The 69,314-nt window shown below is 49.0% G+C and overlaps 6 protein-coding genes across 9 annotated transcripts in view; 1 reads left to right on the top strand and 5 right to left on the bottom strand.

Moving 5' to 3' along the window:
• Positions 1–3,582: 3,582 nt before the first annotated feature.
• On the bottom strand, positions 3,583–14,356 carry CD300LB (CD300 molecule like family member b). 2 transcript variants are annotated; one of them, XM_053567718.1, is made up of 4 exons: positions 14,219–14,356; positions 8,200–8,529; positions 6,351–6,447; positions 3,583–4,752 (listed from the first exon to the last, which is right to left on the bottom strand). In XM_053567718.1, the coding sequence occupies exons 1-4, from the start codon at positions 14,256–14,258 to the stop codon at positions 4,647–4,649; spliced, it is 573 nt and encodes a 190-aa protein (XP_053423693.1). In that variant the 5' UTR covers positions 14,259–14,356; the 3' UTR covers positions 3,583–4,646. The 2 variants fall into 2 exon arrangements, with proteins under 2 accessions (XP_053423693.1, XP_053423692.1); XM_053567717.1 differs by lacking the exon at positions 3,583–4,752 and adding an exon at positions 4,777–5,687.
• A 1,961-nt stretch (positions 14,357–16,317) lies between these two features.
• On the bottom strand, positions 16,318–21,111 carry LOC128569558 (CMRF35-like molecule 6). The gene is made up of 5 exons (XM_053567704.1): positions 20,680–21,111; positions 19,796–20,113; positions 18,268–18,391; positions 17,276–17,405; positions 16,318–16,809 (listed from the first exon to the last, which is right to left on the bottom strand). The coding sequence occupies exons 1-5, from the start codon at positions 20,738–20,740 to the stop codon at positions 16,684–16,686; spliced, it is 759 nt and encodes a 252-aa protein (XP_053423679.1). The 5' UTR covers positions 20,741–21,111; the 3' UTR covers positions 16,318–16,683.
• A 6,820-nt stretch (positions 21,112–27,931) lies between these two features.
• Positions 27,932–33,591, bottom strand: LOC128569562 (protein CD300H-like). 3 transcript variants are annotated; one of them, XM_053567715.1, is made up of 5 exons: positions 33,383–33,591; positions 30,340–30,696; positions 29,737–29,806; positions 28,405–28,606; positions 28,182–28,320 (listed from the first exon to the last, which is right to left on the bottom strand). In XM_053567715.1, the coding sequence occupies exons 1-4, from the start codon at positions 33,441–33,443 to the stop codon at positions 28,432–28,434; spliced, it is 663 nt and encodes a 220-aa protein (XP_053423690.1). In that variant the 5' UTR covers positions 33,444–33,591; the 3' UTR covers positions 28,182–28,320; positions 28,405–28,431. The 3 variants fall into 3 exon arrangements, with proteins under 3 accessions (XP_053423691.1, XP_053423690.1, XP_053423689.1); XM_053567716.1 differs by lacking the exon at positions 28,405–28,606 and having other exon boundaries at positions 27,932–28,320; XM_053567714.1 differs by having other exon boundaries at positions 28,276–28,606.
• A 9,243-nt stretch (positions 33,592–42,834) lies between these two features.
• LOC128571150 (CMRF35-like molecule 5) lies at positions 42,835–57,992 on the top strand. The gene is given in 6 exon segments (XM_053570782.1): positions 42,835–42,871; positions 48,841–49,191; positions 51,272–51,383; positions 51,854–51,879; positions 51,973–52,155; positions 52,869–57,992. Coding segments are annotated over 6 exon segments (1,149 nt in total). The 3' UTR covers positions 53,309–57,992.
• LOC128569565 (60S ribosomal protein L23a-like) lies at positions 46,426–46,899 on the bottom strand. The gene has a single exon (XM_053567719.1). It carries the CDS (start codon positions 46,897–46,899, stop codon positions 46,426–46,428), a length of 474 nt encoding a protein of 157 aa, XP_053423694.1.
• A 9,141-nt stretch (positions 57,993–67,133) lies between the features above and the next one.
• LOC128571151 (CMRF35-like molecule 7) overlaps positions 67,134–69,314 on the bottom strand; it is an 8,921-nt gene continuing 6,740 nt past the window's right edge. Inside the window, exon 3 of the mRNA XM_053570783.1 lies at positions 67,134–67,905. Coding sequence (XP_053426758.1) covers positions 67,439–67,905 — 467 coding nt within the window. The 3' untranslated portion in view covers positions 67,134–67,438. The remainder of the gene's footprint in view (positions 67,906–69,314) is intronic.

Genomic DNA, 69,314 nt, shown 5'->3' on the forward strand with positions numbered 1-69,314 from the left:
AATGGACCCAACCTGTCAGCGAGTCATATGTCCCTTCTTCTCCCCCTTCCGCATCTCCCCAGGCTCTTTCTTGCCCTTGTGTGGTGCACATGTTCCCTCTGTCTGTACCTGGGAGACTCCAACTAATTCTTCCAGCCCAGGTGAAATATGACCCTGCTGGTCAACTGGAATCAGAAGACTGTTGTCTCTCAGTAGCCACCTTCCTGGGTTTTACACATTTGTGGCACTTGTCCCTGGCATGGGGCTGTCTTATGGATGTGAGCTCTTTAAGTACAGGAAGGATGCTTTGTCCCAGAGCCCAGCCCAGAGTCTGGCTCCGTGATGAGTCACTGTGCCATTGGGAACAGGACAGGCCCTTCCACCCTAATACCTCAGTGCCAGGAGGCTCAGAGGGAGCAGGTGTGGGGCAGCCTTGTGATTTCCCCCCCCAGCTCCCATCCCACCTGATGTACAAAAGGCAGTTAATCCCTATCTCACGTGGACAGCAGCCCCACACCTCTGGTGGGAATATGGTGGGAACCACATGCAGTGGTCTGTGGTTTAGACACTGGCACAGTCAGTCTAAATTTTCTAGTAGCCACATTTTTAAAAGCCTCTAAAAATGTAAAATAATTTTAGTTGTATATTTGACTTAACCCAACACACTCAAAATAATATCATTCCAATGGTAATGGAGATAAAGACAATTTTTTGTGAGTCTTCAAAACCTAGTTTGCCCTTGGCACTTCTAGCACATCTCGACACAGACTGGCCACATATTCATGTGCTCAAGAGCCACATGTGGCTTGTGGCCACCACATTGGTCTGAATGCTTGCTCCCAATTCCTTCAATCTTTAGTCCAGATCGCGTCTGTGGGTCTCAGTCATCCACCTCCCTCTCACCTCTCTGGCCAGGTCTTCATTTCAAATATTGGAAGAGATCATGGTGGCAGACAACACTCAGAGCTGTGTTGAGAGAGCGTGGATGTTCTCACTCCCTTGTCCCACAGCTGCAGCCTGCAGAGAACCTCCGGCCTCGGGAAAGGGAGTGAGAACAGGAGGGTCGCTGGGCTCAACGGACTAAGGCACAGTGACCCAGGAAGACACGAGGGAGACAGGGAGCAGAGGGGCCCAGTGAGGCTTCCGTAGCAGTGCTTCGGTCACTTCCTACCCAACTTCCACTCCAAGATAGAGCCACTAGGATTAGGGTTAGGGATAGGGCCACCCTTCCCCAGGTGAATCAGGCGAAGATGGTCCCAGCAGCAAGGTGGCCCCAATCACCTCGTCAGTGATTAACAAAAGAGTGGTCACCTGGGTCTGAAACAGCTAGAGTAGCATCAGGGAGAGGCCATGGAGGGGCTCTGGAACCTTCTTGGTTTTCCTCCTGAGAAACCCTGGTGTCTGGGTGTGATCCTTACTTGTCACCTACTTCTAAGAGGCAAACCAGCCTTAGACGAAGAAAATACTGAGGCAATGAGCAGTGAGCAGGAAGGAACTTGCACCAGCCAACCCTGAGGACATCCCCAGAGACCAAACAAACCAACTAAAGCCCCAAACAAGCACTTAGCAGTGAAACCAGAGAGGAAGCTGTGGCTGCCCGGAGACAAATGCCCTTCCAGGGAGACTGGTGTATGGGGATGAGCTTAGAGGACCAATAGATTTAGGCCATGGAAAGTGGGGAGCTAGCAGCATCTGAGGCACCCTGCCAGAATAGGTAAAGGGTCCACCTCCTCAGTAGAATAGTCGACCAGAAACTGCCAACCTGTGAGCAAAGGGAAATGGATTTCGAAAAAAGAATAATTTAAAAACTGGATGTCCAAAAATAAATAACAAATACAAACTGGATAGCCACATGCAAGTGAGTGAAGTTGGACCCTTACCTAACACCATACACAAAATTAACTCAAATAGACCAAAGACCTAAATGTGAGACCCAAAACCATAAAGTTCTTATACTATAACAGAAGGTACCCTATTTCCCCGAAAATAAGACATCCTCCAAAAATAAGACCTACTCACAGGAAAGATAAGACGTCCCCTGAAAATAAGACCTAGCGCATCTTTGGGAGCACACCTTAAAATAAGACACTGTCTTATTTTCGGGGAAACAGGGTACAAGCTTCATAAGGCTGGATGTGGCCAGGATTTCTTGGCTATGATGCCCAAGACACAGTTAGCAACAACAACAACAACAAAAATAGACAAATGGGACTGGTTGACAATCTGAAAATTTTTAGAGACTATGATAGAATAAAAAGGCAAATCACAGGATGGAAGAAAATATTTGTAAATCATATAGCTAAAAAGAAATTACATCCAGAATATGTAGAAAGAACTCCTAAAACTTAATAAGAAAAATACTGAGAAGCCTGATTTAAAAATGGGCAAAGGACTTGACTACATAGTTCTTCAAATAAAATGTTCAAATGGCCAAGAAATATATGAAAAGATGCTCAGTATCACTACGCACCAGTGAAACGCAAATTTAAACCACAATGAGTTATCACCTCCCACCTTTTAGGATAGCTATCACACACACACACACAGCCAACAATGGAAAACAACAAATGCTCATGAGAATGGGGAGAAATTGGGACCTTTGGGCACTGTTGGTGGAACTGTAAAATGGTATGGCCATTACAGAAAAAACAATAGCAATTACTTGAAAAACTAAAGATAGAACTACCATATGATCAGGAGTCCCACTTCTGGATGTTTTATCTAAAGGAATTAAAAATAAGATTGCCAAGGGATATTTGCACCCCCACATTCACCACAGCATTTTCCACAATCGCCAAGAGGTGGAGGCAACCTTTCCTTTTGTTGGGAACAAAATCCTCTCTTCCTACTATTTGAAAGTGTATGGCAAGTTGTGGTTCATTACAGTCCCCAGGGGGCTATGGAATGCTAGAATGCACTCCTCCCTCGGCATCTGTTCCCTCCTCCCCTTCCCGCCTCTAGCAACACCTGCTCTACCTCTCCTAGGAGGCCAACTTCCGTAGTAGCTCTCACATAGAAGTGAACAGATGCAATCTCTGTTTCTGAGCCTGCTTTACTTTACTTAACAGAACGTCCTCCACGTCCGTCTGGGTTGCTGCAAATGACAATATTTCTTTCTTACTTTGTGGCTGACCAGCCATCCATCGTGTTCTATACCACATTTCCTTTATCCTGTGGTGGAATATTATTCAGCTTTAAAAAGCAGGAAACCCTGCCGTGTCCTACAACATGGGTGGATCTCAAGGACCTTATGCCAAGTGAAATAAGCCAGTCCCAGAAGAAAAGACCCCGCATGCTGCCACTTACACAGAGTAGCCAGGTTGGACTCACAGAGGGAAGAGGTACAGTGGAGGTAGTGGGGGCCGGGGAGCCAATGTTCAATGGGCATAGGGTTTTGGTCAGGCAAGATGAAAAACATCCAGACAGCTGCTCTACAACACGTGCATATCATTAACTGTATCGTGAGGCATACTTATAAGTTTGTTAAGAGGGCAGATTTCATGTTGCGTGTTTTTGCTTTTTTTTTTTAACCACAATTAAAAAAGAAGAAGAAAAAGGAGAAAGAACCCACATCCCAGGCCCTGGTGAGGGGCCTTTCTCTCACTGTCGCCTCTCCCTCCCGCCCTCCTTCCTGCCGCCTCTCCCTCCCGCCCTCCATCAGCTGCCCTGGGCTCTGAACTTCCTCTGTGGTTGGACAGTTGCTCAGAAATAAAGGCCTAGGCGGAGGATCCCATGGAGAAGAGGGAAGTTGTGCTTTCCTCTTAAAAGAGCAGCCCACACCTGTCCTCTGCCCTTCTGCACTCCCACTAACTCCTGGCTACAAGCAGCGTGTGAGGAACCCTCACTGCCCCCAGCTATTTAAGGGCACAAGGCCTCTGCTCCCAGCTCTTAATGGAAACATTTGCTGGAAAACGCAATCCCAGCTCCTGTGGCTTATTTACAGGCTAACTTACTGATTTTTCGCCTTGCTCCTCTGCTGCAGGGAGTGGACATACTCTGAGATTGGCTAGTCAGCTTTCACTGGAACCCAACGGGTATTTCCAGAAACACTTCTAAGAAGATAGAAGGATGTGCGTGTGGGGTGATATTCAGGATGATGGACAAGAGGGGCCTCAATGAATATTATGGCCCAATGAATACAATGACTCAATGAATATTAATATTAACAAACAGCAGGGAAATACGGGAAACATGCTGACAATCGCCAATGGCCCCTCATCCCGTTGAGTCCAGTGGGCTGGGCTCCTGATCCCTCTCCCGCAGAGCTGCAGTGTCACCCCTGAATCAGGATGGATCCAGGGAAGGGTTTACCGGGGCAGTGCCCATGGAGCTGGTGGACTATGGGCCTCACTCCCAGCAGAACTCTGCCCCTCCTCTGGGCACTGTGGAATTTTCAGGGCCACCATTGGCCAGAGCACTTAACTAAGTTCAAAGTCGGAGGAAGTCTCTCTTTGGCTGCAGGGCATCAAGAGGGAACTACAGAGTCCCAGTGCTGAGGGGAGGCTCCACGTACCATGTGGGGCACCAGGGGATCCCCTGTTCTGTATCCTGATGAGAATCAGGGCCCACCCATTAGAACAAAGAGCGGAGAACAAGTCCTCAGGGGTGTTCGCAGGGAGACATTCCAGAGGTGTGTGTGCGCGGTGGGTGTGAGGTGGTAGAAGATCTCAAACAGGGATGTTTCTCCTCATGAGACGTGACAATCCCTTTGGTGTGAGGACCCTCAATCCATATGGCATGATGTGACCCTCTTCAAGGGTTTCTTTCCTGTGCCTGAGGCATTTGAAAGAGACAACATTATTTTCCTCACGCAGTTTTTATTGTTATTTTTAAATAACATCATTTCCTTGAGATAGTTTTCATTACCGCCATCCCCTGTCTTGAGGTAGTTCTTGAGGTTCAGTGAGTTCTTTGGGGGGAAGTCCCAAGCACCTGTGCTGAGGAGACCCCCAAGCTGCAGCCCCCAGGAAACCTGTGGCTCCTGGGAGGTGTGGGGGTCAGGGAGGCTCCCATCCCTCCTCAGCCCTGCAGACTCAGAGCCGTGTCCTCCCTGGCAAAGGGACGTCCAGCCTCTTGAGCCGCAGAACCAGGAACTCAACACAGAATTGCCCTCCTTGTGTTGAGGGCACGTTAGTCAGGGTTCTCGTGAGCATGAGTCACCAAAACCCAAGCTTAAGAGAAAGAGATTTCTAAAAAACATAGGTATCGAGCACTCAGGCAAAGACAGTGCTGAACTGGTGTCAGCAATGAAGACAATGAGGACTGAGGGGGGTCTCTTTCTCTGTCTCTTTGTCCTTCAGTCCCAGGCTCTGTGCCCACGTCATGACATCAGGGAGGACACTGTGGGTTGGATTCCACCCCAACAGCTCCTGACCAAGAGAACAAGGTGCTGGTACTGCAGGAGGCCATGATGGCTCAGAAGGGTCCGAGCTGTGTCCCTGAGTTCTGTAAACAAGGAGGTACCCACCAGTCCCCATGGCCCTAGCCTCAGTCATTGCATCCTGAGGCCTTAGAGGTGTCTCTTCCACAGCCCAGGCCTCCTCTGCTGATCCTTTTGTCTAAGGGGCTGTGTCTTTGATCAAGTTCATGCAGATAGGTGTCCCTACAGCTCCTGAGGGACCCTCTGAGACTCCTTCAACCAGAGAACAGCACCAACCAAGATGAGCAAGATGGGCACTTTCACAAATGCCAAGAGCAGGTAGTAGGTCCTGTGACAGGTGACACTGCAGTCAGATCCCTGGGCCCACTACTCATCCCCTGACCCTATAAGCCATTAGCCAGCTCAGCAAAGCCCATGATCCCAGGCCCAGCAGCCTCACTCTGGAGACCCCCAGGAATCCCGTCCATAGTTCAACCACAAGGGCTCAGCTATTTTGCACTGGGCCTGTCTTCTTTTCTAATTTTATCTTCTGGGACTCCCCTTTGCCCAAAGAACATCTCAGCCCACTAGAAGGACCTGGAGGTCACCAAATACAGATTGTGTTTTCTTGACTCTGTTCCTACTAATACTAACCACAACATGGTAAATCACACTCCCTGTGCTGTGTCTCTTGATATCTCACACCATGGAGATCTTATCTCCTCTTGGCACCCACAAGGCCACCGATGCTTTTTTACTGACCAGTTGAATGGGTGGGTGGTGCTCATAGGGAAGAGCTCTGCAGAGCGGTTTTCTGGTGAGGGCTAGAATGGGACGATATAGGTATGGAGTAATGGGTGCAGGAGTAAGACAGAGGGGGATTGGGGCCTTGATTGTGGCTATAACAGCCACTGGCATTCAGTGATAGACATGGGCAGAAGGAGCTCTCAAGCTTGGCTTCCCTAAAGAAGGGTCCCCAGGTAGAGTCAGGAGAAAGGACCACATGACTCACCTTTTATAGGAGCCAGAGGACATCTCTGTATTCGTGTTGGCAGGTGGCATGACAAATGGTTTGGAAGAGAAGCTTGCCGGGGAGGGAGCCATTCCCACTAGACACAGGCAAAGTTAGTTGCAGGTTATTGGCACAGTTGGGGTTGGTGCTTGACCCCCAAGCCACCCCCGCCCTGCCAGCTCTCACTAGGGGACCCTTCCTCCCCTGGAGTAGGAAGCTTCCCTCAGGCTTCTATTGAGTCATCTGAATCACAACATAGTCTTTTTTTCCATCGTTTTCTGGATGTGACAAGAAGAAATAAAAATTAAGTGGGAGTGAACATTATAGTTATTCTGGAGGACAGAGATACATCTTTTCAGATTCTCTTTCCACACACCCCTATAAGTGGTTGGGGGGATAAAAAATACCTCTGTTCCTTTCCAGAGTAGTGCCTGAGCAGAGCTCAAGGATAGAAATTTGTGGAAATGGAGCATCTAGTTATTGGAGTGGCAAGGGAGGGGACTCCAGAAGGCTGGTCATTAAGAGGGCACATTCTGGTTAAATGGTAAACGATGATGGTGAAGAATAAAGTATTTTTATGAGAAAGTATGTGGGTAATTATTTGTGGTGGGCAGCCTGGTCACGAGTTCCTGAGACCAGCCTGGCACCGAATGCTGGAGACATGCCAGTGATCTTCCATTTCAGCCTGGCAAACTCTCTTCTGAGGTCCCACACTTTGGACATGCTGGATAGCTCTAGCCTGAGCTCTGGGTCATTCCAGGCATAATCGCTCCCTTGTGGTCATTCCACAGGCTGGGGCCCCCATGGATGCCGCCACCAAAAACTTTGAAAAGCCTCTGTCCCTAAAGTTCTACACTGGCCATGGTTTTCAGCCTCTCTGCCCCTTGCCTGGGTCTTAGTCCCTTCTCTGTCCCCACAGACCTTCTGGGCTTCCCCTACATGGCAGCCCTGAGGAAGGCTTGCCTAGGCAACACTTTCCAGACTCCACTTGGTCCAGTGGCAGGCCCTGAGTCCCTCTTTGGTCCCACGTCTCATGATATTTGTTCTAAAGCATACATACACCTCCGGACGATGTTCCAGTGTGGGTGCAGGGCAGAGGAGGGACTAGGCACACACATGTGGGCGGAAGCAGAGAGGGGCTATTTCTCAGATTCCACCAACACCAGCAGGAAGACCCCAGAGTCTATCTGTGTGGTCTGAGGCACAGAGGAGATACCAGGGCAGCAGAGAGGTCCCTGAAGTTGACCCAGTGGTCAAAGCCTGCCTTCCTCTTTAAAGGGTCTGCTGTCATCCGTGTGTTTCCGGGGTCTCTCTCACCCCTCAGTCTCTCTTGGGTAGCCAGAGAAGGGAGAGGAAGTGGTGGCTGGGGACCCATAAAGGAGGGGTCCTATAAAATGCCCAAAGCCATTCTGAGTTGGCCAAATTCCTGGGTCTCATCACTGAGACTCTCTGGGCTGCCCTAGGTCCTCCCCTCCCCACATAATGATAGGACCAGAAGGCTGACCACTTCCTAGAGGGACACTCCAGATCTTTGTGGCGGTCTCAGGCCCATCCTGGGCTCTGATGAGAGAATGTGAGGCTGTCCAACCTGTGGGTAGCAGGGCTGAGCCACAGGCTACCGAGGCAGTGTCATGTGCCCCCCATCCCAGCTCAAGCCCCGCCAAGCTGTGTGTTGTCTGGGTCCCTCAGAGAGACCTCAGGGACTGGGACAGAGAGCTGCTCTCGCTTCCTTTCCATCCATCTGTCCATCCATTTGTCTGCCTTTCAGGCTTGGGGAGGAGAGGGTCAGAGCCCTGACTTGTTCAGTCCTGAGCACCAGAGTCCCTAATGGAGATGAGAAAGTTCTTACCAGGGTCAACAATCACTTTAACTTGGGTGCCAAGGTCGGTTCCAATTTTCTTGATCCCACACCAGTAAGTGTCTGCGTCATCTTGCCTTAGCCCCGTCATGGTCACGGTGAAGGTGCGGTCTGTCCAACTGTCCCTGATGGACACACGGTCCCTCTTCACCTCTTGCTCTGACCCTCTGGTCTGAAGGAGGACCTTGCACGAATGCCATGTCACCCCACGACACCACCACTTTTTGTGGGTCTCCCATCCTTGGTTATAGTGACACTGCACTGCCACCACACCCCGTTCTGGGGCCCTCACAAACTCTGGGGCTTGGATAGAGAGACTACCTGGAAAACAGAACCCCAAGATAGAGTTCCCACCACCCAGAACCAGGCTGCTGTACAGGGACTGGACGAGGATCCCAGAGCTCCCCAGCCAGCCCTGACACGCGCCTCCACCCACCTCCCCCTCAGCCTGGCCTACTTTAGCATCCTCAGTGGCCACGTCCAGGGCTCTTCCATCTCCTTCTGCCCAGGCCTGCTTACTGCATGTGACACCCTGGTTCCTGTCGCCCTTTCCTTGTCCCCTCAATGCTGTTATCCTCTGATCTCTTTCTTCTCCAACTTCTCTGTCTCTGAGCCCTCAGCTAGTTCCTCTCTCTTCCTTTCTCCTTATTTGGTGTAACCAGTGCTATGTTGGCATACACTTCGCAACCAGCTCTCTGGGGGGGAAGAAATCTCTGGTTTGTGACATCTGCTGATTTCTGCAGCATGAATACCCCCAGCATGGCAGATGTCAGGCTCCCCAGGTGATGCTGCTGGACACAGAGCTGGGAAGAGATGTCCCACACCAGTTCTTTGAGTATGTAGGAGTCGGTTCCCGCCTACTGCAGGGGTCACCTCAGTTCTCCCTCCAGTCTCCCTCTTGTCTCCACTCTGCAGAGGGATTCCCTGTACTTCCTTGGTTTCAATGGCTGCCTACATCCTGTGAGTCCCAAACACATATTTGTAGCTCAGATTCTGCCCTTAGCCCACCATTGACAAAAACATGCTGCCCATCTCTACCCCAAATTCAGCCCTAACAGACCTGAAGGCTCTGCCTCTCCCACCCTCAAGCTGCTCAGCCTCAGTGTTCTCTCTCTAGTCGGGGATTCCACATGGACAAAATAGCAAAGGCCCGATAACAGCTGAACAGGTTACAGATGAGGGTAAGTACAAAGGGTTTCCTGTGGTTCTGTTGTGGACTCCATTTAAGGTGACTACTTCGAAATAGGCTCTTTTCCCAGCAATGACCACTTGTCCCTTGATCACATGAAAGACTCTCTTGACCATTTGTTGATCCCAGAGGCTCAGGCTTAGCAAGGGGTCTCTGCAGGGAGTAGGCACTGGGACGGCGCCACCTTCTCACCCCTTAGGGCTGCTTCCTGATGTGATTTTCATTTACCTCAGATTTGCCTTGGTGGGTGGCAGATTAATCTACCCCCACAGATGTTGACATCCTAATACTGAGGACTGAGAGTATGTCCCCTTCCAAGGCAGAAAAGATTCTGCAGATGTGATTAACTTAAGGATCTTAAGACACAGAGGTTATCCTGGACCATCCCCATGGGTCTGACAAATGAGAGAGACTGAAGGAGAGTGAGCTTTGAAGGTGCTCTGCTGCTGGCCGTGCATGTGGAGGACAGGGTAGCAATCCCAGGAGAGCAGGTGGCTTCCCAGAGCCAGCAAAGACAAGGAGGCAGATTCTCCCCTACAGCCTGAGGAAGGAACCCTGCCCTGTCTACACCTTGATTTTAGCCAGTAAGACCATTTCAGACTTCAGAACTTCAGAACAGTGAGATGACAAATCAGTGCTATTCTAAGCCATGGGGTTTGGGTGATTTGTCACAGCAAGCCACAGGAAACTCAGACAGCATTGCATTCCGTCATCAAACCAGAGAGGGTCCCTCCTGCTGACTCAGCATTGTATTACTGTCTCTCTTTTTCTGTCTCCTTTGCTAGGACAGTCACTCCAGAAAAGCAGAGATTTTGTGTTTATTTTTTCTCTCTCTTTTTCCCACTCACTGCCCCAGTGCCTTGATCAATGTCTGGTTCATGGTAGGCACAAATGCATTTAGTGGCTGTTTTTGAAAAGAAGCAGGTCATCATGACCTTGGGAGATAATCGCTCAACTCTAGGACAGCAATAATTTTCACCAATGGACAACGAGTAAGGATGTTAATTGCAACACTAATGCAATAATAAACATTGAAAACAAAGTCAAATGTCATCAGTAGGGGGTTGGGCTAATAAATTATGGCCTAGCCATAATATGATGTTTTGTTTTATTCTGTTTTGTTTTGTTTTGAGACAAGGTCTAACTGTCACCAGGCTAGAGCCCAGTGGAGTAATCATAAACTCACTGTTACCTGGAATTCTTGGGCTCAAGAGATCCTCCTGCCTCAGCCTCCAGAGTAGCTGGGACTATAGGTGCACATCATCATATCCAGCTAATTAAAAAAGAATTATTGTTTTTAAAAAGATGGGGTCTTGCTATGTTGCCCAGGCTAGTCTAAAACTCCTGGCCTCACATGATCCCTGTGCCTTAGCCATGTAAAATGCTGGGATTCCACTGCTCATGGCTTAATATGGTTAAAAAGAAAAAGACAAATTACCAATGACAGGAAAGATATTCAAGGTATGTTATTATTAAGTTAAAAAAATAGTTGCCTAAGAGAGTGTATGATTCCACCTCTGAGGTCTCCCCGTAGTATGTGCATGGGAAGCCATCTACAGCTGTGTGCTCTAAACTTTTAACACTGGTTAACACTGACATTAGGTCGAGGGGTGGGGTGGATTTTTTTCTTCTAAATCATACACTTTTATTGTGTTAAAATGTTCACAATGTCCTCTCTCTCTCTCCCCTCTCAGGTCCTAGCCAACCTCTCTGAAATGCCACTAAGCTGTTGTGAGTGACTCTGGGCTAGTCTCTTCCCTCACTGCACCTGGGGCTTCTTGTCAATCCTGGGAAGGCGTGAGCGGGTCTCTCTCTCTGTCTCTCTTGGTCTCCGTCTCTCCCCCCTTTCCTTTCTCTCTTTCCTCACTCCTCCTTGGTGTTGTCCTGCAACATCCCACCCCCACCAATAAAGGCCTTTCGTACAAAAAAAAAAAAAATGTTCACAATGTCTTCTGTCAATTGACAAAACAATAAGGAAAAATTTTAAAAATTTAAAAAAGGTCAGCTACAACTAGCTCTGAAGTCTGAAATGGTCTTACTGGATAAAATCAAGATGTAGACAGGGCTGTGTTCCTTCCTCAGGCTGTAGGGGAGAATCTACCTCCTTGTCTTTGCCAGAGAAGAGTCGCCAAAAGACAGCAACTGCTGGACATTCAAATCAAATGCAGAAGTCAGCAGATAGGCTGATGTCCTTTCTTGAAAGAAAAACAACAGGACTGCAGGAGGAAGCTGGAACTCAATGTAAGCCGTGTTCTTTAGCAATCACGAGCAGCAGAGAAGCGATGCGGCTGACGTTTCCTCAAACCCAGCATCAGTGATTTAATCCGACTGCAAAGCCCTTGTAGTGTGATCCGGCCCATTTAAAAAATATGTGAGAGGTTTTATAAACACAGATTATGATGGATGGCAACCATTAATTAAGTTTATATGTGTTTTCAAGGGTTGATTAGAGGGAAGACAGGGCTGAGGATGATAGGACAGCTGTCAGCTAAGAGCAGAACCTTGGGGAATGAGGCTAAAGGGATTTAAAAGCAGAGGCTGTTTAAATTTCAGCTTTTTGACTTCGTGAATCTGAGATGTAAACCTTCTCTCTTGTGACAGTCTCTCAGGGAAGTTTGCCCCCTGTCCTCGCGTGAGCAAAATCTTTGTGTGAACATTTTGTCTGAAAATGAAGAGAAGGGCCTGAGCCCCACATCTCAACTGGTAGAAAGTGATCGCTGATGAACAAAATAAGGTAGGCGGAAAAGGGCACTCAGAGCGGGGACAGCCCGGGGAGCATCAGCCCCCATGTCGCAGAAACCTCCAGAGTGGAACTAGGATTCTCACTGGCTATGAGCAGGGATTTAAGTCCATCCCCCTTTGTACCTACAGGGCAGGGTGTCTCTGGGGCTATAGTAATCAGTCGCCAGCCTAGCTCTAGCGGGCATTTTCTAGACACAGATCTGCTCATCTGGCCACCCTTGCATCACTTTCCTGGTTGAGAGAATGTGGTTTGTCCTTAAACTTGCAAACACTTACAGAGTACCCACTCTGTGCCAGTCCCAGTCTGGGGGTGCTGGGTTGTGACAGCACCCTGCCTTCCTCTTGGGGCATGGGGGTGGGTCATATAACCAATCAGATAAGAGAACATCCCACTGGAAATTGGATTGTTCCATCTTTACCCCAGCCCTTTTCTCTCCTTTCATTTTGCAGAAATAACTTCAGAGTGGCTAATGGCGACCTGTCAGTGAGACATGGCACCATGGTTCTTCCTTCGTGCTGGACTGACCTGGCCCTTTCCCATGTAAAGTTAGGGTCAGATGAGGAGGGCCTCTCTCTGTCCTGTCTCTGAGGACCCCTCATCTCCCTGAGTCACAGAGCGGCCATGGTGGGTCTCAGCCTTCCCCTGGACGAAAATAGTGTTTGTGTGCAAGTGTGGGCAAGCCTAGGTGTCACTTTATGTCACCATGTGTGAGTCTGTGTGTTTGTGTGTATGTAAGTGTGACTTTGGGGCCGTGAGCAGAAAGTGAATGTGTGTCAATGTGAGCATGTGACTACAGATGTATGGGTAGGTGCATTCAGACTCTTCTGTGTGACCATGTCCTGTGTGTCTGTGACAGCACCAGCCCAGGTAGGGTTTGCCCACCCCTTGCCCTTGGCCTCCAGGTGAGCTGCATTCAGGGATCTAGGGAGGAAGCAGCTGAGGGTGTTTCTCAACTCAAATACAATCCTGGAGCCGGTTGGGGAGGGGGATGCAGACATCCCTAATCACTGTCCCTTGTGAGTTCTGGGCCATATGGGCCAGCTCTGTGGCTGCTGCCATCACAGGTGATCAACCGGTGTCATCATTGGCTCCTTCATCGTCATCAAAAAATCAACAACAGCAGCAGTCCTTATTTACTTCCATCCAGTCCAAATAGTCAAGTCCTACAACTTTGGGGCTAAAAAGGACCCCTAGGACCACTGACAAGAGAGATCCAGGTTCTAGAACAATCAGGGGCTCCCCTGGACCACGCGTACAGGCCAGGGCAGGAGCTTGGGTCTCAGAACTGGCCGTGCTCTGTCCTGCTGCCCCTCTGTGCACTGGCCTGTCAGTGCCAGATGCTCAGTCCCCAGGCTCTAAGAGGACTGCACAGCCCACACACACTGTACATTCCAGATCGTTCCGTCATGTCCTCCAGATGTCCGCAGAGGTTTGCCCCAGAGGAAGAGATACTTAGCCCTTCCCATCTCCCGCCTGGTCTCCCAAGCAGTTCACCCTTTGAAAATCTCAGTTTGGGGCACAAATGTCCAGGGCCCTTCATAATCTTGTCTTTAGTGTGTCCAACCTCATGTCTAGTCTGTCGTCCCAGGTGTCCTGTCCACAGAGAGCATCCTCTGGACGGATGCACCATCCTCTCTGCACCTCCATCCCTCTGCACAGCCCTCTCCCCGGCGTGCTCGTCTCCCTGCTCTGCTTCAAGGCACCTGGACCAGACGGCCTCCAGAGGCTTCCACTAGCTCTCCCGGCCACGGCTGCACGGGCCTCTGCGCCCACCCTGTCAGTTCCTCACTGTGCCCTGCCATTGCCTATACTTTGCGTGTATGATTCGCCCTCTAAGCCATCTGGCATCTCCTCTACTGGCAAGCTCTACTTCTCTTTTCCCTGCACGGGCTCAGGGGCTGATGCATGCCTGGCATGATGTATGGCCCCAGGGCATTTCTGCTGGGGACGTAACAAAGCCACCTCTCACTTCCCTGGACATGACAGCTCCCCTGGAATCTGGGCCAGATGCCCCCCCCGCCCCCCACCTCCAGCCCTGCCCCTATAGTGCTGAGCCCCTGAGCCCCAGCCCCACTCACCTGAGAGGCCCAGAAGGAGCAGAGCCAGGGGCAGCCACATGGTCCTGCCCACCCCCGGCTCCTCTCCCCCCCACCTGCAGCCAGAGGCAAAGGCAGATTCCAGAGGGACTCTCGCAGCTCTGCCTGACCCGGTGCACCTTCTGCCTGTGCAGATGGTCTGCAAATTTCTTACTTAGGCACTTCCTTTTATAAAAGGAATGGGTATTTCCTGCCTTTAATTATGCAGCAGAAGGAGTGTCATTCTTTGGCAGGGCTGAGTCACAGGGCTTGCTTGTCCTTACTAGTAGGGAAGAGGAGGCGAGGAGACTATGGGGTCAGGAGGGGCAGGCGTGGGTATCATCTGGCCTATCAGGTCTTGGGTCCCAGGGCTTGACACTCTAGGTGCCAGCTCCAGAAATGTTCTACACCACGGTGATGGGCCCCAGCAGCAGGGAAGCCCCAGCGCAGATGTCAAACCTAGAAGTGCATTTGCTCAGGTGTTAGAGCCATGTGCGTAAAAGTTTAAACTGTGAAGACCGACAGACTGATTAGAACCGACTGGTTCTAATCCCACCAGCATCACTTGCAAGCTGTGTGACTGTGGGCAGCTCACTTAACCTCTCTGAGCCTCAGTTTTTTTTTTAATTTCAGATTAATATGAGGGTACAAATGATTAGGTCACATTGTTTGCATTTGTTAGGTAAAATCCAAGTTGTAGTTGAGCCCTTCACCCAGGAGGTTTGACAATTAGATAGGAGCACACCAATCCTCCTCCCTCCTCCCATCTTGGGTAACCCCCCCCCTTGATTTTAATTATATATTTTTTCTTACGTGGGCATTTAGTTGTTCACCCACTGGTTTCATAGTATTGAGCACACTAGATACTAGCTTTTCCATTCTTATGATACTTCACTAAGGAGAATGTTCTTCACTCATTTGGGTTAATATGAAGGTAGAAGGTCTCCATCTTTTTTATGACTGAATAGTATTCCATGGTTTACAGATACCACAGTTTATTAGTCTATTCATAGGTTGATGGGCACTTGGGTTGATTCCACATCTTGGTGACTTTGAATTGAGCTACAATAAACATTTGAGTACAAATGTCCTGAAAGTAAAATAATTTATTTTCTTCTGTGTGGATACTAAATAAATTGCGGGATTGCGGGATCAAGTGGAAGGTCGACTTTTAGCTCTTTGAGGATAAACCTCAGTTTTTATATCTGTCACTTGGACTCAGAATGATGATTATCAGAATTAAATAAGACAAGATGTGTGAGGTGCTGGGGGCAGGTCCTAGGACAGAGCAAGTGCTCTATATTATTATTAGGGCCCTGTGCAAAACTTAAGCTACACAATAAGCCCAGGGCAGGGAGCCCAGAGGCCAGTCACCTGGGTTTCCTTACTAGCAATAAGACAAATTCTAAGCTTCACATAGTTTAATTAGGTTCTTTGTTTATAACCCAACAGCTAAAACTCTTGAAAAACAGTTTGGGGAAGTGAGTGAGAGTATTTCTTCCCAAATCCCCAGAGCCAGCAAGAGAGAGGGGAGCTCTCCCTAGAATCCTCTGGTTGTGGTGACTTGGAAACTAACAAAGGACTTGCAAAGAATTTCTACAAATCAATAAGAAAAACATACACAAACATCAGAAAGTAGATAAAACATTAGAATAGATATTTCACAAAAGGGGAAATCCAAATGACCACCAAGAAACACATGATAAGGGGTTTAAAATCACTAGTAATCAGAGAAATTAAAATTAAAACAACAGGACACTGTTTTCTACTTGTTGACTTGGAGAAATTTAGAAAGTCTGATAAGACTCACAGCAATGGGACTGCTGGTGGGTGTGGAAATTGGTACAGTTACTTTGGAAAACAATTTGGAAAAGTTGGTTAGGTGCGCATGGTAAAGCGTAGCAATTTCTTGCCTAGAACTATACTCTAACTGAAACTTTCAGATAGATGTACAAATGTCCCAATATTTGTTTAAGAATGTTCATAACAATATTGTAAGTAATAGCACCAAAAAAAAAAAAAAAAAGAGTAGGAGAAAGAGGAAAAAAAAGAAAAAGGAGAACACACACACACACACACAAAAAAAAAAAAAAATTAAAAAAAGAAAGAAAGAAAAGAAAGCAAACCAAAGTTCAGCCACAGAAGCCCGGATCTGTAAGTCATGCTACAGTCATACAACAAAATAAAGGGTGATAGAAAAAGATGACACTGCAACATTTATTTAAAATAAATTTTGAGATTTATTATAAATCTCAAAAATAAAATGTCGAATGATAAAAGCACATTATGTAGAAATAAAAATGTATACTGCTGTTTCTATAAAGTTAACAAATAAGCAAAGATGAACAATACACCCTGTAGAAATTCATATCCTTATATATGGCAAACCCCTTGAAACAAGGAGAGGGCAAACGTAAAATTCAGGACTCGGTTCCCTCAGAGGAGGGTAGAAAAGAACCCTCATAAGATCAGCAAGGAGTCTGGGGCTTTGTAACTATTAATGATGCTCCGGTATGGAAGCCAGATGGTGGGCAGGAGATGCTCCACAGCACCCGCATTCTCGCTTTAAAATGCATGTGGCCATAATCCCAGCCCTGTGGGAGGCAGAGGCAAGAATATCCCTTGAAGTCAGGACTTCAAGACCAGCCTGGAGCAACCCCCACCTCCCACCCCTATTGCTACAAAAAAAATTAAAAACATTAGCAGGCATAGTTGTTCACACCTGCAGTCCCTGCTACTGGGCGCAGAGGGGTGGGGGTGGGGTGAGGTGGGTGGGAAGAGGTGGAGGTGTCCAAGCTTAGGAGTTGAAGGCCGCAGCTATGGTCACATCACTTCACTCTATAGCCTGGGTGACAGAGCAAGACTCTGTCTAAAAATAAATAAGGTGTATGTACGCTTTTGTGTCTGTGATACATTACAAGAAAAAAATCTCCAAGTTTATAGAGTGCTCCGATAAAAACATGGATTTATTGGTTAGAAGATCATTCCCATAAGTGAGAGAGAGCGTATGGCTTAGCAGGGCAGGGCATTAAGGGCGCTGGGGCTACCGGTCCTCATCACCTGGAGGACGCTGCCCGGCCCCCGGCTTCTCTGAGGCCTGCTGGCCCAGAGGATGCCACACAGAGCACTGAAGAGCAGCGGCAGCTTCAAGAGCACTGGGATCAGGAACTGGGCGCTGCCCAGCAGGCACCTGTGGGGACACAGTGACAGTGAGTCACCTATACAGGGGGAGGCCCTGGCACAATCCACAAGGGGACCACACCCGGACAGAACAGCCCTAAGAGGAAGAACACTGCCCTCTAGTGGTCATACTAATTGGGTTATGCATCTTCCTCCAAAGACGGCACCTCAGCAGGACAGGGCCCTGCCTTGTCTTGTACACAGAGGAACGAACCAGCACCTTCCCCACACCTGCACGGTATCAGCCTGTAAAAGCCACAATTGTTCAAGGAATGAATGAGTGGCATGACTCACGTCTCACTTCTCAGAGAACTGGGGTCATCAACACAGAGCGACACTTCTGATCAAAGGAGGGGACAGAGCTGAGGCCACAGACCCCCCCAGAGCATCTGCCCTTGCCCAGCCGCAGTCCTGAGGCTCCCTGACAGGACATGTGCACTCCCTCTTCCCTCTGCCTGGACCCCTCCTCCTCCCCACCCCATGCCTGGCGCCCAGTCCTGCAGGCCTGAACTCTCCTGTCCTCTAACTCCCAGGCCCACAGTGCCCTCCATACATACCCTCCCCAAACGCGAGTGGCTAAGCCTGCTTCCCAGATTTTGTCTCAATGTGCTGTCCTTGTTATGAGGGTCTGTTTATGAACTTGGTCCTGTGTGGCTCCACCCAGTGAACCCTACTTCCAAAGGAGCTGGGCAGGGTCTATGCGCTCTGAGGGTGTGACACAATCCCCAGAAGAGTGCCTGGCACTTACGAAGACCTTCACATTAGGGGTGGCAGAGGTGACCAAAGAAGGAATAAGGAGAGAGACTCAACGCCCCACCCCCAACCACAGGAGAGGCCACACAGGAGGCACACCGTGGACGCAGGACCCTTACCAAGGCTGTGGGCTGGGGCCAGGGCTGTCCTGGGCAGTGGGTCTGGGCTGGGTGTGCACTGGCAGGGACATAGGGGGACCAGCTGTGCCTGTGAAGTTCAGGGGACTGGACGCTGAGGTCGTGGCTGTGGGGGAGAAAACAGGTCAGGGCTGGTGTCCCCACCAGGGTCTCTCACTGACTGACACCTGGGGGGCTCTGGTTCCCACAGATGAGGTCACTGAGGTATACTAGACAGATGTCCTGGGTGTAACATGCCACACAGTCTGACCAGGGCCCAGACCCCTTCTGCAGCCCCATCCCCAGGTACATGGCATCCAGGTGGGCACTTTCAGAGGTGAGAGTCACCCTCCTGCTTGCCAGACATGAGAGCCTGAGGAAAGGGCACAGGGTCACCAAACCCACCCACCCAGATAGGGCCAAGGTGTCCTTTGCCCTGTGAGGTTGACCCAGAGTGACTAGGGACCCAAGGCCCTGGGCACTACAGGGGCTGGGGTGGGGCCGCAGGGGGAACAGCAACAGTGACTGGTATCTTCCCCAAATCATGGGACCAGAGTCCACTCAGCCCCCAAATGTCAGCCAGGCCTTGGCCCCACGTGGGCCACTATGCCATGTTCTATAGGGGATGGAATGATCAGGAAAAAAGAGCAGGAGAAATATCACCTGGCAGGCTCTGGGACAGTGCCAGCTGGAGGCAAAACCTTTCCCCTCACACTGGGAGGGGGACCTCAGAGGAAGTCTAGTTCCTCACTCTGAGACAGGGACCCACGATGGGCATGGGAGGGAAATGAAAACCAAGAAAAGGAAACTCGAAACTCAGAGCAGCTCCGGGGAAAGTCGGGAGAAAACACTGGGACAGTGAGTAGACTTAGAGAATGTCGCCTTGGTTCTCATGCCCTTGGCCCTCTGGCTGAGGGGGGGGATTTCAGGGGCCTCTCTTCCTGAAGTGAAAGGTGCCAGAGAGCAAGGGGGCAGACAAGTCAGCCTGGGGCAGGGTGAGACCCCCAGAGGTGGGGGAACCACACTGCTTGTCACCTCTCGTGGGTGCTTCAGAGCCCCCAGGGCCTCTGTGGTGAGGCTGGGGCCTCAAGAGCCACCTCCAACAGGGTGATGCCACTCAGGGCCCTAGGCAACATTTGAGTGAGGGTAGCAGTTGCCCCAGGGGTCCCTTCCCCATAAGGAGGATGGAGGCAGGTCCAGGTAAGTCAGGAATCTCCTCAGGGTAGACACAGCCCCTATGAGATCAAGAAGGCAGCCAGGACTCCAAGCCTCAGGGCTGGTGCCACTGTCCCCTCTCTGGAAGCTCCAGGAGAGTGGAATGTCAGGGCATGGTACAGGACAGACTAGGACAGAGGTGACTAGGACACAGGTGCGTGCACACAGACAAGCACACATGTGCACACCGACGCGGAAGGTGTCCCAGGTCCCCGTGCCTCCACCCTCAGACATCCCTTGACTCCAATCTGTCCTGAGGGATGGAGGACCGCACATAGACTCCAGCAGTCCTGGTGCCATGTGAAGGAGGGCTCACCTGGGAACACCAACACCTTAACAGTCACGTAAGTACTGCCGACATTAAATCTCTCCATCCCACACCAGTATGTGCCCGTGTCCTCAAACGTGAGGCTGTCCAAAGTCACTTCAATGGTCAGGTTTGCACGGTGATCCCTGATGGAGGCTCGGCCATTTCTCACCTCTCTTTCTGATTCTTCCGTCTCCACAATATTGTAGTTATATGTGCTCCAAACTTTCTTTGCAGCCCTGTAGTCCTCCTCATACCAACACTGCACACTCAGGGAGCCCCCCACAGTACCCGTCACGGTGTCGGGGCAGCTCAGAGAGAAACAGCCTGGAAAACACAGGCCCCAATCCAGCGCCTCGCCAGGTGGGCCTGGCTCAAGGTGTCCTGGGCCAGGTCCTCTAGGACCCTAGGCGTCTAGGGATGGCCGCAGCAGGCACACAGGCCTTGGCAGCCCAGGGGTCAGCGCTGAGCACGGGTCAGTCCCTCCTCCTCCTCACTGAGGTGGGTGCAGGTTGATGAGGTGTCCCCAGCAACAGGAAGGGCCCGGGCTGGGAAAACACAGCATGTGCTCTTGTGTGTGCCTGTGCGTGTGCTTGTCTGTGAGGGACCAAGGTGGCATTTTGGATTGCACAGCTGTGGCTGTGGCACTCACAGGCACCATCCCCCCAGGGCTTACTCTGTGGCCAGCCCAGTGGGACTCAACTGACTCACGTGTGTGGCACACTCAAGCCTGCAGTCGCCTGGAAAGGCAGGTGCTGGCCACTCCTGGTGCTCCTCTGCCCTCCCCTGTCTCCATGAGCCCCTGTCCCACTGTGGGCCACTGCTCACCCACCTCCCCCTGCCATGTGCTTCCCACTCAGGACAGAGTTTCAGTGTCCAGGGGCGCCGCTCACCTGGGATGTGCAGGAGCAGCAGAGCTGGAGGCAGCCACGTGGCCCAGTCCCTCACGGTCATTCCTACAGCACGGAGGTCACCTGCAGCCGTGCCAGATCCTAGCAGCGGACAGAGTGGAGCCTCTGCCCGGAGGGTCAGTCTTTGAGTTCTCACTTCTGCTTTTTCCCCCTCTCAGCTTCCTTGCCCAGCCCCTTCTGGGGTCTGAGGCTCCAGCTGGTCGGGGTGGAGGAAGCTTAGTGGGAGAGGCCACCTGGCTGGTACAGACAGCCCCGGAACTCACTGCTGGTGGCTTCCTCAGTCCCAGGGACCTGTCACATCCAGGGTCCCTTGGTTGGCAATGCAGCTCCATCCCTGGAGCCCCCAGCCCTGGCCTCACTGTCTCACTGAGCAGAGCCCCCGACACAGCAGAGCCAAGCGGAGCATTTCCTCCCTGGTGGGGACATGGCACCAGCTGTGAATATGTCATTCGTTTGCAGTGAAGATGAACAGTTCAAAGGCACAAGCCAGGTCTGTTTGCTTTCTCTGACTTTGGTGGTGACCACAGAGGTACTTTGTCCCCAGCCTTCAGCTCCCACAGAGAACTCTGCCCACTAAGGCCGCAGCTCTTCTTTTGGCCTCACAAGTTGGCACTATGACCCCTGACACCTTTGACTTGTCCCAGCTTGGTGTGGGGCCCTCATCCAGGGAGGAAGCGACCAAGGTTGGACCTTCTGTCTTCTTGTGCCCAAGCCCCAGACCTAGACACAGAGCAGCGTCACCCACCGTCCTAGATGGGTGATCTAGTAGAAAGTGATGACTTTCTACTCTTGTCCTCTTGCCAAACTTGATGCTCCACTGCGAACTGGGGGAGGGGGCCTGGGAATGTGGGAAGGTAGCTGAGAGGCATGAAGATGCTGAAGCGGGAACTTGGGGGCAATGTGAGGCTGAGACTGCGCCTTCCCCATCCAGAGACACACAGAGAGGGGTCTGCACACCTGCTGCGCCTCTGGTGTCTCTCCTGAATCCACAGTGGAAATCAATGGCCTCCCCAGGGAAGAGAGGGGAGGAACAGCCCTTCCCAGAGGGTGGAGACCGGGGTCTGTCCATGCTGAGTGGCTTGTTCTCTGGATGTGCAGACTTTAGCTTCAGTCTACCCTGGAGAGGACAAGGAGGCAGGACCAGGTGCAGGGCCCATCTAGTGTCCTCCTGGGGGCCGTCACCTCTTCCAGCTTCATCACACTCCGGTCAGGTCCCCTGACTCCCCAGCCACCTAGCGATCAGGCCTGTCGTCCCTCCTCTCCTGGTCTATACCACCATCTACCACTGCTTCACAGCATTTCCATGCACCAAGCTGCTCTATATTTTCTCCTGCCTCACAGATCTGTCCTTTTTCTACACTGTCTTTTTATCATCCAAGGCAGTGACATCCCTTAAGTTGCTGCAACCCAAGTCCTATAAATCCTGCATCCTCTTTCCATCCTCCAGCCCATTCTATCTGCATGTCTCTGATCTGCCCATTTCCCGACTTCCACTGAGGCTCTACCACCCCTTCTCCCTTCCACACTGAGTGACTTCCCTTCTTCCCTCCAGTCCTGCTCCCCATTCTTCTCTGGACAACACAGTAGAGAGCACTTTGACCTATGTCTGCGATGGTCAATGTCATCTCTTGTGCCATCTCCTTCAAATGAAACCTTCTATCCCTGCTTGGCCTATTTGCTTGGGTCAGACCTGGCCACTAGGTAGTTCTTCAATTTCATCTCTTTGCCCCCTCTCCACTGTTCTAGCCACAGTGCACAGTCTGCCTCAGGGCTCTAGCACCTGCTGCAGCCTCTTCCAAATCCCTCCCCCCAGATCTACTCGCCTCAGGTTCCTTTTTACCTCTTCAGTTTTACCTCAGAGGCCACCTCTTCAGAAAGGCGTTCCTAGTCAACCTCCCTGGGATCAACCTGGTGTCTTGATCATGATCATCCATAACCCATCAAATTCTATCTCTATGTTGGTGGTTTCTTCCCATCCCAGTGTCCAGCTAGAGTATGTGGTGACAAGCAGTGGGCATAAAATAAATACTTCCTGAGTGAAAGACTGTTTAAATAAGGATTGGATATGGCTTCAGAGTCTTTCCTGGGCCAGTGCCATCCCACTGTATTAGACAACTATCACTGCATAACAAATTCCCCCAAAACTTAGCAGCTGAAAACAACAAACATTGATAATAGTTTTTGAGAGTCATGAATCTGGGGGTAGTGTAGCTGGGTGCTTCTGGTGCAGGGTCTCTCGTGAGATTGCATTCAGGATGTTGGCTGGGGCTACAGTCATCTGAAAGCTGGATTGGGGCTGGAGGATCTTCTAAGATGGCACACTCACATGACTGTTGGCTAGGGCCTCAGATTCTTGCTCAAAAGACCTATTTGAGTGTCTTCATAACATGGCTACTAGCTTTTCCAAGAGTGATCCAAGAGAGAGCAAGGCACAGTAGTATCCTTTATGACCTCTCCTTGGATAACATATTGCATCTGCCATATCTATGGACCACACAGACCCACCCTAATACCCTGTAAAAGGGGACTCCACAAGGGCATGGTCATCTGATCTGGGTGGTGGCTATGTGAAGATATTTACCTCCTCAGTTTTCACTGAGCTATATATATATACTTATGATTTATATAATTTTCTGTTCGTATCTTATCCTTCAATAAAAGAATTTTAAAACAGAGGCATAAAGTTACACTTCTGAAAATTTGTTTGACTTTCTTTACTTGGATGCTGTCTATTGATCTCTTTTTATGTAGCAAAGAGTTTACATATATCAATCTCTTCTCCTCCCAGATACCTTGCAAACAGCTCAAAGAGAGAAAAAAAAATGACCAAAAGCATAAATTATAAGTTATGGTGTCAGGATTTCTCTGACACTGATGCCTAAGGGTGTTTCCACCACACCATGACACTGAAGGGGAGAGAGTGGCAGAGGGACAGCAAAAGCCCAACTCTCAGACCCAGGAAGCAGAATAAGAAGGGTTTATCCCAAGAGGTAGTCATGGTAACCCAAACTGAGAAACTCAGCAGGAGTCATGGGTTCCTGCCCCGCTCTGGCACCCACTACTCCCTCTCTTCCTTTCTCTCTTCTTTCTGGCTGCCCTGTGCATTTTCCTTTTCAGAAAACACTTCACGAATGAAAGTGGTTTCTGCCAGATCCTTGTGTTAACAGGTTAAATGATCCAACGGTGGGCAATGCAAAGGCAGCAGTGATCTGGGAATGCACGTTTGGCTTTAGGTGTGAGTATATTTGAGTATATTTAACCCTATGGGACTTTTCACTTGCAAGCCTGCACTTGAAGACCTGATTAAGGAAGACTCGTGAGAACTAACACAGGAAGACCCAAAACCGCTCCAGCTGGGCCCCATTCTCACTTGCAGAGTCACCGCCCCACAGACATTGCCTAGAGTTTATGAAATGTTTGTGTTTCAAGGAGCTGCTGTAGAGAAACTGAGAGTCCAAAGCTTAAAGGCCAAAAAGCTGCGCATTAAATAGCATGAGAATGTCCACTGAGGACCCTGAGCCCATCTTTCCTTCGTTAAGGGAAAAAATAATTAAGCAAAGATAAAGTCCAATGTTAATGCCTTTCCTGGGGCTGGAATCAGAAGTATCTACTTTATTCTTCTCTGGCTTTCAGGGACTCTCTAAGGACCAGAGAGGAGGCCTGGGCCACCTTTGTTTTCAGAAGCTCTCAGTGTCTTAAAAAAAGAAAGAGAGAGGGAGAAAGCAAGAGATGTCAAAATAGAGTTCCAAAAACTGTGGTATGTTTTATTTTATTTGTGGTATATTTAAAATGCAATAAGTTCACAAATCAATTTTTTACTACACAAAGAATAACACACAATTAATTGGACTATAAAAAAAGATGATCATTGGATGTAGCAGAGCATATAACTCAAGGGACAAGAGAAGCGAGAGTTAAGCCTTGAATGCTCTGTAACTATAAGAAACACCTGTAACAGCTCAGTGATAAGGGCATGGGGAAGGGATTCGGCTCTCCAGAACACGAGAGCACGCGAGAGGAGATGAGAACATCAGTGCTTGGCAGTCTCTACACCTGTGGAGTAAATAGCCACGGGATCACTTCTATAAATAGCCACAGGAGTGGTTAGTCCGGATTCTCTCATTCTTTCACAGGCTCGCTCACTCTAACTCTTTTGCTCCTCCTGCTCTAAGAAGACTGCTAGGATTTGTTCTCCTACTAAGATTGTTTCCCTCTCTCTCAAAGACTGTTTTTTCTCTCTCTCCTGCTAAGATGAATTGCTCCCCGGCACCTAAGGGGAGTTGATCCCGAACAAGGTAGCACAGCGGTCTGTGTCCAGACAGTTAGATAGGCCAGGGCCCCAACAATTAGATTAAAATTTTAATCTACTGGTGATCTGGTAGGAATGAGACACATGTAGGGTGAACATTTTTGTCAACACAGCCCTGTGGTTGTACGGATAACCTACTTCAGAGAAGTGCTGAAGACTATCTTTGAGGCCTTTCATGGGGTGCTAAGCCAGAGCCCAGTGGTCCTTCAGAGGCCCCACCCAGCCACTCAATGCCCCCTCTTCCCTTTGTAAGGGAAAATAACAACTTAGCCAAGATAAAGTTAAAGCCCAATGAGAATGATGCCATCACTCTCCATCCTGCACCTCTTCCTCTTTCCCTCTCATCCCCGCGGCCACCTTCCCACAAACCTTTCCTGGCACTGATTAGAGTTAGCGTTTCAATGAGCAGCTTCCCTTTTTCATGAACAATGAGGAGCATTGAAGATTGTCACCAAACCAATTCCCAACCTAGACAACATGTTTGGGAGGGAACACTGGGTCTCTCTTCTAGAGAGTAAGAAATTCAGCAGAGCAATGTGTCTGCTGCTTTTCACAAAGCTGAATCCCTTTGACCGAAATCAGATGTGCCTGCTTCTGACCTGCCATGGCACTGACCTTTAGGGAAGCCATTGTTCCAGTCTAACCTGCCTATTGGGCTCTAGACTCCAGGTTGCACCCTAGGCCCTGGCCCCTTGAATGCCTGGCTCCAGGCCTAGCTGGCTGCAAAGGAGATGTGCTAATCCCTACTCAGATTGCCCAGGCTGACCAGAGGAATGAGGCTGGAAATACAGACCAGGCTGTAGGATTCAGCCATCAGGGAACAAAGGGTTGCTGTGAGCTGTGTGACGCCACGGCACTCTACCAAGGGCGACACAGTGAAACTCTGTCTCTAAAAAAAAAAAAAAAGAAATTAGTGGGCAGCTCCTGTGGCTCAAAGGAGTAGGGCACTGGCCCAATATGCCAGAGGTGGTGGGTTCAAACCCAGCCCTGGCCAAAACTGCAAAATAAATAAATAAATAAACTAAAAGATACTTTAAAAAAAAAAACAGAAATTGGCAAATAATAATAATAATAAATTTCCCACTCTGGGAAACAGTTCCCACCAGTTATGCATGAGCGACCCAGTTTCACCACATCTTTGCCAGCACTTGGTGTTGCCACTATTTTTTGTTTTAGTTCTCAGACAGGAGCCTGCATTCACTCACATGCACGCACATTATATTTCTGTAAGCTGCCCAGCATTAGCTATTCCTAGAGAATGTAAACAACTTGTTTACAAGGATACCTTTGATATGTAAACCAACCAACCCCAAGTCCATAACTCCCACAGCTCCTTTCATTGGGCTCCTGCAGTCCAGGACATTTGCCCCTGCCTTAAAACACCCCAGGGCCATGTGCCAAGCAACTGGGGCCCACCCTATTGCCCAGAGCCCATCAGAATTACTTTCACCTAATTGTGAACCTGCTTAGTTTGCTTACCTTATTTCTTCCATCATTGCTTCCTGTGAAAACCACAATAAAGGCCCCCCTGGTCAGTTCACTCCCTCTGTCTCCTCACCACCCTACAGCCCCCCTCACCCCACCTACCCCACCCCAGCATGGCCTTGCATGGCGGGCTGTGCCTCCTGTTTCTAGGGACCTGTGAGTAGAAACTTCTTCCTTCATGAGTCATTTCCACTTCTAAACGCCTCATCTTACCTGGTTGAAGTAAATCCCTGGTACTTTTTAAAACACATCCTCAATTCCCTACTTTGTCCCCCCTGAAAAGCTCAGATGGGTCCTGTCTTATGACAGTGGACCAGCTTAAGCTGAACTGAGTGATCACCAATCACAGATGTTTTCTCAATGACGCAGGGTGACCCGTCCCTTTGAAGATCAGGAGCACCTCCTGTGTCCCAGACAAGTAGCATCCCACATTTATGGCTAGCCCAGGATTGAGTCCAGTCTTCTGCTTTGTCACAATATAGTCCAAAAGGACTTCGATTAGGTGCTCCATGGAATGTCACACTGCTGTATTTCATTGGTGATGGGAAAGCAAAAAGGAGCAAATGCTTTAGACGCTCTGGACCAGAGCGGGGAGATAAACCCTACAAAATTTCAGAGGCCTATCCCATGGCTCCCATTTTTAGGAGTCTCATAGTCTGGGGTGAGTTCCTTGGTTTTGCATCTCAAACCTCTAAGCAACAATCATAGTGCTGCATGGGTCTCTCTGACATCCGGGGCCAGGACATTCCACACTTGGGAACACTGCTCTCGTTTCTTAAGCAGCTTTAAAATCTGCGTTTTGAGGACAGCCCACAGCAAGAGAGGCCCTTCCAGAAATCCAGGAGGAGGTAAAAATGGCCATGCCATTAGGGCCACATGACCTGATTGATCCCATAGTAGACGCCTCGGTGGAAGACGAGCATGCCATGTGGCCTCTCTGGCAAGTGCCAGTAGGAAAGCTGTAGCCAAGACCCCACATCTGGAGCAAGGGCCTGCCACCTGCAGCGGAGGACCCCCGCCACTTAACAAGGAGGTCCTTAACAAGCCACCACACCCAAAGGAAGAGAAAATGCCTGACCACCCTTACAGTTTGGTGGCTATGACATCACTCAGCTTGTGATGGGTGGCGCCAGCCCCTTAGTCACTTGACGTCCTTGCTTCGCCCTCAGCTCTCACACCAAGAGCTTTGCAGGGAGGCCCCTATGATTCTCTGACAGAGGAGGAGAAAAATCCAATATGGCTCATAAACGAGTGAGCTTGAGACAGTGTGATTTCTGTTGTGCAAGGTTCAAAAACAACCACACCCTTGCTCAGAGTGCTAAAGGGAAGCAAGGGAACGACTGCCCCAAGAGAAGTCAAGATATTGGTTAACTCTGAAAGTAGAAGGACAGATAGGCGGGCAGGGAGAGGCACGTGGGGGCTTTAAAAGTGCTTAATAATGCTCCACTTCTTAGGCTGAATGGTGGATACATGTGTTTATTTTTGGTCCTTAAACTGCATATATATATATATACACACATTATATACATACTTTGTGTATAGGATCATGTATTTTTTCTTAATTTTAAAGTTTTTAAAAAAGTATCCGTCAATAAAATGGAAAGGGGTATGAAGTTCAGGGTCAGGGTTTCCTTCTGTGCAGTCTGAGGGTCCATGCCTGTGGTTAGGGTGCCAACATGTGTGGGAGCTCAGCTTGTCTTGGTCAGGCCGACTGTGTCCACAGAGCCCTCTGGGGCCTGCTCACCCAGAGGACAGCACCCAGCATGCTCAGGAAGACAGGCACCTTCAGGAAGACCAGAAGCAGGAAGTGGACGCTGCCGAGCAGGGACCTATGAGAGGGACAGAGTGACCGGCACTGAGCTGGGGAGTCCCAGGCTCTGCCTCTCCCCCACCTCCCCTTGGGCTCCAGGTACCAGGACTGGGCAGCCCCATGCTCAGAATCACAGGCTTCTGTCCTTGTGTTGGGGCCCAGTAGACACAGGAGGGCACAGTGGTGAGGAAAGGAGAAGGGCGAGGTAGGAGCTGAGGCAGAAATCGACTCCTGGAAACAGCCTTCTGAACTGGGCCCTCCGCCATCGACACGCGGCAGGAACTCGGCTCTTACTGGGAACAACTCTGAGGATAGGGGAGTCCCTTGTAGTCATTCCTCCCTCAAATAAGTCTCGACTTATCCTTAAACATGATCGTGAGACCTGCTCTTTTGCTTAAACTGCTTAACCTCAAACCCAAGAAGTGACCTCTCCAAGCTCAGCTCCTGGCCAACCCCTCACCCTGCAGGTCCCCATACACTGCCCCCAGTCCCGCTCCTCAAATGCTCTTTGTGCAATCTCTCCACCTCCCCAGCCTCCACCCACCCACAGGGCTTGACTGACACGAGCCCTTGTCCCCTCCGAGATTAGCCCCTGCAGCTCACATGTTGGTGCCCTGCTCCTCTGTCCATCTGAGCTCCTGGTAGCTGCAGATGGTCTTGGACCCAGCCAGGATTTCCCACCTCAAGGTCACATTGCCTGCTTGTGCCTGGCTTCCTACACAAAGCTGGCCAGATGAGCCACATATTTCATTACCCCGTGCATGCCTTCTGCCCGGAAGATTCTTTCGCCAATTCTGAGGCGTGTTCTCCACAGTGTCCCACAGGGTCCCCAGCGGGACTGAGCGCCAGTCGCCACAGCAATGACTCCTTCATTGCTGCACATTTCCCTGGCTCTCCCTTCCCCGATCTCACTCTCCAGCCCTCTCACTGCACCGCCTGGGATCACCTCTCAGCAAGCTAATTGCTCCTCAATCCTCATCTCATGACTAAATTTGGGGAAAACCCAAACTAAGACAGTCCTTTTGTTCTTCCTTCCATCTTGAATTTCCTGGTAGCTGTCCTTGTGTCCCACCACCCTGTCCCTTGACACTTGCTTCTCCCTCCATAGTAATGATCATTCACAGACATCTTTCCTCTACTACCCTCTACCCATCTGTTGATCTCCATTGCATAGCTCTAGGTATCTCTGTTGTCTATCAACTCCATCTCTCCATCCAACCTTCTGGCCATTGTCTAAAGCTACCTATTTGCAATGTCCTTGAGAGCATGACCTTGCCTGTTCACTGGTATAGCCCTCAAATCTGAATCCATTTCTGGCACATAACAAATGCATGTTTGTTGAGCAAGTGAATGATTGAGGGAAGTCCCACCCAGCCCAGGACAAAAGCCATGCAGTTGATAGAAGGCACTGGGACACTGGACATGTGCAGCTTACCCTTGGCGCTGGCTAGGTCTGCTGCTCCTGGGAGACCCAGGTGCCCTTGCAGAGTTCTCAATGCTGGAGGCTGTGGTGGAAGTTAAAGATAAAGAACAGAGGCTCAGTGCCCTGTCCCTGACTCTCCCCTACTGGGGTACCTGGCACCTGCATGGCTCTGATGTCACATAGCAGAGAATACTCAGGGAAGCAGCCAGATGGATGTGCTGGCACTGTCATCTCCCCATAGTCAGACTCAGGGCTGACCAGAGTAATAGGCACCCCATCTGCCCCACCCCCAAGGGGCTTTGCCCAGAGGTCAGGTGAACATCTTAGAACCCAAGACATGAGAACCACTGTCTTGTACTCCCTGTCACGCTGAAAGCAGGTTACTATGAGACCTCAGTCCCAACTTCTGCCCCTGCCAGCACATCCACACACCACCACTGCCCAACCCCAGCACACACCCACTCTCACATTACACACACCCTCACACACGTCACACAACACAATGCACACACACCAGGCCCCGCTCTTCTCTCCTAGGCCACAATATCCTTGGCTGCTGTACAGAGAGGAGCTCAGATTCCTTCTTACCTCGTGCCAGAGAAAGGAGGCTCTCACCTGAGGAAACAAACACCTGAACCTGGAAGAAGAGGTCAGGGAGAAGGCCATGGAGCCCCTCTTCCTTCAGGATTGTCGCGATCCCACATCTGTATTTGCCCTCATCATCTGCCGTGAGGTTCTCCATGGTCACAGTGAAGGTGAGATTCCCAGAATGGTCTGTGATGGACACTCGGCCACTCCTCACCTCTCCATCAGACCCTCTGGTCTCCACAATTTGATGCCAAAGTGGCAAGCAGGGTTGTCTGCACCAGTATTTCTTAAACGTCTTGTATTTCTGTTCATACCGACACTGCACACTCAGGGATTCCCCCACGGCACCCGCCACGGGGCTGGAGCAGCTCAGAGTCAGGCAGCCTGGAAAACACAAGTCAGGTTTCTCTGTCTCCACCCTGAAGACCCTGAGCACCAGTCGCAACAGCAATGATTCCTTCATTGCTGCACATTTCCCTGGCTCTCCCTTTCCCGATCTCCCATAGCGACACTGCACACTCAGAGATTCCCCCACGGTGCCCGACACGGGGCTGGAGCAGCTCAGACTCAGGCGGCCTGGAAAACCCTGAGTGCCAGCAGACCCGGCCCTCAGGGTCTTCACAGTGAAGACAGAGAAACCAGAGGGACTCTGGGTGTCAGGTCCCCAGAAAGACTCAAGAAGGGGAGAGGGAGGCATCAGGCACCAGGGAGACGAGCCCCATGTGAGACCCTGAGACTCGAGAGGCCACACCCCCCTGGGTGTGCTCAGCTATCTTCGAGGATTGAGGGGAGAGGATGACTTTGGTGGCCTCAAACAAATTCTGGGTCTCCTAGGAGTGTCAGTCTTGAGAAGAGACACCTGTCCCCGCCTGTCACCGGGACTTGAGTGAAGCCACTTGGAATAAATGAATGGATGGAGAGATAGACAGATGGATGGCTGGAACAGGAAACAGGAAATAAAGGGAAGCATGCAAAACCAGAGGAAGCTCATTCTGAAGGGCAAGATGGAGGCCTCGGGCTTTTGGCACTGCCCCTCCCGAGTGACCCTACGTGGGCCTCACGCTCACAGTTCCTGCCAGCATAGATGAAGCCTCCTGCTGTGGGTCTGGGTCACAGAGGTGGTACAAAAAGGCCATTTAGAAATGGGCTTTCCTTGGTAGCAATTCAAGGGCATTCACACCCGGATTTTTCTCCTGAGACAGACTCCTGCAGCCTCATACGCCACTGCCCAACACCCACAGGGCTGAGTACCACACTGATGACCCGGCAGAGCTTCCTGCCCTCCTGCACCCTCCTCGGCACATCCAGGGCCTCTGCTCCAGCAAGATTTTGACATCACTCCTCCTTCAGTGCCCCCCCTCTCATCCCTCCATCCATTCTGGAGGCTCTAGTCCTTAATTATCAGATTAGGAGCCTCACTGTCCTAAACAGCTGCTTTCTGATCTGCTCTCCACAGGGAGGGGGTTAGCCCAGGACGAAAGGACCACTGAGAAATGGTCTTGGCAAAATATCAAACTCCTGAAAAATAATGGTGGAAATAATCTACCTGCCCATCATCCACCCACCCACCCATCCAGGCAATAGATTGCCATCCACTTCTGGTGAGACTTTTGCTATCTTTTTATTCTAAATTAAAAGAAAAACCTTATCTTTTGCTTCTTCATTTTACCATCTCACATTTTCCCACTTTATTTCCTGGAAAGAAAGCTTGCATGGCCCCTGGACTTACTCTGCATCAGAGTGCTAACCTCCTCTCCTACCAATACCCTCTAAACAGTGACTCTCGACTGGAGGTGCTATGCTCCCCAGAGGACATTTGGCAATGACAGAAGACATTTTTCGTTGTCACTATGTGGAGCCTGGGATTGCTGTTGGCATCTAGTGAGCAGAGGCCAGGGATGCTGCTCAAGGTCATACAAGGCAGCGAAGGTCAGCAGTGCTCAGGAGTCACGTTCTCGGGAGCTCACTGCTATCCCCTCCCCAGGACCCCTCAGCACGGGCCTGCGGGTGTGGAAGGGGTGGAGGGGGTGGTGGGGGTGGCAAGACTGAGCCCTCTCTTGGAATTGCTGCTGCTCTGGGCTCAGGCTCCCCCAGGCACCGCTCTCCACATCTCCCGGGACCTCAGGCCAGGACTCCAACTTTGCTCTTTAAGGTCCTTAAGCCCCTCTCTTGATAATCTGGAGCTATCTGCTTAGGTATAAGTAGGAAAACATTGTGGGGCACCCACTGAGTCCCACCACAGAGCCTCCCATTACTCTGATATAAACCCAACCCCAGACCCTGAGCCAACAGAAATTGACATTATAAAAGGAGAGGTGGGCCACGGGTGGCTCACGCCTGTAATCTCAGGCTTGAGCAGGCTAAACCTTTGCAGGCTAAGGTGGGAGGATCACGTGAGACCAGGAATTCAGGACCAGCCTGGACAATATAGTGAAACCCCATCTCTACAAAAAATGGTATAAATTAGCTGGGCGTGGTGGTGTGCACCTGCAGTCCCAGCTACTCGGGAGGCTGAGAAAGGAAGATTACAAGAGCTCGGGAATTCAAGACTGCAGTGAGCTGTGATGATGCCACTGCACTCCAGCCTGGGCAACAGAGTGAAATCCTCCCTTTAAAATAAATAAATAATAAATAAATAAATGTCTTGGAAATAAAAGTATTCCGGTTCAACACTTGGCTGTGCGTTTTATGAATTGTTTGATCTAAATTATTTGTATTCTCGGAGTACATCTAAGTCTCTTGTTTTAATAAGGATTGCAATGAGAGTTAGGTCATGGGGAAAAAGACATGTCATCCAGTGATTACTCCAATAAATTCTGGTTTTCTGTTCCACTTCCCTTTCCCCTCTCTGATAGATCCAGATGGTGTTTCTGATCTTGGTACTGATGGTGGTAAGGATTAAGGACTTACTCTGTGGGAAGCAGCCTACCCTGTCATCCTAGTGGTGAGCATGCACACACATCCTGCTCTGTCTTTCCTGGCATCATTTCATCCCCCAGACCTCTCCACACACCTTCCTCACTCTGACCAGCGGAGCAGACTCACTGCAGCCCGTGCCCACCCCACTCACCTGGGATGCAGAGAAGGAGCAGAGCCGTAGGCAGCCCCACAACCCCAGGCCCCTGGGACATCTCTTCGGCACAGGGCCTGGGGGCAGGCAGAGACTACTGCTGGGCCTGAGGCTGGAGCCTGTTCCGACAGGGTAGCACCCTGTGCCCTCATCTGCCTTCTGGGCCCCTCTTATTTCCTTCTCCAGCTTCTTCTGGGGTCTGTTTTCAGAGCTGGTCGGAGTGCCATGTGACCAGTTGAAAATGATGTCGGAAGCTTATTAAAGCTTGTCCTAAGACATATTTGCATATGTAGTTCCCATTTTTGTTCTCTGAGAAGATAATGTCCCTCCCAGTACCCGTAGCCACAGGCTGACCTTCTCCAAATCACAGCTCAGCCCAGAGCGGCAGTGAGACCAGGCTGGCTGCCATCTAGATTCTCTGGGCAGGCCAACTCTCTGTGGCCACACGAGCAGTCTTGCATGGCACAGGCACAGCGCAGCCTTGCCTGGACGAGAGTGGTTATTTGAAGGGTCCAGTGCAAAATGAAAAGATAGGACCCTTGTTCCAAAAATACTAAGCTTTTCATGATGGCCACAGTACAGCATTAAACATAGGGCCCTCCTCAGCATGGGGCCCTGTGTGGCTGCACCGTGCAGGGGGTAGGGACAAACCCCTAACACTGGCCTTACAGCCCCCAGGGTTCAGATGTGAGGCTGGTACACCCGTGGGGGCTCTGAGTTCACATTCTCCACTCTTGCTGTGACCTCACCAGACCGCAGAAGTTCCCATCATGGTCATGTGCCCACAGACCTGGCACCACAGAGAGCGTGACGCACCATCCCCAAGCCTCACCGTTAGGCTCTGTGGGGCTCTCTTCTCCCTGAGACTATCTGGCATATACCATAAAAGTTTCAATGTATCAAAAGGTGACTCAGGTTACCTGGCCAGAAACATGCCCACCAGATGTGACATAGCCGAGGAGGACTCACATTCTCAGAGGCAGACTCGGAACGCCTTTAATGTAACAAGAAACCTCTAAAACGCTGGGATTCAGTTAGCAAAACATCGCTTTGATAAGTAAATGTATTTCTTGCTTGTTCATTTTTTGCCGCATGTGGAGTCCTCATAGTTGTGTGTATGTGTGGTGTGCGATCTGTGTGTGTATGTGTGGTGTGGTATGTTCATGTGGGACATATGTATACAGGTGGTGCGGTGCGGTACATTACATGTGGTACGTGATGTAGTATGTGGTGTGTGTGGTGTACGCGTGGTGTGATGTGTGTGTAGTGTGTACAGGTGACGTGTGTATGATGTGGGTGGTGTGGGAACCGTCCAGGCAGAAGTCATGAGAGTAACACAGTGGCTGGGGCGTGAGAAACTGGATAAATAGAGAAAGGCACCCTGGTGACAGTGTAACAGAGACAAAGGCCTGAAAGAGGGCAAAAGTGTTTTCTGTCCCTTTAAAACCCCCCCACCCTTTTTGAGAACTAAAATCTTCATTCCTGCCCAGGGCTAGTGATCAGAGGGGAGTGTCCTTTGTTCTTTGTACCACAAGAGACTTTGTACACAAGTCACGATGTGTGTAGCACATATGGAGTAAGGGGCAGAGGCTGGGGGACCAAGGATGTCTCCCCTTCCTGGAAGCTGGGGGGTTCCCAGCACCCTTGGCCTCAGTGGCTCGGGCAGCCCCGCCCTCACTGTCAACTGCCTGCAGGCGACAGGCCAGCCTGAGGCGCTCACACCCTGGGCTCTCAGTCCCCAGGAGGAGGCCTGTTCCGGGAAGCAGCTGCAATGACAGCTGCCCCACGTGCCACCCTAGCTATAAGCAGAAATACAGAGTTTTTAAAGGGTTTTCAGCTTCAGGCTGTTTGCTGTTTAACTCTACAGTGGAACTTCTGTAAGGTGACCACCGAAAGGACTGTCACATGCTGGTCAACATTCGGAGGTGTCACCATAAGAAACACCTGCTGTACTGATATGTGCATGGAGTACACATCCGGTCTGTGAAAATTAGGTTAGCCTAAAGAGGAGGTCAGCTATGGAGGGTCTGTAGTTGATGGTTCTGATCCGTCCCATCTCCTGTGAAGACAATCTCGTGACTTCTGCCTGGACGGTTCCACTGGGCCATCTCTTGTGGTACAAAGAACACTCCCCTGCCCCTCTGATCACTGGCCCTGGGCAGGAACACAGAAAACACTTTTGCCCTCTTTCAGGCCTTTGTCTCTGTTACACTGTCACCTGGGTGCCATGCCCTATTTATGCAGTTTCTCATGCCCCAGCCACTGCGTTACTCTGAGTCCCTCAGCTCTGCCCAAGGCTCTCCATCTCCCTCCACCCCCCTTTTGCTGCTTGATGACCATGGGGACTCCCTCTTGGGCTCCCCAGTCTGGCTTTTGTCCCTGCTCCCTCTGGCCAGATTGCACTTTAACAAACAGCTGCCAGGCTACATTGTCACCCTTCCTTGAAACTGTCCACTGCTGTTGACTCACTTCAAACAAACCTTACACTCCTTGCTTACCTATAAGCCCCACCAGACACACAACCTGCTGTGGGCTGAACTGTGTCCCCCTCGCAATTCAGTTCAGTTTGTATATTGAGGTCTTAACCTCAGCATGTGACCTTATTCAGAGATAGGGCCTTTACAGAGGCAGTCGAGTTAAAATGAGGTTATCAGAGTGGGCCCTAGTTTTTTTTTTCTTTTGAGACAGAGCCTCAAGCTGTCACCCTGGGTAGAGTGCTGTGGCATCACAGCTCACAGCAACCTCCAATTCCTGGGCGTAAGTGATCTCCTGCCTCAGCCTGTAGCTAAGACTACAGGCCCCCGCCACAATGCCTGGCTATTTTTTGGTTGTAGTTGTCATTGTTGTTGGCGGGCCCCGGCTGGATTCGAACCCACCAGCTCTGGTGTATGTGGCTGGCACCTTAACCGCTTGAGCTACAAATTAGTGGGCCCTAACTTGATATGACTGATAAGAAGAGGGGAATTTGGACACAAAGACAGAGGGAAGATAAGGAAAAGACAGAGAGAGAAGATAACCACTCCTTAAGGCCAGGACAGTGGCCTGGAGCAGGTCCTTCCCTCTCCTCCTGAAGGCCACCCTGGTTTTGGGCTTCCGGCCTCTAGAGCAATGAGATAACAAATCCCTGGCACTTAAGCCCTCCAGTCTGTGGTGTTCTCTTCTGAAGGGCCAGGAGACCAGCACAGCCTCTCTTGTTTCTTCCATCTCGTCAAGGGCCTGTCCCCTCATAGGCCGGAGGCTCCAGCTACTGTGCCCTTCCCCAGGGGACCTTGGCACCTGCTGCTACTCGGATGGAACACTGTTCCCAGTTTCTCTCCCGGCCTGCCCAGTGTCATCCTGTAAGTTTCAGCTTAAATGTCACCTCCTCATGAAGACCAACCCTGGTCACATTTCATAGGGACCACCCTGGGAATGTCTCACTGGGACACCCAGTGTCACATCACACCTTTATGCGCTCCTTTGCTCACTTCCTGCCCACCTCCTTCCCTGGGATGTAGGCTCTACAGTCACAAAAGCCCTGGGCTCTCCCTGGCACTGCGACCTGGCACTTACTTGATGCTAGAGATGGATGTGTCCCAAGAACAATCAAGGGAATGAGGGTTTGCCAGCTACAGGTGGGGCTGCTAGACAGTCCAAGCTGTGTCCCCAGAGGGAAAAGTAGCCTCAGCTTTAGATCCCTGAATGGCCAGCACCAGGATCCCCACAGGGCAGTGGCCCTCCTTGTGGGGGGTGTATTAGTTTCCCAGAGCTGCTGTGGCAAATTACTGTGCATCTGGTGACTTCAAACAACTTTTATTCATTTATTCTCTCTCAGCTCTGGAGACCAGAAGTTCGAAATCAAGGTATCAGGAGCTCCCACGTCAGGGCTGGAGGGGAGGTTCCCACCTGGCTGCTTCCGGCCTCCGGCCGTGGCAGGCGTCCCGACTTGTGGCAACATCTTTCAATCTCTGCATCGTCTTCACATGACTATGTCCTCTTCTGCCTGTATCTTTTCTACTTCTGTCTCTTTCAGGGACACTTGTCATTAGATTTATGGCCTCCCCTGGATCATTCAGGATGATCTCGTGTCGAGATTCTTAGCTAATCTGCAAAGACTCTTTTTCCAAATCAGTTTACATTCACAGTTTCCAGTTGTTTGGCACTTGGCCTATTTATGGGGCCCCAGCAGCACTCGCCCCACTAAGAGCTAAGTAGTTATCTACTGCTCAAGACTCAAACACCTTCTGTTCCAGCCCTGATAAGCACAGCCCCAGACACGGAGCTAGATGTGCAGCAGCGATTGACCTGTTTAGGTCGTGAGGCCGGCTCAGGAGACACGTGAGCGTGGAGAGGCCCCTGCAGTGACAATGCTGAATGATTACCCTTCCACGATCACGTGTCTGTTTATAAAACTTGACGGCTAACATGCTAACTAACGAAATTCTGATGTAAATACAAATGTATGTCTTCTCGGTAAAATTCTCAATATATTATTATATCCCAGAAAAATATTCTATGGTGGTGGAATTTTGCTTTATCCAAATCTGAACACTTTATCTATTTGTCTCTTGGCTGAACTGTATGACATGTATCACTGTCAGGACACTGGTCTTGTCCAGTAACAGCACAGTCTCATGTGGCCACACAGCACAGTGTGGGCGAAAAGTACGCACTCTGTAGGAAGTCTGAGTGGATACGCGAAAGACCTACCCAGAGCCGCTCTTGGCTGGAGGGGACTGCGTATGAAAATTCTTCTGATTTGTCCTACAGGGCATGGGGAGTGGAGGAGGAAAAAGCTGCTGGGACCGTAGGAAGCCTCCTGACCAGAGTCTGGTCAGGGTTCTGCTTTCAGCTGCCCCTCAGGACCCTTGCATATCTCTTGCCCCTGCCTAGAGTTCCCTTGCCCCAATTCCTGCAGGTTTCTGCCATAAATGTCACCGTGTCAGAATGGCCTTCCTCATCCCCCCTTACAAAGTGCAATCAAGGCAACAAAGTGCTTGCCACCCACACCTCCCTGTCCCCAGCACCCCCGGTTCTTTCCCTCTGCTTTATTATGGTTTTCACTCAGTTTAGAACTGTCCTATTTTCTAATGCTTTCAAAAAATTCTCTTCCAGACCCAGTTCTTCTTTCTGGAAGGCAGTACCCTCTACAAAATATTGAGAAACCAAGACGAATTTTCTGTTCTATCGAAGTTGGAATGAGGGAGGAATTTGGTAGAAACAAAATGGTTTCCTGATTCATTGGCCCCACCAAGGCACGGAACACGCCAGCCACCCACGGAGCCAGCGTGAGGCTCAGGTGCGGAGTCTGACAGTGGGGCCCGACCTCCCGTGCAGAACGCTGAGATTCCCTTGTCTTCGTGATCCTCGCCCGTGACGTGTAACACATTCCGCTTTAAGGCTTTTTTGAAAACAGAAGTATTTTCTTTCTTTGCTACATTTGTGAAGAAGATTCTCAGGTCAGGAGACGATGGGGTTTTCATTATAATTCCCTATCCCCTGCTGGCACCTGAGCCTTCCTCGTGCTCTTTCGTTGGGGGGCTGCTCACTGTGGAGACCAGGCTGCAACCAGCAGGGGTCATGGCTGGGGAGGAAGTCATGAACCTGACTCTAGAGCTGGCGCTTTTCTAGCAACTGTGAGTAGGAGCTGGGTAAGGATCACGCAAGGCTCAGAGCAAATACCCCCATATCACATAGCGTGGGCTTCAGAATTAGCGTTATTAGAGACTTGCAAGTCAGGGGCAGAGAAAACGAGAACGTTCCACCTCCCGTCCTTCATCTCACAGAGAACCTGAGGAGATGGACCTTCAGCAGGTTTGCACTCCAGGAGACCTTGCCCTTTGGGACTGTCCATTCTAATATAGGGGAAGTCAGAGGAGGTCCTTGTCAACTGGGGGTGTACTCATCAGGATTCTCCAGAAAAAAGAATCAAAAGGACCTGCATGTGTGTGTATTTACGTATACAGGTGCTGCTCAGTGTACCCTGGGGTTACGTCTCAATAAAACCAGTGTATGCTGACAATATAGATTTCACTTATGGATGTGACGGGTTTATCTAGATGCAACCCATTGTAGGTTGAGGAGCGTACTGATGACCTATCCCAGAATTCAGTAGTTAAAGTGGAACCCAAAGGCCCACCAAACCAACAGCATCCTTGTGACATCTGGGGGGCACACCAGTTTCCAGGGCTATAAGGAATATGCTGGTGAGGGGACATTAGCATCGTAGAGAGGCTCAGCACTGGTGTCCTCTCCAGGCCGAGCTGGTAGGAGGACAGCCCATTACCTAGCTGCTAAGGTCAGGGGACTGAGAGAACTCCAGAAGGGTAGAGGGCTGGTGGGAGCACAGAGCTGTCCAGGGTGAGGTGAGTATACTAGTGGACCGGGCAGCAAGTTCTGAATGAAACAAGAGGCAAGATCAAGATCCCAGAGGCAGGACAGGGGACCCCGTGGCTCTGCCCCTTGTTTCTTGAAACACACTAGAGGTGGATACACCAGGCAATTGGCGCGGACCTCCTACTGACTCGTGGCCTGTGAGGAAGAGTCACGTGCTGGGAAGACCAGCTGGGAGCCCCTCTGCTGTGATCAAGACAGCAAATCTAGAAGGATTTCATGCTCTGTGGGAAGAACAGAGATTAGCGCCACCCTCAAGGCTGAGAGCACATGAGGCAGCCTTTGCCTATGGTGTCACTGGGCCAGTGGCAACTTAACCAAGGAGTAGCCACACTGCAGCTTCAGCCCAGGGGGAGCAATGTCCTGGAGTAGTGTGACTACTGTCCCGGCCAGAGTGTCCTGTCCAGGACCCACGGGGAAGGAGCAGAGGCGGTAGCTGGTAAACAGTAGGTGCTTGATAAAGACACCTGCAGTTCAGTGGGTTTGAGCCAGGCTCTACAGGTGCAGAGCAAAGGGCAGAGCAACCATGGACCCCAGGGAGGAGCCAGCCTTAAGTCATCTTAAGTCACTGGGTGGGGACAGCAATGCACTGTCACTGTCTGGGGCCATGTTAGTTTTCTTCTCATAGTACAGTCCTGGGAGACCTGCCTCCTCCTGCCACTGCCCAGAACATGACATCAGTCCCCTGTGCTGATGGCACCACTCTAACGGACCAGATAACAAGAAGGGCTGGTGACGGGGTGCGCTCCAGAGACAGGGAGATGATCCTGCACACTCAGGAGTCCGCAGGGCCCGACGTTTCTGGGGTTTGGTGGTCTGGGGCGGGTTGGATGTGCCCTTAGGGTAAATAGCAGGTATAATACATTGGGCTTTGCAGCCCTAAGTCTAACTGATGCACCCACTAAACCCCAGGGAGGCTCTGTGTTAAGAGTCAGAGTGTGGCAGAGAGTGGGGGACAGAAGGGACCCTGGAGGCCAGGGTACTGGTTGGCGCTCTGTCCATGCAGTGGCCCCACAAAGGCATGCATTCCTGCATGCTCCCCACATGACTGCAGGCAGGGTCGGCTCCCAGGCCAGACAGCAGCAAGTTGTTTTTTTTTTTTTTTTTTGCAGTTTGGGTTTGAACCCGCCACCTCCAGCATATAGGGCCAGCACTTTGCTCCTTTGAGCCACAGGCACCGCCTATACAGCTGGAAGTTCCTTAACCTCATGTGACGTCCGGGGAGACTGTGGCAGTGACAGGGGATGCAGGAGCCCAGCTTCAATCTTCCTCAGTCTGGATCAGAAAATCCCTCTCTGTCCTCGCACCTTAAGGCATAGCTTACAAGTCAAGAAGGGGTTAAAAGCTCAAAGATTTAGGCGGGCTGAATTGGAACTATTTTACATACTATGTGTCCCTATGTAATTTAAAGTCTCAGTGAGCTGAATACCGGCCTATTCTCAGTTATGCACAGATATCCAAAAATTATCAAACTTTTGAGAAAGGCCCGTAATATATAAGAGAAGTGTTACCAGCCACTGTTAACCTAAATGGCCATTTCCTGCAGGGCACTGCTGAACAGGCCTGAAAAGGCCAGAGGAGCCTGTATGCTGACATCTGGAGATTGTTTATTCACTTCCTAAGCTATGGTCATAGATAAGTTTGGGGAACGGGACTCCAGGTCAAAGATGCAGGGTACTCTGGGTACCCCATGCAATACTGATGAACTACAAATTTAGTCAAAAAATAAAAATACTGTAAAGATATAACTGCTTCAAGATAGGAAGATATTGTGTAACTTTGCAACTTGTGAGGGAAAATCTGTTTGACATATACTATGAAGAGTAATAATATTGCTGATACTTTTATTGTAAAATAAAAAACAACAAAGAGAAAGAGGGGACAGAACAGTCCTTTGAGGAAATATCCTGGCCATTCTCTGGAATCACTAGCTTTTCTAGAAATAAAAGTGAAACTGTTGATCTCTTATCCACTTCTCCGTTGATTGGCTTGGGTGACAGGCAGACGGACCCGTTCCGATAATGGAAGGACTAAATGAAACAACAAAACACAGATGTGACCACAGTGTGAACAGATATGTACCTTATAAAACAGAAGAGAGATGGGAAAACATCAGCAAGCAGAGAACCAAAAGAGAGCTTTTTGAAATAAAAAATAATTTCTAGAATTAATACTGGATCCAAGGGTTGGAAGAGGAAGTTAAAGCACAAAATAAACACTATAAAAGCCTCCCCAAATTTACAACAAAACCCAAATGTCTGAAGCATATGCAAAGAAAAGAAGAGACAGAGTCAGTTCAGGGAGAGAGGGGAAGGGTGACAGAGGAGGGAGAGGCTGGGAAAGCCACCTTGGAGGTCAGTAGAATAAGCACTTTCCACCCCCAGGGGAGACAGGTAAAGAGATGGGGAGGAGGCAACTAAAGGAAAATGACGCCAAAGAGAGGAGCCACCTGCCCTCCTGACACTCCCCCACCACGGGCCTGGGCTTCAGAGAGACTCAGGACCCCCGAGGAGGCCGCCATGAGGGGAGGGCCAGCAGGCCAGGCCTGGGAGGGACGGACGCCCAGTGCAGGAAGATGCACTGCAGTGGGGCCACCTGGAAGGAGTCTGGGGCCAGGAGGACTCCGCTGTGAGGCTGCGTGAGCCCTGCCTGCTGCCTTCGTCCCAAAGTGCACATGAGCATGTGTCTAACACTGGGCCTCCTCCCCACTCACCCCATTGCAGCCTCCTCCTCTCCCACTGGAAGCAGGTCCTGTGTCTCAAAGCCTGGTCTCCTCCTCAGCTCCTGTGATGCTCCCCATGCACACGTGACCAGCCCTGGATCTTTTTTCTTTCCCACATGCAAAAATGTTATGACATATCCTGCACCATATATAGTGACACGCTGTTTGAAAAGAAGGCCACAACTTTTCTCCTAATATGGAAAGTTGTGAAATTGCTGCAGATAGAGTAGGAAGTGGATGGAATAAAAGCTCAAAAGAGATTGAAGCACGTTTGGGGGATTCTTTTCTGAGCTTGGCTTCAAATCCCTGACAGACCTTGGCACCTGTGATCACCAAGGTGAGGAGAAGTGATAGGACCATGTGGCTGTCCCCTGCTCTGCTCCTCATCATCCTAGGTGAGTGCAGATGGAGCTTTAGACACTGGGATGCCAGACGCTGGGCAGGGGACAGACAGGGTCCATCCAGACAGACAGAGACATGTCAGGGAAATGGCAGGGCTGCCCTTATCTCTTAAACAGCAACCAAGTTTTTGTTATCTGACAGGTTTTTATGTTTGGTGCTGTGGAAATAGACAAAAACCAAAACAAAATAAAAATAGTTTCTTTTTATTTTTTTAAAAGTTTTGTTTGTTTGTTTCTTAGAGATAGAATCTCACTTTGTCGCCCTCAGTAGAGTGCTGTAGCGTCACAGCTCACAGCAACCTCCAGCTCTTGGCCTTAGGCAATTCTCTTGCCTCAGTAGCTGGAACTACAGTCACCCAGCACAACACCCGGCTATTTTTTGTTGCAATCTGGCCGGGGCTGGGTTCAAACCCACCGCCTTTGGTATATGGGGCCGGAGTCCTACTCACTGAGCCTCACTCTCTCAGCAATCAGAGAGGTGCCGCCCCAAATAGTTCCTTTTTAGAATAGCGTTTCTCAACCCTGGCTATTCAACATAACTAGATGAACGAAGTCATGAAGAAGTTCACTCCTGACCAACTTTTTAAGAGTTGAGATACTCAGGGAAAGAGGCTATCATGAGAAACAAGGTGACGACAATAATGTACCTGTTGATTTATCAAATGTATTGTAGGAAAAGCTACCACAAGGAGATTTGCATGCAGAGAGCGAGCTGGGGAGACACACGCATGATAATTGTCTTCACTTGAAGTCAATAGGGACAAAAGGGGCACATGTGTGTATCATCAGCTCAGGTAGCCACAGCGGAATTCCATAGGCAGATGTGCATTTCTCACTGTTCGGGAGGCTGGAAAGTCTGGGATGCAGGCGCCAGCAGACCACGGGCCTGCTGGGGGCGCTCTTTCCAGCTTTAGGTGCCGCCTTTTCACTGCCTGCTCACTATGCTCTCCTTTGTGTGCACTTGGCGAGAGCAGAGAGAGAGCAAGTTCTCTGGTGTCTCTTAGAAGGGATGCCATCATGAGGCATCACCTTCATCACTCAAATAACCCTAATTACTTCGCAAAGGTCCCATCTCCAGTCCACAAAGGTTCTGGACATGTGCTGGACCCTCAAGAAGTTAGAAACCTCAAGAAGTCAGTGGGTGTGTGGATCAGCGAACCAAAGCATGATCTAGACAGGGCAGAGACTTGTGACCACGTCACAGAAGCCTGTCTGGGTCCTTCAGGATCCAGCGGCTCCCAGGTCAGCCCTGGATCGGGTGGGCAGAGCTGCCCTGCAGGCTCCTGCTGGAAGCTGCTTCTCCAGCAGTGTCCACCTGCAGTGAGTGGCCACCAAGAGAGATCCAGGGCCAGTCGGTGTGGCTGGGACACAAGGTGGGAGAAACACAGGAGTGATGGTGTCCAGGGGCTGTTTGGAGCATCTGCAGGGTCTTTCTTGTGACCACTGGATCCGAGCAGGAGGTGACAAAGGACTGTGTGTCTATTGGTGCGGGATTGAGAGGAATGGAACTGACCTTGGGGTCCCAGGTAGAGTGACCACTGACCCCTGTGAGAACGCTTCCCTCGCGGGTCATGTGACACACTGCTGATGATGGAGGATTCAGAGCTCCCCTCTCTCCCACCCCTGCCTGAGATCTTGGGCTTGAGTGTCAGGGAGTGTGGGACACAGAGCTCCAGAATCTGCATCAGAGGCTGTGACTCAGCCTCCCCCGTCCAGGCAGGAGCTGCCGAGAGTGAAGCAGCCTTTCCATCCTGTGTGCTGTTCTCTTTCTCTCCTCTCTCTCACCTTTGCCAGACTCAGGACACAGGGAAGTCGTTCATTACTGAGAAAAATTACACATGCTACTGCGTGACCTTGGCAGTGACCCAGGCCTCAGAGTGGGAGAGACCCTGGGAAGGAGAGAGGCATCAGCAGCCCAGGGAGCCAAAAATGCCTGGGAGGCCCAGCCCCCATCCCTGCCGCCATGGTCCCCATGCAGGGAGTGGCTCTGTGGTGTCAGGTCTTTTCCTGTTTCCAGAGTAACCAGAAGTCTGGATGTGGAGTGGAGACTGTCAGTGTTAACGCACTGGCTGAACTGGGACAAGGACAGCACCAGCCACAGCCATGGGCCTGGGGCCACAGAGCCATCTGGGCTGAGTGTGGCTGTCAGGACTCGGCCCCAGAGCTATGTTCCTGATGTGGCCCTTCCTGTCCACATTTGTGACCAGGGATATGTCAGTGTCACAAGGAGAATGTGACAGCTTTCTGTTTTTCTCCTCTTAAGTCAGAACAAAAATATAGCAGAGGAATTTTTGTTTCTTTAGAATTTAGAACAATTACCTATAACACTGGCTGAAAAGAGAGCCTTTGTTTGCATAAATTCTTTGATAGCTTAGTTTTTTTCCCTTAACGATTATTGATTCATTCAGCTATTTTGCTGGTTTTTCAGTCTATCTTTATCATTTCCCTCCCCAGAAGTTAATTATATGAATATATATTAGCATTAAGTTTTGCAGTTATAAAGCTTCCTTGTACAATTGAAAATTTTTATATCTAGCGTGAGATATACTTGCCCCTTTCTATCTGTGGGCTCCACATCCGTGGATGCAACCAACAAGAGTGGAAAGAATTTGAAAAAAATCGCGCCTGTACTGAACATGTACAGACCTTTTTTCTTGTAATGATTCCCTAAACAATACAGTGTAACAACTATGTACAGGGCATTTACACTGCGTTAAGTGTTCTAAGGAATCTGGGGATGATTTAAAGCATTCGGGAGGGTGTGTGTAGGTTTTGTGCAGATACAACAGCGTTTCCTATCAGGACTTGAGCCTGCCAATATCCCTTGGCATCCCAGGGATATTGGAACACGACTGTACTCGCTTTCAATACGTGTGACAGAAGATTTTCTACATTATGTTGCTTCTCTTCCCTGACCCCTTTTTTCCTGCTTTAAAGTCAGTTTGATTAACTTGATTAAAGTTACTGCTTTTATTTTCTAATTATTGATTTCTCATCTGTGTAATTTCTCCGTATGATTTTACTGGTTACCTTTTCTAAGTTACAGACTGATAGTTTTCTGTTTCCACAATTAATTAAAGCATGCTTAAAGCTAAGAATTTACTTGCCTACTTTACAAAATTAAGATATAACTCACACTCCATAAAATTCCCTCTTTTCATGTGGATAACCCAGCGACTTGTGATACATTCACAGCGTGGTACAACCACCACCTGTGTCTAATTCCAGAACATTTTCATCACCTAGAAAACAAGCCCACAGCCCTCACATTCCCCTGGCCCTTGACGTCCACTGGTCCCCTTCCTTTTTCCTGTGACTTTGCCTGTCTTGGAAATTTCCCATGAGTGGAATCACACAACACGTGACCCTTGGGTCCCACTTCTTTCACTGAGCATGATGGTTTCAGTTTCGACAATGTTGTAGCGTGCATCAGAACGCCATTCTTTTTTTTACGGTGAAAAGTTATATATTTAGAATTGGCCAGCTGGACTTGGTTTAGATGATCCCGTGAAAAGTTATATATTTAGAATTGGCCAGCTGGACTTGGTTTAGATGATCCCAACTTTGTTGGCAACAGCCAAAGCATCGTAATCAGGAGCCAGAGGAACATAATATGCCTTCTTCTCACCATCAGACCTGATCAGGGTGTTGACCTTGGCCACATCCATGTTGTAAAGCTTCTTCACCGCCTGTTTGATCTGGTGCTTGTTGGCTTTGACGTCCACAGTGAACACAAGTGTGTTGTTGTCTTCTGTCTTCTTCACGGCAGATTCAGTGGTCAGGGGGAACTTGATGACGGCATAGTGGTCAAGCTTGTTTCTCCTGGGGGCGCTCTTCCGAGGATATCTGGGCTGCCTCTGGAGCCTCAGAGTCTTTGGCCTCTGGAAGGTGGGTGATGTATGGAACTTCTCTTTCTTGTGGCTGTGGGTGCCTTTTAGCACCGCCTTCTTGGCCTTCAATGCCTTTGCTTTGGCTTCGGCTTTGGGAGGGGCAGGAGCTTCTTTCTTCGCTTTCGGTGCCATCTTGTGAAAAGAGGGTCTGAGACCCTTTTCCCAGAACTCCATTCTTTTTTATGGCTAAGTAATATTTCACATTTTCTTCCTCCAGCCATCTGCTCATGGATTTTAGAGTTGTTTCTGACTTGGAGCACGTTTTAGTGTGAAGATAATGTTTTCAGTTCTCACCGGTATACCTAGGACTATAATTGCTGAACTCTGTGGTAACTGTGTGCTTAACCCTAATGGCCACTTTTGCCCAAGAATTTACCTTTCAACACAGGTCTGGGGACGTCAACAAGTTTGGATAGGTAGAGTTTGCATTTTTGTTAAAATATAATGAGCCTACCTGTTCTTCATATTATCTGTGGTCAGACCAGTTAACTCTCCAATTTCCAATGTTATTTTCCGTAAACAATTTTCAGATGTATTTTATTTTTGCTAAATAATAATCAGATGTATTTTTTCTTTAAATGTTAACCTAATATGAGTCTTTCTTTGTGATGCAGAAATTTTTTCATAGTGAACAAATGAAACCTCAAAAACGCGTCTTTCCTCAAAAGGATCTGTGTAGTTTCTTGGTTCCCCTCAGATGCCACAGAAAGCAGAACAGAGTGTGTGGCCCAATTTCAGTCCCTGGCAGGCCTCACCTGGCTGGGAAGCTCTGTCTGAGATGAAATTGTCTCCAGCTCCTACCAGGGCAAACTCTGGCTTTGCCAAACATTCTGGTAAAGCCTAAAGTGTTCATTTGTCCAGGGGCAACATAGTAAGAGCAAACATTCTATAACAACGCTATTATCCCCACTTACAGGAAACAAAGGCACAGAGAGGTTAGCTGGCCCAAGTTCTCAGAATTTGTAGGTAACACAGGCAGGATTCACACCCAGGTCCTCTGGCACAGCCTGTCCTCTTAACCACAACTAGGTGACTCCTGGGACGTGAGAGGCTGCACCTTCTCTCCCCCAGTGTGAGTTGCTCCCAGGGCTCCTACAAGGGCTCCAGGTGCTTCTAGTTCCAACTCACATTTATGCTGCAACAATCCCAGGTATTGTTAAGGTCTGTTCATAAACCTTGAGAATCTATCATTTCTGTAAATGGGTCTCTCTCTCTAGGTCAGGTGAATTCAAAGAATTTGCAGCAGAGGTCTCTGTAATATATTTCCATTGTTTTCAGTTCCTTCAAGCAAAAGATTAGGGTGAAAATATCATGCAGTCTAGTGTTTCCAGGAGCAGACTGTCTAGAAAAAAAGAGCTAAGGAGGCATGTCCACTTCTCTCCCTTTAAATCTGGTTGAATCGTCGTGACTGAGTTTAGTAAAAATCTTCCAAGACACAGGAGGGCATGGAATGGGTGATGCTGTTTGTACCTGACCTTTACCTGCTTTGTCTTAAAGGTGAGCTCTTACTAGGAATTTTAAAACTGGAATTTACAACAACTTATGGGCACTCTGAGACCCATGATTCCTGGAGACCAGTTTGCATCCCTGTTTCAGTGGATATTAAAGACAGTCCTCCAGGCTGGGTCACTACAGCAGAGCCACTGAGCACTCTTCCAAATGCCAGGAACAGTCCAGGGTCAAGGCAGCATCATTCTCCTCTGGAAATGGGTCTTTTTCTCCCCCATCAGATGAGTATAATATAAAAATAGTTTCAAAAGGGATTCCTTCAAATACAAAGATTTGTTGGCCATAGGGAGGTAGAAAGTGGTGAATTACAAGAAGCTATTAATGTTCAGCATCAAAATTCTCTTTTCCTTTTGTGGTCTGTGGCAGAGCTCTCCAGTGATTTTCCTGGTGGCTTTGACCCAATGGGATATTGAAGGGCAAAAGTTTTGTCATTTGGAAGGTGTATTTCTTCCCTAAGTGTGCTTTAACTCATGAGACACTTGCATTTGGGAACTACTCCCAAGGCAGAGGCTGTGACTCTGCCCCTGGGGTGGGTGGTGACAGTTACATGGATTTGTTTTCCAGGTTCCTTCAATGCTGGGATTGGAGGGAATCCAATCACCAGTCCAGGAGCAGCTAGTGGCCCAGAGCGGGGCTCATTGACTGTGCAGTGTCATTATGACCCACTGTGGGAAACCAACTGGAAGTGGTGGAGTCGAGGGGCTGATTGGAGAAGCGCTCGGATCCTTATTATGACCGCTGGAATAGAGCAGGAGGTGAAGAAGGGCCGTGTGTCCATCAGGGATAGTTAGAAAGACCACACATTGACTGTGACCATGGAGGCACTCAGGAAAGATGACGCTGACATGTACTGGTGTGGGATTGAAAGAATTGGAGTTGACCATGGGGTCCAAGTTAAGGTGACCATTGACCCAGGTAAGAGGGCGTGGAACATCTCTTCAGGGCCTGCTCTGTCCTGTCCCTGAGGTCCCATTTGAGTGAATTGACTGTCACTCAGCGTGAACTTTGCAGAGAATGGTTGAGTCCTGAGGACTCATAGAGCCCTACTGTCTGAGGACCAGGAGAGCAGTGCCCCTCCAGGAAAAATTAACCCTTTGCAGACATGGTCATTTTTTTCTCTACACAGCTCAGTATGTATGTTTTTTAATCACAGAGGGCAAGCTGATGGTCCCAGTTTTAGCCTGTGTGCCAAAAGGACTCCCTTCCATGGTACCCAGAGACCCCACTCCCTGCCAGCACTTTCCTGGAGCCTATGGTGCCCAGGTTTGCCCTAGACCACACCTGGGACCTGTGGGGCATGTTCCACTTGGAGTTTGGGTAGCAGGGCTTTAAGACACAATGTACCCAACCTGAGGTCACTAGTGGACTTGGACTAGTGCAGTCCTTGGAACCGTACAAGCCCAACAGTCACACTCCAGTGGAGCCTCCAGTTGAGTCTCTGGGGTTTCTACCAGCCACTGTGACACCCTCCAAGGGTGTCTTATCTCTTCAGTCACCAGACATGGAGGGAGGCACAGAACCCCAGGAAGCCAGGCCCAGATTACTCCAGAGTGCTGCCTGCCCTGAGCGGGGAGAGCTCCTCTTCCCAGGAGCTCCTCTTCCCTGGGCTCTCCGTCTCTCCATAGTGATCTCTGGTCAGGGGTCAAGGTGAGGGACCCCAACCCATTACTGTCAAAGTATTACTAGCAAAGGACAGAGCCTATTCCACCTGCCCATGTGCCATCCCCTCGCCTCTCAGCCTCTTAGACTTTTGAGGGATTCCAGACTCAGCCCTGTCTTGGGAGCTTCAGCTGAGCCCTGCAAAGAGATGGATGCAGAAACCAGGTGGGGACATGTTCCCTAGAGGGGTCCCTTGCAGAACGCATTTTCCCCTGTCCTGTCTCCACTGAGGTGGGGAAGAATGTCCTCCCTCCCCACACCCACACTCAGGTATGTCTGTTTCACATGCTCCATTGTGTAGTGATAACCAACCTCTCACACAAAATAAAGGAAACCATAACACTTCTGCCTCTGGATAACACTGAGTAATAGATTTTTTAACCCCTGCCTCAAACAACAATAAATAAAATAAAAACATATGAAACTAATAATCAAATGTCCTGTACTTGGTGAAAGAATTTAAAAACTGCAAAATATCTGTACCTATCCAATGGAATATACTTGGAATTAAAAGGAATGTTCTGCTGATACACAAAAAATGAAATAGTTATGCTGAGTGAAAGACACCAGCCCACAAAAGAATTTACACTGTAATTGATATTTCCCAAAATATGTCAGTGCCCACTACATTGTTTTGCTAGGACTGTCAAAATAAAACACCCCCAATGGGAGGCATAAACAACTAAAATGTATTGCTCACAGGTCTGGAGGCTGGAAGTCCAAGATCACGGTGTCAGCAGGTTTGGTTTTGTCTGAGGCCTCCCTCCCTGGCTTGCAAACGGCTACCTTATTCCTGCCCCTTCATGTGCTCACCCCTCTGTGCTTGGCCACCCATGGAGTCTCTTCATATGTCCTAATCTCCTCTTCCTAAAAAGACATCTGTCTGATTGGATTAGGGACCACCCTAATGGATTCATTTTGACTTAATGTCTTGTTAAAGGTCCTATCTCCAATATAGTCACGTTGTGAGACTGTGAGATACTAAGGTTGGGGCTTCAACATATGACATTTTGGGCACACAATTCAGTCCTTGTCACCTGGACACAGGGTGGGGAGGAGGATGGATATGAGATAATTCGTGGGGATTATGGTATGTTCACTACTATGAATGTGGTGTTGGTGCCAGGCAGGACCAAATTAATGAGGATATTCTACTTCTCATATGGTGATTAGTTTTTCTTTGGAAAAGAATTCATGGAATGTTTGGATGCTAACCAGAGAGTCTTGGAGGCCAGAGGAGAAGCTCCTTAATCCCTATGTGGAGCAGCCTTTAGACCACAGCCAGAGTTGGATGGTCCACAGAAGGGGTGAACTGCGCTCTGCTTTGTATGTTTAGTTACACAAAGTTCAACCCCAGAGAGGACAACCACAGAGTCAAAGACAAACACAGCATCAAGTCTGACAGTCATATCTTCAACCAGTGGGAGGACCCCCAGCACTCCCTCCAGGTAAGTGGGCTGAGTCCTGCCAGCCTCCCACTGGCCTGGCCCCATGGCCTCTCCTCAAAGAGACTTGCCTGACACAACTCAGCATGCCCAATCAAACTGGAATTTCAGACAAACAACTAAAAAAAGAAAAAACTCTTTTAGCTTAAGTATAAGTATATTCCAAATATTTTATACAACATACTTAACTAAAGTGTATACGTTATTTATTTGAACTTTATGTACATCCTGCATTTTTATTTGCTAACATCTGATAATCTTACATTCTAGGGGTCCTCAAGCTGGGACCCCATGTGTCCTCATACCAGTAAAGTCACTGTGAAGTCTTCCTCCAAGAAGTCTGCTTCCCCAACCTCAGCTTACCTTTGAGTAAAACAAGATGCCCCAGGTGAGCTTGGCTGCATGACAGCACAGTCTTCATCTGCCTGGCAGGGGTGGAGACTGAGCACTGACCTTTGGTCTTTGTCCTCCAGTCCCTTCCCACCTCCTGGGGCCTCCAGTGGGCAGGGGAGACTCCTGTCTCATGGGCTCCTGCTTCCTGCCAAGAACTAGTATTGTTCCAGCCTGGATCTCCCCAAATCCCTGAGAGTAGGACTAGAAGACGCTGAGAGGGAGAGTGAGCGGCTGGAAGCTTGGAGGAGTAGGAGCAGCCTGACCCTCACCACCGGGGGAGGTGTCCAGGACTCCCCAGAAGGCTGCCCCTGCCGGCCAGCCTGGCTGACTCCCATCAGGCCCCCTGGCCAACCACACAGCTCCCTGCTCCTGCCAGAGGAAGGTGTAGAGCTCTGGGGGAAATTTCTTGGGCTTCCCTAGTTCCCTGTCTGGTCTGACTCTGCTCCCAGCATTCACCCCATCTGTGGTTATGTAAACGTGCATGAGGACCTCCACCTGGATTTGCTTTAGGATTACTTTCCTTGATTGTTTCTTCTTTGCCTTTTCCTTCCTCAGGGCTTTTAAGCACATGGATGGTATTTTAGCTGAGGGCAGGAGACTCCTGAGAGTTGGCAGCAGAGCCCAGAGCGTGCAGAGCTTGGAGAAGGACTTTGAGGGCACTTTGACCCGTGGCCTTCTGTGCAGCATCTGACTCCTGGGAGCACTCTCAGCCTGCTCTTAGGGCACACAGCAAGCACTCAACAGTTGCACACACTCTTGATTTTTCCAGTTTCTCCATGAGCTACAGTGGCACAAAGTTGAGGAAAAAAAGCAAAGATGGCCCAAGTTGGGAGGAGGTGACCCCAGAGAGGGGGTGGCAGGTGAACAGTCATAAGTTTAGGGCTTCAGACACCCCCAGGAATCATGAGGGGACATCAGGGACTGCAGGGCAGGTACTGATCCATACAGGGGGTCAGAGTAGAGGTCACCAACGGGGTGTGGTTTCTGGAAGCCTTCAAGCATCTCATCCCTGAAAGATGCGTAGGGCTTCCACAGGCCTTCTGAGGAGAGAAAACAGCAGAGAAGCCAAGGCAAAAAAAAGCAAAAATCAGTAAGCCCTCCCTCCTGGCTGGAACAAAGGCTACGTGAAGGGGAGCTGTAGGAGACCAGATAAAAAGCCAGGATGGTTGTCAATAGAAAGGGTCTCAAATGTCAGGCCAAGCCTACTGGAGGGACATGAAGCCTGGCCTGAAAGCAGCACAACTGTCCCCCTCCAAGGGGGCTGTCCCGACTGGGGCCCAGGCTTCCCTTCACATTTTATGGGAAGCCAGGATCTAGGCACAGGCAGAGCTGGAAGGCCTAAGACCCCTCCCCAGGAGGCAGCTCATTGCCCATCCCCGTGTCCCCACAGGTCCTTCCTCAGCAGCCCCTTCTTCCTGATCCTGGTCTTCCTGGAGCTGCCCCTGCTCCTGAGCATGCTGGGTGCCATCCTCTGGGTGAATAGGTCTCAGAGAAGCTCTGCAGGGAGGCCAGGTCGGCCTGATGATGCCCACTGATGCCCTGCCCAGACAGAAGCAGCCTCCGACAGATGAGAAGCATTTCTAAAGTAAGTGACTGTGGTTCAGGAGGCAGCGCCAGCCCAGCTTCAGGAAACAGCCCCTCGTCCCCTGGCCTGCAGCTGTGCTCCTAGGCCTCTGGGGCTCACCCTGGCTCCCTGCTTCCCTGCAGATCCCCTGGGGACCAGCAGAGCCTTCCTTTCCCCTGAGGGCACAGGTGTAGTGGGAAATACAGGAAGGGAATGCATTGTCCCCAGGGCCCTGGGTCCAGGGCAGACATGTGGAATCTCCAGGCTGAGGCACCTCCAACGTTGACGTAGTTTCCTTTGCATTCCATGGGGTACAGGGCTCCAGCCAATAGTGGGTTTGAAATTCTAAACCCCATGAAAACAGAAAAACTGAGCCAAACTCTGCTCAGGGACCGACTGTGAGTGAAGACCTGAAGGCACATGAGCAAAGGCCTCTGGGTGCCCAGCAGCTGCATTTTGGCACTTGGGGAGGAAAGTGTGGAGTAGGATCCATGCCTCGGCACCTGGTCATGTGCAAATGAACATGAGATTGGATGCCACATCCTCCCTATTGTCACCATGTCCCTTCCCATTAAAGTCACCAAGTTGTCTTACTGCTCTTGAGAGTATTGTAGTAGAGTTCTGCTGTCATTGAGGGTGCATGGGAGAAAACCTGTGTATCAGGGGATTGTGGAGTAGTAACCCACAGATCAGACCCTGGAGCTGGGACAGAGCTCAGAGCACTGTGAGCCAGGGGTGGCCAGAGGGCTGGGCGAGACTGGGCTCTATCTCCTGGTCTTTGTAAAGGGTCTAGACTAGAATCCCCACTATGGATGTAAAGGTTTCCCCATGGGTAATTCTCTAAAGACACCAGCGAGTTACTTTATAATGAAAACAAGACAACTGTTCCCTTCCTATCAAGTTCCTCCCTTATAACTCTTACTTCTGGGCAACTCAAAGGCCAAATAGGAGGCCACGAGTATGAAGGGGACATCAGGAACTATCAGGTCTTGCTCCAGGAGGAGTCATAAGACTCGAAGCAAGATCTCTAATGAAACAGGAGGTGGTGGACACACCATCCAAAACCTGTGAGAGCCAAAAAGTGATGAAAAGTGACCTCAAGTTACCCTCACCATTCACTATACCCTGCTCATAATGCATTAGTGTACTCAAAGAAACTCCCACCAGCACCATGACAGTTTACAAGACCATGGCAATTCCTTCTGGGGTGTTACCCTATGTGGTTTAAAAGAATTAGAACCTGCCAGGCCTGGTGGCTTCTGCCGGCAATCCCAGCACTCTCAAAAGGCAAGCATCTGGATTACTTGACTTCATGAGTTCAAGACCAGGCTGAGCAAGAGGTGAGTCCCCATCTGCACTAAAAATACAAAAACTGGCTCGGCGCCTGTAGCTCAGCAGCTAGGGCGCCAGCCACATACACCAGAGTGGGCAGGTTTGAATCCAGCCCGGGCCTGCCAAATAGCAATGACAACTACAACCAGGTGTGGCGGGCACCTGTAAATCCCAGCTACTTGGGAGGTTGAGACAAGAGAATCACTTAAGCTCAAGAGTTTAAGGTTGCTGTGAGCTGTGACACCATGGCACTCTACCCAGGGCGACAGCTTGAGACTCTGTCTCTAAAAAAAAAAAAAAATACAAAAACCAGCCTGGCATTGTAGTGGGCACCAGTAGTCCCACATACTCATGCGACTGAGCAAGACAATCACTTTGACCCAAGACTTTGAGGTTGCTGTGACCTATGATGCCATGGTACTCTATCCAGGGTGACAGAATAAGACTCTTATCAAAAAAAGAAGACTCTTATCTTAAAAAAGAAGAAGTGGAACCCTTGGTTCCAGGACCCCACCCCTTCCCAAAAGCCTTTAAAATAATCCCCCCTCCTCTGAACATCAAATTGAATAGAAGGTAGCAAATGAGACCCTGGCAAGTCACCAAGTGCGCCTCTGCTGCTGTGACAGCCGGCCGCCGCTCTGCCTCCAGGCAGCCACCTCTTCTGCTTTTCTTACCTCAATAATCTTGCTTTCGCCTTACTCTGACATCTCGCTCTTGAACTCTTTCTCGCTCGAGAACCCACTTGGCCTTCAGACTGGACCCCAGTTTTGTGGTCCACTTTCTGTATCACAGGGGCAGCTGGTCGGGGGCAGGAGACTCAGCCTTAGCTCTGGCCGGGAAGGACAGTGTAGGACACAGGAGAGGAGGCCCCTCGGCAGGGGCTTGGAACGCTGGAACTTCCCTTGAAGCTGTAGTCAGGGTTCTCCAGAGCAACAGAACCCATGAGGAATGTGTAGGGTGGAGAGAGAGACAGAGACGAAGACTGAGGGAGGCAGAGGGAGAGGCTGATTTTAAGGAATCGGCTCATGCAATGTGGAGGCTGTCAAGTGGAAAATCTGCAGGGTGGGCTGACAACCTTAGGACAGAGGGAAGGGCTGATGTTGCATTTTGGGTACAAAGACAGGAGACAGAGGCAGTGGTCAGTGTCTCTTAAGGTCCCTAACTGATGGGATGAGGCCCCCGCACTGTGGAGGGTCGTCTGTTCTGCTCAGAGGCTGCTGATTTGACTGTTACTCTTGTCTAAATCATACTGTCATGTCAACACCAGGGGGCCATGGCCTAACCAAGGGATACATTCGCCCTCACACTGGCTGTCTGCAGCGGTGGCTAAAACTGAGAGCAGAGAAGATGCTTCCTTCCTCGGCCCTCCTCTGAGTTCTCTCCCCTTGTCACTTCCAGGATTGTTCCCTTGCTTTTGGCTTCCCACTTCCTGTCACTCCCAGGGGTCATGCATGGGTTTTGTCCCCACATCCCAGGGACTGGGCACCCCCAGTATGGCTAGAGCAGAGACTGGGTCCTCTTTGCCACCTGCCTTGGTCACCTGCTCAGAGGGACCTTCTGTTGGTTTCCTCTGGGGACATGAGCACAGATCACCCTGGTGCTCCCTCTTGGGCCAGTCTCTGCACCCAGGGGAGGCCCGTATGCACTCACCCTCATTCATTCAGGAACAGTCCTTAAGCCTCTACTGAGCACCAGGCCCTGTTCACACATTGTTAGCCCGGAAATCAACAAAAAGACTGGCGTAAGACCAGAAGGAGAGCAGCAGGTTCAAACACAAAGGATCACTCACTTAAAAGGGCAAAATCATTGTTACTAACCTCACCCCAGCCTCACCCTCCTTGGACTCCATTGCCGTCTGTGGGGAACATCCCCACACCCTCTCCCCACTTTGCCTGGGCTCTGAGTCCCCTCATGAGAGTCTTATTTTTAACAGCATGTTTAATGTCCCTATAGATTCTGTGCCATGAATGATGACCTTTTATATTTTACCCTTTTCCCATTCTCCTCTTCCCCATACTGACTTTGTTACTACGGGGTGTTTTTTTTTTTTTTTTCTAATAGTCCTCTTTTCCTCTGTAAACATTTCCCACACTTGTTTCTTCTTTTTTTTTTTTTCTATTTTTAAATTTAGTCAGTACTCACCAGAGCTCCTCTTTTTCCATTACTTACCATATCACTTCCTTGGCAAAATTTCATGGGGATGTAGTTTTAGTCTTTTTTTTTTTTTCTTTGCACTTTTTAGCCAGAGCTGGGTTTGAACCCACCACCTTTGGCATATGGGGCCGGTGCCCTACCCCTTTGAGCCACAGGCACCGCCCTAGTTTTAGTCTTTTTAAAGAGCTGGTGGCTTCTGTATTTCATAAGTTCCCGCACACGGAGATGGTCCGCTGTTAGAGTATTTAAAACAACTACCCTGGGCATGGAATTCACGGAGCACCCTGCCTTTGCTGAGAACGAGCACACGGTCCTTCACCGTCCTCTGGGACAGATGTGGGCAGAGTCTGGGGCCGGCCTGTTTCCTTCCCACACACCGGCTCTCCGCCTGGCGGTCAGGTGGTGAGACTCCACCTTTATCCCCAGGGTTCTGTAACCTCAGGACATTCCACGTGGGGGTCACTAGGATTAGTTTTTTCCTCCCTGGGAAAGAACCACAGCGTGTGATTTTTCAATTGCAGCTCCTTAAAGTCCTTAAGCCTCTACTGAGCACCAAGGTTCTCTCTATGTCAGGCCAGTTTTGAATTAAAGTATTTTTACTTTAGGTGTTTCCGTCCCTCTCCCTAGGAAGCGGCCAGCATACACCTGTACGTGGACTCTCCTTTCACTGTCTCCTCTACCCGTTCTTGCTTCTGCAATTTCAATATTCTGGTTATTTCAATTTCACTTTATGGCTTTTCTCCAAGTCGCCGCGTTTCTGAATTTCCCGCCGTGTTTCTGTCTGGCTTTGCGGTTTCTTGGCCGTGTTCCTGTTGCCCACGAGGACGCCTCTCTTTCTCTGCAGCTCCCTTTCCTCCCCGAGACCCGCGCCTGCCTGTCCCTCGCCGCGTGCGGCGTCCCGCTGTCCTTAGTTACTCACTGAGCTCAGACCAATCACGGGTTCCGTCACTTCACGGAGACTGTCAGAACTGTTGATAGGAAAATCTTGTGTTTCTTTCGCTATTTCCTCTCAGATGTATTCTCTCTTTGCCTTTCGCTTGTATTCTTCTCTTTTAATGAAAGCTATTGAAGGGGCAACTTCCCTTTTGGGTAAAAGTTGAGATTTGCCAAAAAAAAATAGCGTGTGGAGTGGAGAGGGGGCTGAGCAGGGCAGTGTGCGGCAGCTTTCAGTCCGGGGGTGTGGCCTGGAAGCCCCGCCCACCCCGAGGGCAGGCGTCTGATTGGTTCTCAGTGTGCGCAGACTCACACACTCAGCAACGCTCTGCTTTGCAGTCTGCTTATTGCTACGTTTTTCCCTCTCTCCCTTTCATTCCCCGAACCTGAAGTAAGCTGTATCTGGGGCCCAGGCCATGTATGATCAAATCTGCCAGTCAGATGTGTAAAGAGAAAGAAAATCGATAATACCGAGTGTTGGGGGAGGTTGATCTGGGTAGGTAAGTATTCATACATTTAGACAAGAGCAGAAACTTTACAGCCTCTTTGGTAATATCCATCAAAATTTTTTAAACGCACAGACCTCTAACCCAGCTATATTATATATAGAAATTTATCCTACTAGTGTTTTCACAAATGTTTATCAAGCTACACATACGGGGGTATTCATCTCAGAATTGAATACAGTTGCAAAAAAACACAAACCTAACTGGAATATCTATCAAGAAGAAAAGAATTAAGCGAATCATGGTATGTACCTTGTAATACTATAAAGCCATTAAAAAAGAAACTCTACAGGTATTGCTATAGAATGATTTTCAAAATAGAAAATGAGCAAGTTGCAGAGTAGTATCTGTAATGTACTATCTTTGTGTGAGGAGGACACACTTCAGATGTGTAGACTTTTTCCAAAGCACACACACAGGCATACAGACAGGTGCAGACACATGCACACAGACATACACAATGCACACACATGTACATACGCGTGCACACACACAATGGTTATCGTCTTTTTCCTCGGTGAGAGGGAAAAGGGGGTGTCTAGGGAACTAGGGTGTCAATAGAACACATTTTTCACTCTACACTTTGTGCATTGCTGTTTTTTCCTTTTCAAAAATCCACAAATAAATTTGAGCTTTGCCATGTCTGCCCAAGCGTTCCATAGCTCCACCTCCTCTGCCACCCTTCAGGATTAAAATGGACCTCTGCAGGTCATTCCTGCTTCCTCTGTGACCTTCTATTTCCCTTGAACACATTGCTCTAAACACAGGCTTAAGGAACAGGCCTTTCAGGTCCATGATACATACTTGAGACTAGAGTTCTTTACTGACACGTGCACACATTGTGCAATGATCGCCACAGTCAAGTTAATTACCACGTCCATCACCACCCTTGCTGTACTTAGAGTCCCCAGAATTTGTTCAGTGTATAACTGAAAGTTTGTGTCTTTTGACCAATATCTCCCATTTCCCCCGTCCCTTGTCCCAGTTAACTACCGTTCTACTCTCTGCATCTGTGAGTTCAACGAATTTGGATTCTACACAGAATGAGATTGTGTGGTATTTGTCTTCCTTATCTGGCTTATTTCACTTAGCATAATGTCTTGTAGGTTTATCCAGATTCTTGCAAATAAAATTTCCTTTTCTTCCAAGGCTGAATCACATTCAATCCTATACATATACCACAATTTTTCTTATCCACTCATCCATCGATGAACACTTAGGTTGATTTCATAACTTGGTTCCAGTGAATAAAGCTACAATTAACATGAGGGTACAGAGGTATCTGTTCGTGATAGTAGTTTCATTTTCTCTGGACATATACCCAGGGGTGGGATTGCTGAATCATGTGGTGATTCTATGTTAATTCTTTGAAGAACTTCCACAGTGTCTGCCAGTATGGCCGTGCTCATTTACATCCCACCGAGGGTGTACCAGGCTTCTCTTTCCTGCACACCCTCGCTAACACTTGCCATCTCTTGCCTTTTCCATAGCAGCCATCTCCAGGGGTGAGCTGGTATCTCCTTGTGGCTTGGCTTTGCATTTCTTTCTAGAAAATTCTTCCCCTGCTCAGGTTAGAGAAGACATGGATTAGATCACAGCTAAGATGGCAGATTTCAAAAATAAAACGTAACACCAGCTATATTTGAATCTCAGATAAACATTGAACAAAACTTTAGTTTGTCCCAAATACTACATGAAATTCAAATTTTACCTAGAATTCTGTATTTTATCTGGCAAGTGACTCACAGCATCCTCCAAGGCTTGGTACGGGCTCCAGAGTATCTGGCAGATAGACTGCCCAACGTCTGGTGTAGAACTCCCCCATTAGACATGACAATTCTCCTCTGCTTCTGCTTTTGTCCCTTCCCTTCATGGAGATCTTTGAGAGAGGACACAAAGTGTGATCACGTTTTTACCATCTTTACCTGGATTTCAAATATTTCTTTGTGTCTCTCAGCAAAATTTTGTAGAATATCTTTAACCTTCCCTCATTTCTCTAAAGTTTTGTCTTAGCCATTTTACATTCCTTTCTCCCACAGATTATACAACTGGTTATTGCTGATTGATTTTTTAAAACTTATTGATGTCTATATATTTCCCCCATACAAGGCCAACTGACCCAAACTCTGGCTTATTTGTTTGTTTGTTTCAAATGGTTTGCTGATTCTCATTGCTAAGTAAATAAAAAGGTAAGGTAGGTTGGTTCATCTCTTCCTCTGAGGACCTCCCTGCACCTGCCCTGGTGTGGGGAGTGTGTAGCTGTGTTTATCTCGTATGCCACCCCCTCCACCACAGCCAGCAGGGCAAGGGGCTGAACATTCAGAGCCTTGTTAAAGGTCTTGGACCATTTTTGGAAAAAAAGTAAGAACGATTGAAGGATGCTGTTTCAAAGAGCAGTGGACACTGATAAAAGGGAACAGATTCAAGAGATGCTGGGGAGACACCATGTGCAGGAACTACGGGGAGACTCAGTGGGAAGCATGTGGAAAAAGAAGGCAGAAAGGGTGACACCCAGGATTCTGGCCTGAACAGCGGTGGGAACAGGGATGGAGAGCCACTCGCTGACCTCGGGAAGACAGGAAGAAGCCAGTTTGGAGTAGGGGAGACAGAGAATGCAGTTTGGGCACATTGAGGTACCAGCCAGGAGATGTTGGTGTGTACTGAATACATAGATCTGAAACTTTGGAGAAAACTGTGAAGAAAAGAACAATGTGAGAATACGGATGGTGAGAAAGATCTGGGCCCAGGGACACCACCCAACAGAAATGGACAGAATAAGCAGACAGCCTGGGACGGAAGCCTCGGGCATGGACAAAGTTCAAGAGAAGAGCTGAGGAATAAGCTTCCCTGGGTAGACAAAGAGCAGCCAGAGAAGGAGGAGGGAAACCTTGAGAATTTAGTCTCAGAAAATTCAGGGTAGGAGAAGAACCTACAAAGGGGTCACATCTCTTAAGGACGTGTGATGTGGGTTTAACATGGCACCCATGGGCCTCTGAGGAGCTGGGCGTCAGCCAGTTAGCAGTGGGTGAAGGGGTGCTGCTGGGGTGGACGGGGAGGGGGAGGCAGAGCACAGCGCAGCTTCCTTAATTTCACGATCAGCTCTAGGGTGAGAACCCAGAAGGGGCTGAAAGAGGAAGCAACATGCCCACATGTCCACAGTCTCCCACTCACACACTCACACACACACTGTTGAGAGAAGAGGGTACAAATGGATTCACTTCCTTTCTGTCTCAGTAGAATTTTAAAGATTTCTTAACGGAGTTCCTCCATGTTTATCGTTAGGTACATTTGTAGGGTCTCCCCCCCCCTTTGCTATCTTGATTTACAGAGGAGATTCTAGTTCTTATAAGTTGGGTGTTTCTTCCATGCTATTTCTGAAACGGCTGCTATTTGTGTGTGAAGAAGCCAATAATGTTTCTGTTTTGCTTTTGTGATCCGTCAACCCTCTTTGGAACACTCAGACAGCTCTTTTGGGTCGTCTACGTATAAAATTGTGTTATCTGCAAACATCGATAGTTCCAACTTCCCCTTTCCTGTGCTTGTGCCACTTGTGTATTTCTCCTGCTCATGGCTTTTACCCAGATAGATGGGTGACTCTGCTGGATGAAGCCTTACCGAGGACATCTGGCCTGTCTCTGAACCTTCAGTGGGTGGTGCCCATTGTGGATGGTGCTGGGAGACAGTGAGAAAGGAGACAGGAGAGAGGGAGAGAGAGAGGCAATCCCATTACTGGGCATCTACCCAGAAGGAAAAAAATCCTTTTATCATAAGGACACTTGTACTAGACTGTTTATTGCAGCTCAATTTACAATCGCCAAAATGTGGAAACAGCCTAAATGCCCACCAACCCAGGAATGGATTAACAAGCTGTGGTATGTGTACACCATGGAATACTATTCAGCCATTAAAAAAATGGAGACTTTACATCCTTTGTATTAACCTGGTTGAAAGTGGAAGACATTATTCTTAGTAAAGCTTCACAAGAATGGAGAAGCATGAATCCTATGTACTCTATTTTGATATGAGGACAATTAATGACCATTAAGATCACGGTGGGGGCGGGGGAAGGGGAGAGCAGAGAGAGAAAGAAGGAGGGAGGTGTGGGGAAAGGAAAAGCAGAGAGAGGAAAGGAGGGAGAGGGTGGGGCCTTGGTGCGTGCCACACCTTTCGGGGGCAAGACACGATTGCAAGAGGGACTTTACCTAACAAATGCAATCAGTATAACCTGGCTTAATGTACCTTCAATGAATCCCCAACAAAAAAAAAGAAAAGCCAAAAAGAAAAAGGTCAACATCATTAGTTATTATGGAAATGCAAATAAAACATCAAAATGAGATTCCACTCTATGACTTTTCAAAGGCCACAGTTGAAATTACTGACCTTGACACCAAGTCTTGAGAGGACCCAGAGTACCTGGAAGCCTCATGCACTGCTCGTGGAAATGTAAAGGGCACAACCACTTTGGAAAATAGTTTGCAGCTTCTTCAATGTTATGTTATGCTGAGTGAAAAACACCAGCCCACAAAAGAGATTACACTGTAATTAATATTCCCAGAAAATATATCTGTGTCTACTATATTACAAGGCTATATTATAAGGCTACTATATTATAAGGCTGTCAAAATTAAATATCACTGACTAGGTGGAATAAACAACAGAAATTTATTGCTCACAGGTCTTGAGCCCGGAAGCCCAAGATTATGGTGTCGGCAGGTTTGGTTTTGTCTAAGGCTTCCCTCCCTGGCTTGCAGACGGCCACCTTCATTTACTTGCCCCTTCGTGCTTGGGGATCCCTGGAGTCTCTCCATGTGTCCTAATCTCCTCTTCTTACAAAGACACTAGTCACATTTGATTAGGGACCACCCTAACAGATTCATTTTAGGTTAACTGCATCATTAAAGGCCCTGCCGCCAATAAAGGCACATTCTGAGGTACTGGGGTTAGGGCTTCAACATGTGAATTTTGTTTTTTGGGATGGTTTTGTTTTGTTTTGAGACAGAGTCTCGCTCTGTCACTCTGGGTAGAATGCTGTGACATCATAGCTTAGCAAGCTCAGACTCTGGGGCTCAACAATCCTCTTGCCTCAGCCTCCTGAGTAGCTGGAACTACAGACACTGACCACAATACCTAGTGAGTTTTTCTATTTTAGTGGAGACAGGGTCTCACTCTTGCTGAGACTGGTCTCAAAATTGTGAATTCAAGCAATCCACCTGCCTCAACCTCCCTGAGTGCTAGGATTACAGTTGTGAGCCAACACACCTGGCCTCAACATGTGAATTTTAGGGAACACAATTTAGTTCTTGACACTTGGAGACAAGGTGTAGAGGAAGGTGGACAACAGAAACATTGAGGGATTACCAAATGTTCACTACTGTGAATGTGGTGTTAGTGTTAACAGGTATATACATATGTTAGAGTGTTTTAAATTGTTCACTTTATATATTACAGTTTATTATATGTCAATAATACCTCAATTTAAGTATGGAAAATAATATCACCCAATAAAAGATGAATATAATATGGTAATTCCTTATTTTTAAATTGTTCTGGAATCTAACTGAATATCAAAAGTCAAGCAGAGTGATTAGAGATGTTGTCCTCAAGTATGGAGTTCCCATGTGGCTCTTCTGATGTGTCCTTATGTCAGTAAAGTCCCTGGGAAATCTGAGGTTGGCTTCCCCAACCTCAGTTTACCTTTAATTAAAACAAGATGCCCCAGGTAAGCTTTGGCTGCATGACAGCACAGTCTTCATCTGGCTGGCAGGAGTGGAGACTGAGCATCAGCTGTTAGTCTTTGTCCTCCAGGCCCTTCCCATCTCCCAGGGGCCTCCAGTGGGCAAGGGAGATTCCTCTCTCATCTGTTCCTGCTTCCTGCCAACAGCTAGTATTATTCTAGCTGGGCTCTGCCCAAATCCCAGGGTGGAGGACTGGAAGATGACTAGAGAGAGAGTGAGCAGCTAGAAACTCAGAGAAGTAGGAGCAGCAGCCTGACCTTCATTCCACACTTGGGGAGGTAACCAGCAGACTCCCCAGAAGGTCCAGGATGTCTTACAAGGCTGGAGCCAAAATGTCAGGCAGCTGAGGCTTCTGCTATCTCAGGGAAGAGGATCTGCCTCTGAGCTCACTCCTATGCTTTCGGCAGGTCTTGGATCTCCTCTGTTGGCCAGAGACATCAGTTTCTTCATGTTGCACATTATTTCTTCAAATAATTTTTCTGTCCCTCTGCATTTTCAGGGATTCCGATTTCACAGATATCAGATTGACTGAAGTTGTATCATGGCTCACTGATGCTCTGGTCATTATTAAAATTCTTTTTTCTTTCTCTGTTTCATTTTGGACAGTTTCTATTGTGGTCTCTTTAAACACACTAATCTTTTATTCTGTAATACCTGATGTGTCATTAATCTCATCTAGTGTATTTGTTATCTCAAACACTGTAGTCTTATGCTTTAAAATTTTGAATTAGATCTTTTATATATTTTCCATATCTCCATCTAATCTATTGAACATATGGAAATTAACACAGTTGTGGACAGTTGTGTTAATTTCCTTCTCTACTGATTCTAACATCTGTTTCGGTTCTGGGTTGGGTTCAATTGATTGATTATTTGCCTCATTATGAATGGTGTTTTCCTGCTTCTTTGTATAACCATTATCATACCTCATAATCTTTGTTTTCCCTTGCTAGTGCTGGCATTTTGTATTGTCTGCTAAATCTTCTTGAGCCTTATACTGTGGTGCAGTTAAATTACTTAGAAAGAGTTTGAATCCTTGAAGACTTGATTTTAAGATGTGTAGGCCACATCAAAGCAAATTTAGTGAATGCTCTACTCAATATCTTATAAATTATGAGTTTTTCCAGTCTGGTTCATGGGAACAGCTATGATTACTGGCCCTGTGAGAGAGTGTTTCCTCTCATCTTTGGGGTGGTGCTCTGCCCAAGTTCTTTATACACATGCACTGCTCAGAACCTTGTTGAATACTTCTGGGGAGCCCCTCTGCAGACCTCTATGATCACTAGCTTTCTCAACTTTCTCCTCTCTGGCCAAATATCTAGGCATTAGACTGTCCCCCAGGTAAAAAGGTATCCCATGAAAGGCTACCGGTAAATACCGATGCTCAGCTCTCCTTCACTTCTCCTTAGGACAGGGTTGCTAGCCACTTTGGTGCTGGAACCCCAAGTTAGCTGGGGCCCTCAAAATAGTCTGCCATGCTCCACTTGGGTTTCCCTTCTTTCAGCCTCCACCCAGAAACCCACTCACTGCAGTAATCTAGCAGCCACGTGGCTTCCCCTTTTCACTTACTTTCTCTCCTAGATCACTCTGATGGGGTGCCTGATGTCCAATGCCTTGACAACCTCAGTTTCACTTATTTTGTGTATTTTATTTGCTATTGTTTGAGGCTGGAGGTAAATCTAGTCCCTATCAGTTGACTTTCCCCAGAAGCTGAAGTTGTATATTTTCCTTTATTATTTCTACAGAAAGGAGCATGTACAGACAGACATACCTAAGTGTGTGTGGGGAGGGGAGGACATTCTTCCCCACCTCAATAGAGACAGAAGCGGGGAAAGTGGACTCTAAAAGGGACCCCTGTAGGATACATATCCCCGTCTGGTCTCTGCATCCATTCCTCTTTGCAGGTCTCACTGAAGCTCACAAGACAAATGGGGCTGAGCCAGCAGTCCCCAGAAAGTCTAAGGGGCAGTCAGAGGAGAACGGACAGCACATGGGGCAGGTGGAATAGGCTCTCTCCTTTGCTAGAAACTTTGACATAGCAGGTTGGAGTACCTCACCCTGACCCCTGGACAGAGATGAGTATGGAGACACAGAGAGCACAGGGAGGAGAAGCTTCTGAGAGTTCTCAGCCCTGCCTCAGGGCAAGCAGGACTCTGTAGTAATCAAAGCCTGGGTTCCTGGGGTTCATGTACCTCCCTCTGTGTCTGAAGAGTGGAGAGATAAACTTTCAGAGTGTCACAGTGAATGGTACAGACCTCAGAGAGTCAACTGGAGTCTCCACTGGAGTCTGACTGTCGGGATTGTATGGTTCCAAGGAAGGAAGAGCCAGAGCACCAGTAACCAGGATGGGGACTCTATGTCTATTCAACCCTACTACCCAAGCCTAAACTGCAACATGTCCTGATTGTAGCATGGGGCCATGAGGACTGCTGTGCTGTCCCCTTGACACAAGGGCTCTTGATCTGCTGCCACTGTCGGAAGGGAGCACAAGCCCCGCCCAGTGAATAAGCTCCTGCAAACCAGGGCTCAAGGACCTCAGACATGAGCCTCTCAGGAGGTCTGCCTTCCAGAAGAACTTAGGAAGACAACATCAGGAAGCCCAAATGTGCAAATGGAGCTGGATGGGATTCCAGGCCCCAGGAATGTAGCTGTTTAACCATAAAGGCCTTTCTGAACTCAGCATTATACCCTAGCACCTGGACTACCCTGGTCCTCTTTCCCCTAAGGTTGGATATAGGATGGAATGGAAACAGTGCCTGTGACGCCCAGAACACCATGGAGAGCAGGGCACACCTGGGCACCAGGGGCCCAGGAAGTTGCTGGCAGGGAGTGGGCCTCTGGATACCATGGAAGGTAGACCCTTTGGCCCATGGACTGAAACTGAGACCACCACCCTTGTCCCCTGTGAGCAATAAACATGGACACAGAGGTGCATAGAGACATAAATAAATATTCCTGCAAATGCTTAATCTATCCTGGAGGAGGCCTGGGAGCCATGGGGCACATTAGAGGGGCCCTGTCCTTCCGTCCCAAGTGCTAACTATAGCTATAGAAGACAGCCTTAGTCTAGTGTATTTGTTGCTTACAAAAGAATACCCAAGAATGAGTAGTGTATAAAGGAAAGGAATTTATTTCATACAGTTGCAGAGGCTGAGAAGTCCAAGCTGGCGGGGACCCACCTGGTGACAGCCTTCTTGCGGCCGGGACTCTCTGCAGGGAATCACATGTCAAAGGGGCTGGGTGTGGCATCTCAGGTCTCACGTTCTCTTCTCACGCCCCCAGTCCTGTCCCATGACACCCACCCGTCAATTAACCCTGAATGGATCACTCCATTCCCAAGGGCAGAGCCCTCCTGACATAGTCACCTCTTAAAGGCCCCTCCTCTCATTCTTGCCACATTAGGGATTATGTTTCAACGGGAGTTTTAGAGGGGACAAATATTCAAACCATGGCAAGCACAGCAAAGCATAGCAAAACCTCAGAACTCAATATCCTCTGCCCCAGGGACCACTGAGGGACAGTTCGTACACTCGAGTGGGACGTCAGGGACCAGGGCAGAGTGGGCTCCCTTGGGTCAAGGTCCACCTTCACTTTGACTCCACACTCAATTCCATTTATCTTGAGCTGACACCAGCAAGTGTCAGTGTAGTCTCTCTTGGGCTCAATCATGGTCATGTTGAATGTGTGGTTGTTCTGACTGACCGCAGTGGGCACACGGTATTCTTGCACCTGCTGCTGAGATCCAGTGGTCACAAGGATCCTGCATCTGTCCATATCAGCCCCTTGGCACCACCTCTTCCTATAGGTTTCCCACTCTTGGTCATAACTACACTGCATGGTCAGTGAGTCCAGTTCTGGGCCACTTGTTGTTTCTGGAATGGTGACTGGATTTCTGGCAGTCGAGTACCCTGGGAAAAAAACAAATCCATGTATCTACCATAGCAAGGGCAGGACAACAGACTCCTGGCTTGGGATTAGCTCCAATATCCAAGTATGTCATGAGTTCAACCAAACTCAAGGAGAAAATATAGCTTCCCCATGACAAACCTGCACTTTGTCCTAATATTCTGCTGAATCAAAACCACTAGAGAGGACTGTCACAAACCCCAGAGAAATAAAATTGTTGACATGGAGCAATAATAGCTTCTTATAATTCACTCTTCTCTACCCACAAAAAGCCAACACATCTTTATGTTTCTTGGAATGTTCTATTGCTACTTTCAGATGTACTATACATCTGATGGGGAGAAAATATCAAAAGACTGATTTCCTCAGGGGAATCATGCTGCCTTGACTCTTGACTATTCCTGGTAGTTCAAATGGTGTCAACTGGCTCTGCTGTAGTAACCCAGCCTAGAGGACAGCCTTTGACATCCATTGAAACAGTGACACCAACTGGTCTCTGTGGACTATGGGATCTCAATCTCTCCATACGTTGCTACAAACTCCTGTTTCAAAATACCACTAAGAGCTAACTAACCTTTAGGATAAATCAAGTAAAGGTTACATGTAAACAGGTCTTCCCATTCTACGTCCTCTTCTATCTTGCAAAATCTTTACTAAAATCAATGGCAATGATGTGTTGGTAGAAACCACAGATAGAAAGAGCCAATTGAATATCACATTAGATGTAAAAATTTTTAAAGATAAAAGGGTACTTTATACCTCCAGAATATTATGCTAATGTATACTCAGTAAAATAGTTAACTGTTGGTGGGAGGGGGTGAAATAAACACAAAAACAAGCAAAATATGTGAATGGACAAATAACCATGGGGGAAAAAATCTAAGTTATCATAGAATCTATCAAGACAAAGGCTCTGTTTACCTTATTTATAAGTAAATAAGGTTTACCTATAAACCTTAATCCAAAAGCTTTATAGGTAATTGCTTTTTTAATTCTAAGGAAACAAAATTCCTCTGCTATATTTATGTTCTAAGAGGAGAATAATGAAAATTTGTCACATTCTCTTTCTGAAACTGACATATCTCTGACAACAAACCTGAACAAAGGCAGCACAGAGATGGCCACGGGAAGGGCCACAGCAGGAACACAGCTCTGGGGCTGAGTCCTGGCAGCCACACTCAGCCCAGACAGCTCTGTGACCCCAGGCCCATGGCTGTGGCTGATGCTGCCCTTGTCCCAGTTCAGCCAGTGCATTAACAGTGACAATCTCCACTCCACATCCAGACTTCTGGCTGCTCTGGAAACAGGAAAAGACTTGACGTCACAGGGCCACTCCCTGCATGGGGACCATGGTGGCAGTGACGGGGGCTCGGCCTCCCAGGTATCTTTGGCTCCCCAGGATGCTGATGTC

This window comes from Nycticebus coucang, chromosome 18 (genome assembly GCF_027406575.1).
Source record: "Nycticebus coucang isolate mNycCou1 chromosome 18, mNycCou1.pri, whole genome shotgun sequence".
Lineage (NCBI taxonomy): Eukaryota > Metazoa > Chordata > Mammalia > Primates > Lorisidae > Nycticebus > Nycticebus coucang.

Bases quoted from the DNA above. Each gene is read 5' to 3' on its own strand.
- LOC128569558 (XM_053567704.1), bottom strand. From the start codon at position 20,740: ATGACCGTGAGGGACTGGGCCACGTGGCTGCCTCCAGCTCTGCTGCTC. The intron at 18,392-19,795 runs GTGAGCCCTCCT...TCTCCCCCACAG, and splicing joins TAAGGTGTTGGTGTTCCCAG to CCACGACCTCAGCGTCCAGT. The intron at 16,810-17,275 runs GTGATGAGGACC...TGCCTCCCACAG, and splicing joins GGCCGGGCAGCGTCCTCCAG to GGCTGGGATTATGGCCACAT.
- LOC128569562 (XM_053567715.1), bottom strand. From the start codon at position 33,443: ATGTCCCAGGGGCCTGGGGTTGTGGGGCTGCCTACGGCTCTGCTCCTT. The intron at 29,807-30,339 runs GTGAGAGCCTCC...CTTCCACCACAG, and splicing joins TCAGGTGTTTGTTTCCTCAG to CCTCCAGCATTGAGAACTCT. The intron at 28,607-29,736 runs GTAAGCTGCACA...CCCTATCCTCAG, and splicing joins AGACCTAGCCAGCGCCAAGG to AGTTGTTCCCAGTAAGAGCC.
- LOC128569565 (XM_053567719.1), bottom strand. From the start codon at position 46,899: ATGGCACCGAAAGCGAAGAAAGAAGCTCCTGCCCCTCCCAAAGCCGAA.
- CD300LB (XM_053567718.1), bottom strand. From the start codon at position 14,258: ATGTGGCTGCCCCTGGCTCTGCTCCTTCTGGGCCTCTCAG. The intron at 8,530-14,218 runs GTGAGTGGGGCT...TCTGTTTTCCAG, and splicing joins GCTCCTTCTGGGCCTCTCAG to GTAGTCTCTCTATCCAAGCC. The intron at 4,753-6,350 runs GTGAGTCATGTG...CAAATGCCTCAG, and splicing joins TCCTCTGGCTCCTATAAAAG to GCACAGGAAAGAAACCCTTG.